The 66,832-nt window shown below is 39.2% G+C and overlaps 2 long non-coding RNA genes across 2 annotated transcripts; both read left to right on the forward strand.

The window, feature by feature from the left end:
• The first annotated feature begins 1,550 nt into the window (after positions 1–1,550).
• Positions 1,551–40,987, forward strand: LOC105490259 (uncharacterized). Its single transcript, XR_011615180.1, has 4 exons — positions 1,551–1,815; positions 5,223–5,289; positions 6,047–6,165; positions 40,834–40,987. It is a non-coding gene; the product is annotated as an uncharacterized lncRNA (long non-coding RNA).
• A 3,952-nt stretch (positions 40,988–44,939) lies between these two features.
• Positions 44,940–60,683, forward strand: LOC105490262 (uncharacterized). Its single transcript, XR_011614982.1, has 7 exons — positions 44,940–45,535; positions 52,403–52,459; positions 53,074–53,182; positions 57,302–57,376; positions 57,701–57,879; positions 58,450–58,569; positions 58,662–60,683. It is a non-coding gene; the product is annotated as an uncharacterized lncRNA (long non-coding RNA).
• The last annotated feature ends 6,149 nt before the right edge of the window (positions 60,684–66,832 follow it).

A 66,832-nucleotide genomic window follows, 5' to 3' on the forward strand; every position in this document is an offset into this window, starting at 1 on the left:
TAATCCCAGCACTTTGGGAGGCCAAGGTTGGTGGATCACCTGAGGTCAGGAGTTCAAGGCCAGCCTGGCCAACATGGTGAAAACCCATCTCTACTAAACATACAAAAATTAGCCAGGCATGGTGGTGGGCACCAGTAATCCTAGCTACTTGGAGGGCTGAGGCAGGAGAATTGCTTGAACCCGGGAGGCAGAGGTTGTAGTGAGCCAAGATTGTATCACTGCACTCCAGCCTGGGTGACAGAGCAAGACTCCATCTCAAAAAATAAAAAGAAAAAATAAAAAATAAAGTATAACTTAAAACTATATCTGGTGTCTTGAAAATGTTTTTCACAAGGTACTGTTGAATTAGAAAACCAACATGCAGAAAAGTATGTATAGTAGGACGCCAATTTTCTAAAACAAAGAGCAGCTGTCGCAGTGCATTGGTTTTTGTCCATGTGTGTAGGGATTCTGCAAGCACAGATAAACCTGGGAAGACCCTCAGGAGGGCCTTACCTTGTTTATTGTGTTGGGTAAACCCCATGTAGGTGAAGGAAGAAAGTCTAAAGAATCAAGAAAAGGAATTTAAAAGACTGTTATGTGTTGACATAAAACTTTGTGAGTTAAAGTATAAATAAATTTAAAAATTAAAACCCTTTCATATCTGTATACCGGTTTTTACGTCATGTGACAGTTTAAAGAATAGAGTAAAAACAGTGGCCCTGGCTTTGTGAGGATTCCGGAGTGATTGGAGGAGACTTAGGGCTTTTGTAGAGGCAGCTTTACACAATAGCACAGAGAGTGCAGGAAGGCAGGGTGCTCTCCAGACCCCCAGGGAGTTCGTCCCTAAGAAGGCGGTCAACGGAGGAGTGCTTTCCTGCTTCCCCTGGAGAACGACAGGGGCTCAGGAGCCGGCTTTAGAGGCGACAACGTGGGCACATTTGCCTGAGGAGGAGGAAGAAGGGAGCACCAGAGAGGTGAGAAGCCTGCCTGGGGGAAGAGTGGGAGATGCTGCTGAGAGTGTGAAACTGGCTCTCCTAGGGAGGGTTATTTTAAGCCAGCATTGCTGTTGGAGGCACGGTTACACTCTTGATCTGTCGTCCCTCTAGGAAAGCCTGCAACAAACACCTGCTTTTCAAGACTTTAGGAGAGGGCTGCAGTGTCTCACTTCAGCTCCAGCTGGTGTGGGATGAGGACCCACAGCCCCCGATGCACGTGTTTCAGAGAGGGGAAAGGGATCATTAGCAGGGACCAGAACACACCCACAGAGCAGAGCACGTGGGGGCTTAGGGGATGGAGAGCTGAGATGGCCGGGGTTTTAGGACTTTAAGGCTAAGGGACTGGAAATTATACGCATTAAAATAGTGGTGAGATTTAAAAACTAGAGCCAAGAGATATGGGCCTTCTAGGGCCAGAGGTCAAAACAGTTACGGAACCTTCAGAGGAGAGATAACAGCAAAATCCCAGGCTGCTAATTAGCCTCAGCATCTCCTTCCGTTAGCTTTTTTTCTCTGTCCCTGATTTGCTCAAGAAGAGCACTGAATGTGTTTAACCAGATTTGTTAGGAAAATCAATGCCAAACTATGAAAGAGCACCATGCTCGACATGATTCATCCGCGCTGCATGACCTTAGATACTGTGTCTGAGGCTGACATTAGCGAGTCCCAATTCCTCAGACCATGAGTTGGCCATAATTCAGCATGTGACAAGGGTCTGCTGTGTTCCAGGTGCCCTGGCTACAGGGTGAGGAAGAGGCCACGCTGGTGCTTACACTGCTTCGTGTCGTCGGAAGACAACGCCTGCATTTCACTCCCTGCACAGGAGGAGGCGATGCTGGTAGGAATGATGCAGAATAAACGGCGGCGTGGACTCACTATAAAATAGAAAAGACAGATGCAGAGGTCCTGTCACTGGAGCTTTTGCCCGTGCAAGGTCTCTAGCCCTGGAATGAGGAGGGTCAGGGAAAAGGTTGACCATACAGAATTATCAACAGTATTTTATGATTATCTTTTTTTCTTTTCTTTTTTTGAGATGGAGTTTTGCTCTTGTTATCCAGGCTGGAGTGCAGTGGCACCATCTCGGCTCACTGCAGTCTCCGCCTCCCAGGTTCAAGCAATTCTCCTGTCTGTCTCCCAAGTAGCTGGGATTACAGGCGCCTGCCACCATGCCCAGCTAATTTTTGTATTTTTGGTAGAGACAGGGTTTCACCATGTTGGCCAGGCTGGTCTCAAACTCCTGACCTCAGGTGATCCACCTGCCTCGGTCTCCCAAACTTCTGGGATTACAGGTGTGAGCCACCGTGCCTGGCCTATTTTATGATTATCTTGTCCTAGAAGATGGGGCGTGCCTTGCTAGGTAAGCATTCTCCAGTCTGTGTAATTGTATTCATTTTCAATTTTTGAAGAAATACATGAACCACTCCATAATGTGTATTCAAAAGCATCCCTAATGTGTTTTCAATAGCATCTCTAATGTGTACACATCCATAATGTGTATTCAAAATCTCCATTTTGTGTGGAGGCACTTTCTGTGTTGTGCACAAATGTTTCCTATATACCAAGTGAAAGATAGTTTGTTTTTGTTTTTGTTTTTTGTTTTTTGTTTTTGAGACGGAGTCTCGTACTTTTGCCCTGGCTGGAGGGCAGTGGCGCGATCTCGGCTCACTGCAAGGTCCGCCTCCCAGGTTCACACCATTTTGCTGCCTCAGCCTCCCCAGCAGCTGGGATTACAGGCGCTGCTACTGCATCCAGCTCATTTTTTTGTATTTTTTAGTAGAGACAGGGTTTCACCGTGTTAGCCAGGATGGTTTCGATCTGCTGACCTCGTGATCCGCCCAAGTCGGCCTCCCAAAGTGCTGGGATTACAGGCGTGAGCCACCGCGCCCAACCCAAAAGATAGTTTTCTTTGTGTAAATTTATTTTTATTCACTGTTTGGCCTATTATGAGTTTACATGAAAGCAATACATCTGTAGTTGCAAAAAAAAATCATGCAGTCTGGTTTGCTGTCTATCATTTCCACCTCCCTTTTAGGGACTTAATTGAGTTTTTTCATAATCCAGGAAGGACACAAACCCTTCTGAATCCATTCATGTGATCTTGTCTATGCATTTCAATTCATAGTAAATAAAAATAAATGAATAAACCTCAGTTATCACAACTCCTTTCAGAATGATTCAAAGAGTGGAATAAGAAATAGGAGAAACAAGTTCTTTGTAGGTTTTATAAAGTACAAGAAACAAAAGCAAAAGGTCTTTAACAGTCTATTGTGCAAAGTTAATACATGGGGAAACTGAGTTGAATTTATATATATATATACATATTTCTGTGTAAGGAGTTTAAAAACTACAGGGTTCTTGAAATCTAATTTTATAAATAAGTGGATGGATTAAACTAACAATATTAAGTTATATCATGCTAATACAAATCACAAGAAAACTAGGGTGACTATATTAATATGAAAAAAGTAGAATTCAGAAAGGAATATTGTCATGCATAAAGAGGGACACTTGAAAAAGACACAGAGGTCAATTCAGCAAGAATGTATAAGTATATTAAATGTGCGTATATCTATAATAAAGCATAAATATACATGAAGAAAAAACATACATGCCGAAAGAGAAATAAACACTTCTCAGAAATTAATAGAATAAGGACACAGATAATTAATATATAAATTAATGGAATAACACTATCAATCAACCTAATCAAATTGACTTTTGTGGATCATGCTATTCAAGAGAAGCACAATACACCCTCTTCACAAATGCACCTTAAATTTTCACCAAATATAGACCCTATATGCTGTACTATCAAACAAGACTTGATAACTTAAAACTATTGAAATTACAGAGTATTTTCTCTGACCATAATAGGATTATATTAGAAATTTAAAAATAAAAAATTTTTTAACATCTCCAAATGTTTGAAAATTCAGCAGCACAATTCTAAGTAATCCATGGGTCAAATAAGATATCAAATGGGAAATGATAAAATGTTTTGAACTGAATGATAATGAAGAAACACAGTTGAGAGGGAAATGTATATAGCTGTAATCTTGGAGGCAAAGATTTATATAACCCTAAAGCACAAGCCATAAAAGAAAAAAATGATACATTGGTCTTTGTCAAAATTAAAAACTTATCTTTTCCGGCTGGGCGCGGTGGCTCACGCCTATAATCCCAGCACTTTAGGAGGCCGAGGTGGGTGGATCACTTGAGGTCAGGAGTTCAAGACCAGCCTGGACAACATGGTGAAACCCCGTCATTACTAAAAATACAAAAATTAGGTGTGGTGGCAGGTGCCTGTAATCCCAGCTACTTGGGAGGCTGAAGCAGGAGAATTGCTTGAACCCGGGATGCAGAGGTTGCGGTGATTTGAGAGCATACCGTTGCACTCCAGCCTGGGGATCAAAAGTGAAACCGAGTCTCAAAAAAAACAAAAACAAAAACATAAAACTCATTCACGTCACAGAAAACGGACCAGGGATAATGCAAATTAGTCCATGGGAGTTTTGTGGGTGATAAAAATGGCCGTATCTTGATGTCTTGGTATTCACATAGGTGCATGAATTTGTCATATCGCACCAAGCTATTCAGTTACAGTGGGTCCATTCATGTTATATAAGTCATAGTCATAAAGTTTGTTCAACAAAAGAACGCGTAAATGGCTAGAAGAGACAAAAGAAGCTTCATTCTTTTATCTAGAACTTTCGCCTCTCTGTACCTTTGTGCTTACACGTAAAGAGAGCATATGTTGATTTTAAGCTCCCTCTTTCTATCTCACCCAAAGTGGCAGAATTTGGCAAATATTCTCTGATTTTGCACTGTGGAGCTGTGACATACCCTTTTTTCAGTATAGATAAACTTTTCTTCCCTACTTTTGACTGCTTTTTGTGCATTTTGGCAGTTTGTTCAGGAAGGGGAGAAATACAAATGAGTACTGCTTTACCTTTTTCCCATACAGCTCCAACAAAAGTGAAAAAAAAAATCTTTTAAAAATTTAAATAAAAGGTTTTGGTTAATTGTCCCTAATACTTAGCAAGATAATAATTGATTTATTACATTACGAACAGATTGCATATTATGTGTGGAGTCAGCAGCATGAGCTGAAGACAAAAATAAAGTTATTATGCAGAACTATTATGCTAGTGGGAAAAAGATACTGCTTGGATTTAAATTTTGACTCCATGTTCTTATCTCAGTATGGATTTCTCACTGTACATTTGCCTCCCTGTCCCTTTCCAGATGAGCTAAGTCACTTGGTTGCTGCTACTGACCTGGCTACTGGTCTGCTTTCCATCTTTGTGCTGAGGTACAAAGTGCCTTTCCTGAAAAGGTTCTAGGATTATGATCCTTTAAGCAACTGTAAAGCCATATTTCTTGAATTTCAGAAATCCTTTAAAATTACATTAATACATTTTTAAAAGAAGAAGAATGTAATGTCTCAGTCAGTCCTTGCCCAGAGATGTTCCTTTGTTTTCAAAATCATCTTAAATATTAAATTGCTGGGCAATTACTTAGTTGAATAGATTTAAGAAGAATTTTTGTGTTTCTTGGATTAAAATCTATAGACATAACATACTGGAGGGGTGCATTTGTGTGTTAAAGCTTCTTGGGACCAGCCTGGCCAACATGTATAACCCCATCTCTATTAAAAATACAAAAAAACAAAAAAAATTAGCCAGGCTTGATGGCGGGCACCTGTAATCCCAGCTACTCGGGAGGCTGAGATAGGAGAATTGTTTGAACTTGGGAGGTGAAGGTTGCAGTGAGCTGAGATCGCACCACTGCACTCCAGCCTGGGCGACTGAGTGAAACTCCATCTCAGGAAAAGAAAGAAAAAAAAAAAAGCTTCATGAAACAAAATTCTTAGTTAGTGCTAAATAATTTGTCACCTGCTTATTTCCTTTAAATTGGAAATTCTCATTTTTAAAATCATGAGACTAGAATAAATGTGCTTGTACAAAGTACTAATTTGTTTTGCTTAAACTTTCAAATACTCTAAATCTGAAATAAAGTTGAATTATTCCTTGATAAAACTTCTACATTATTCACTACATTCTCCATAGGTTCATGAAGCTATAGAATGTCAATGACACTTTTTAAGGCACACTATGATACTGTCACAGCACGTTTCTAAAAGTACCAGTGGTACTTCATCCAGACGTCCAATTCCTCCAGCTGTAAGGTATGGTTTTCCATTTGCTCTGGTCTGAATGTTTGTGTTTCCTGCAAAATAAGTATGTTGAAATCTTAACCCCGAAGGTGATGGCATTAGGAGGTAGGACCTTTGGGAGGTGATTAGGTCATGGGAGTGGAGCCCTCATGGATGGGATTAGTGCCCTCATAAAAGATGAAGCGAGATCTCTCCCCCCTTTCACCATGTGATGAAACAGTGAGAAGGCACCATCCATGAAAAAGAAAGTGAGCCTTCACCAGGCACTGAATCTGCTGGCACCTTGCTCTCACACTTCTCAGCCTCCAGAACTGTGAGAAATCAATTTCTGTTGTTTATAAGCCACGCAGTTAAGGGTATTATAGCAGCCCAAATGCACTAAGACGCACCTGTTACCAGCTGACAGTCATCCCAGATGGATTTGGAACGTTTCTCCTGTCTGATTTTACTTGAGGCAAGTTTCTGACAATCTTAATTTAGAGCCCATTAGAGAGGACTGCAGCAGGTGTTTCTGCTCCTATCTGCCTAAGAATTCCCACACCAGCCAAATTGGCTTTTGATGTGTTTATGCAAAGATGGCTTGGAGTAATATATTACAACATAATAGAGAAGGGAAAGGAATTTGGGCTAAGAAACTGCAAATCAAACTGAAACAAGGAAGATATTATTTTGTTAGTAGTGAAGAGAAAAAGTGATGTTAACTTTCATTGTAGTGAATTATTAATACGTGTTAGGTAAAAACAAAATAAAACAAAAACAAACAACTCTTGTTAGAAGTTTATCCCTGAAGATCTGGATCATGCTGATACACTGTGCTTTGTTTACCAGTTTTCAGGATTTAGAACGAAGAGGACTGTGTTTAAGACTTTGCCTTGTCTGTAACTGGCTGCTCATTGCTGGGAAATTTATGTCATTTGTTTTTCCCTCAATTTCCTTATCTTTAGAATATAACTTAGTTAAACAAATAGAGCTAATTTTCTAATTGAATTTGTTTGATATTCTTTTTTTTTTTTTTTTTTTTTGAGATGGAGTCTTGCTCTGTCGCCCAGGCTGGAGTGCAATGGTGCGATCTTGGCTCACTGCAAGGTCCGCATTTCGGGTTCACGCCATTCTCCTGCCTCAGCCTCCCAAGTAGCTGGGACTACAGGCACCTGCCACCACGCTTGGCTAATTTTTTGTATTTTTAGTAGAGACGGGGTTTCACCATGTTAGCCGGGACGGTCTCGATCTCCTGACCTTGTGATCCACCCGCCTCGGCCTCCCAAAGTGCTGGGATGACAGGCCCTGCACCTGGCCAATAATTTGAATTTTTAAGACAGCTTTTCACTCTTGAACATGTTCCAGTTTGCACAAAAGTTAAGTGACCTTCCTGTCTATAGATTTATCTCATCACCCAAGTCTCCTGGGTTTAATTATCTTTAAGTGGACGGGCAAGTTCCACTCATAGTTCTTACTTTCCAGAAATATTTATGATAGTGTGATAGAAACTGGTATTGGGTGACCAAACCCTTCTCCTCTTCTCCCTTGATATACTAGACTATCTTTGTGTAGCCTCTCTTGTGGTTTGGTGTGGCCATAAGACTGAGTTCTATCGGCTGATTACAAGTACAAGTAACGTACTTCACTTCCAGGCATAATCCATAAAATCACCCATATTTGCTCATTCATCCATTTTCTTGCCTTGTGAAGAAAAATGAAGACAACTCTAAGCATGATCTTCTGGGCCCCTGTTAAGAGTGGCAGAGCCACTCCCTGAAATGGGTGTGTGTCTATGATTTTGCTTAAAGATCCTCCCAACCAGCGAAATATGCGTCTGTTACCTGAGCAAGAAAAAAAAAAATCAAAAGGTTAGCCCACTGAGATTTTGTAGTTTATTATGGAAGCTAGTATTTATTGAATAGGTGTAGAAGTGGGTATCCTGAAGTGGGGTACTTACTGCTGTAACAAAACCTAAACTATGTGGCATTGTCTTCGTGGTTGGCCCAAAGTTAGTAAGCCCATGATATGGAAGGCTAGGAAGATAGAAGCCCAAGTTTTACAGACGTAAAACACTTGTAAAATTGTTGTTTGCCATGAAGTTGAAGGCAGATCATGTGCCTATTGCAGGATTTAGTAATTACTATGGACCAGTGGCTGCTGAGTGTTTCCCACTCTTCTCTTTCCCCAAATAGAAGTACTCATGCCCTTGCTCTTTTGTTGTGTATTGAATGTCTCTGTTGGAGTGAGCAGATAATTGGCCTTTTTAGTTCATAGGTTCCTGTACTGCAAGGAGCCATATTCATACTTGGTGGAGAGGACTCTTTATCATTCAGGAATTCTGTACTTTGTGCTAGATGCAATATCTAGATAGAACATTTTCTTCTTTGGTAGATCATCTGCCTTTAATTCACTGGGACCACATTTATTGTGTGTTTTACCCTGGTTGTCATAAATATCCTGGGATTTCTTGTCAATTCTGATCTCTGGAATTCATGGTTCATTATCAGCAATATCGTTAGTAACCTCAACCCATTTTCTAAGCCCTTCTGTTATTTTTTGATCTAACAAGAAGCCACTTCTCCCATAAGAACACCCTGTCAAGGGTGACTCTTTTTCTTCCATAGCCCTTGAATCATTGGGCCTAAAGATGGGATAAAAGTCCTGTAGTTCCTGTTGTTAATTAGGAATTAATTTTGTTAATTACAAAGCAGTTTCTTTCATTTCTTCCTAAAACACTGGTTTGAATCTCATATTATCAGATTGTATCATCCATTGTTACCCATTGTCACTAACTCGGGTCATGCTTCTAGGATTTAACTCCTGCCTCACTCTCTCTAAACCTGCCTATTTCCTAATTCCCCTCTTTAGCTTTCAGCTGCTTTTCTTTCTGTTTTGGATCAGGCCCATTCATTTACAAATATGCTGTCATCCCTCTCACTAAAAAAGCAAAAAAAAAAAAAAAAACAAAAAAAAAACAAAGTTAAAAAAGCAAATGCAAAAAAGCAAAAAACCAAAATTAAAAAAGCAAAAATGGAATCTCTTGATTCCATTTTTGTCAACCTAGTTTTTAAAACTCTCATCTACAGCAAAACTTCTGGAAGGAGTTGTCTGTATTTTCTGTCACAATTTCTTCCTCCGCATTCTCGCTTGAATCCATGCTGATCAGATTTTAGCCCTTATCAATCTGAGGATACTGATTGTGATGAAAGTCATGAACAACTTATATATCATTAGATCTAATAATCTGGTATGAATTAGAGATTGTTTCATGTTTTTTTGATATTCATATACAAAATTTACCAGCCCTATTTATTTCAGAGACCATATGCTGTGCTTTACAATGCCATCTTTGTTACAGATTAAGTGTCCATGTATGTGGGTTCATATAAGGGCTCTCACTTCTGCCTTTTGGTCTGCCAATCTCTACGCCCAATACCATACTACTTAATTACTGTGGCTTTAAAATACACCTTGATATTTGTTAGAACAAGTCCCTCCACCTCGTTCTTTTCAAAGAGACTCTTAGCTAATCTTGGTCCTTCATGTCCCATATAAATTTTAGAACCAGCTGCCTTTGTGAAATAGATTTCCTATTCCTTTGTGAAATACATTTCACGGCCGGGCATGGTGGCTCACGCCTGTAATCCCTGCACTTTGGAAGGCCAAGGCGGATGGATCATGAGGTCAGGAGATTGAGACCATCCTGGCTAACACGGTGAAACCCCATCTCTACTAAAAATACAAAAAATTAGCCAGGCATGGTGGCACAAGCCTGTAGTCCCAGCTACTCTGGAGGCTGAGGCAGGAGAATCATTTGAACCCGGGAGGCAGAGGGTGCAGTGAGCCGAGATTGTGCCACTGCACTCCAACCTGGGTGACAGAGCGAGACTCGGTCTCAAAAAAAAAAAAAAAAATTCACAAAGGAATCCATTTGAATTTTGAATGACATTATTGTGGACTATAAAAATAAGAATTAAGATCTCTACAGTATTGCCTCCTCCAATCTATGAACATAGTATATCCCTCTATTTCTTCTACATCATTTAAAAAAATTCTTTTAGTATTTTAAACTTTCTGTGTATAAATTTTGCCTATGTTTTGTAGGTTTATTCTAGAATTGGATTTACTCTAGAAACAAAAAGAAAATTTAGTATTAATTTCTCTCTAAATGTTTGGTAGATTTCACTGCTGAAGCCATCTAGATTGCTTCAACATCAACATACTCTCTACCTGGGCATGCATGGAGGATCTAAGATTGTGGCAAAAGGCATTTATTTACAGAAAATAGAAACTTCTCTTGTCCTACCTCTGCTATTAGAAAACGAATCCTTGACTAATTGAATTATATTATTTTCTTCTTCTTAAAATAAGCTTATATTTATTTGATGCTTACTGTGTGCCATGCACTCTCCTAAGTACCTTACCAGTACAATCTCATTTAATCCATTTAACAAGACGACGAGAGTCCGCAATTTGCTGATGAGAAAATTGAGGCACTGACAGGTCAAATAATTTTACCGAAGACCAAGATGGAAAGCGGTGGAGTCAGGTTTCTATCCTAGATAATCTGGTTCCTGAGCTCACTCACTTTACCTTTGGCTAACATGCCTTGCTTTGGGTTTAGACTATTCTATTTCTACTCTATTGAATTGACTCTTTTGCTCAGTTATTATCTATCTTTCTCGGTTTCTAATCCATGCCTTTATAGTCAAATTTTCCTTGATTACTGCTTTGTCCAAATTCTGTTTCAATATATAGTACTTTTATTCTCACTCATTTCTGAATAGTTTGTAATGTTGGTTTTGAGGTTTTCTTTATCCACAAGTTATTTAGAAGAGTAATTTGACATTTCTAAGTGGAAAGTTTCTTTTGGGCTAGCCTTTGGTTGTTTACTTTCTGGTTTCATGATATTGTAATCAGAACTTGGCTACTGCTTTGGGAACTTCATTTAGAATTTTTTGGTAACCTAACACTTGGCTAACTGTTGTAAATGATCCATGGTGTACATAACTATATATATATATGTGTGTGTGTGTGTATGTGTGTGTCTGTGTTTGTCTGTATGTATCAAATCAAACTGGATATTTGTGATATTCAATTCTTTATGTTGTTTTTTTCTATCTGATTTTCCATTTTCTGGGAGCTAGTTGTTTTCCTCCTCCTTGGCTCTGGTTTTGCCAGTTTCTCTTTGTATTTTTGAAAATGTTTGCTTTATATATTTCAGTGCTACGTCGTTTAGTCTTTAATTTTGTTGACTTCCTGACAAAGTGCATTGTCATCAAGATAAGGCATTGGTCCTCATCATAGTAAATACTTTGACCTTGTATTCAATTTTGTTCTATGTACATTTTTCCAAGCCAATTTTCATTTTTATAGCAGTTGCCTGATATGCCTCTTTCCACCTCTTCATTTTCCACTCTTCGTGCCACAACTACGTCTGCTAATGAGCACCACCGTGTTCCCCATCTTGAGTCATCCTTTCCAGTCTCTGTGGGGCCCATCACTGATCCACAGTGACTGGAGGTCAATGAAGTTTTGAGAAGAAGCATTTGCTCTTTCAAGCTGGTAGAATATAATTTAAGACATGTCCCTGTGTTCTGTTCATCTCAGCTTGTATTTTCAGTGGGGTTCTTCTTGCGTGGTGGTCTTCCAGAACCCTTGAGTACACAAATCACTTTCTGAACTCTTTCTCTGGCTCCTGCAGGGAAGGAGGGGCATAGATCTGTTCTACTTCAAGGCCTTCAGCATGGTGCTTTCTTTCTCTTATTTTCGAGTACTTTTTCCATCATGCCTATGTTATGTTTTAATAAGTCATAACTTTCAAATATGGACAGATATATTCAGAGGAAGTCTGCATGGCTGCATTCTTTGTGCACTTGGGAACCTGCTGAAATCTTCACTTTCTTTCTGTACCTGGTTGGCAAGTCAGAGTTCACAGTTCTAGTTTCCCTTTTCTCCTTTATTCAAAGTAGTAGTAATAGAAATTATTAGAATTGAAAGAACTAGTAGAAAGTATTATTCCTCTGATAATGTTTGGTACAACACTCTATTATAGCACCTATACTGAGTGTTGTTATTATTATTTTATCAGTGTCTTCCATTACATTGTAAGTCCTTAGACAGCAGGAAGTGTGCCTGGATCTCCTTCTTGGCCCTGGTGTGTAACATGATGCCTGGCACAAAGCATTGTAAACATAAATGAGCCACGTGTAAGTAGAGTAATAATTTCATAGAGACCTAACATCAAAGGCCACGGGTGATGTGAATGTAATGAGTCAGGTCTCCTTGCTTCTACCCTTAGTCCCTAACAGTCTCTTTTCCAGACCAACAGCCAGAAAGATTCTCCTAAAACTCAAGACCGATCATGTTGCTTCTCTGCTCTAGCCTTGCTTCCTAGGGACCTTCTATCTCACTCCCAGTAAAATCTAAAGCTCTTACCTTGGCCGATAGCACCCACCATGATGTAGCTATCATCTCCCACCTGCTCCTTGCCTCCTTTGCTCTGGGTCATCTTGCTCCCTCTGATCTTCTTTAAACAACTAAAGTCAGCTGCAGCCTCCAGAGATGTCACGCTTGGTCTCCCTTTTCCCGGCACATGTTCCCTGCCCTGTATCAGCAGGGCTTGGTCTCTCTTTATCCATGTCTTTGCTCCAGTGCCTTCTTCCCTGACAATCTTATTCAAACACAGTCTCCCTGCATCTCTGGCTCTTGCACTGTGTTGATTTCCTCACACTCTGACACCACCTGACATATTAAATATGTATTTATTTACTCCCTGCTGGAACGTACGCTCTATGGCAACAGACACGTCTGGTTTACCACGGCGGCATCCCAAGTGCCTGGTGAGTTATGGGTATCATTTGTTAAACAAATAAATACAATTATTTGCTCGGTCTTGGCAGCTATTGTCACATTTCCTTCAGTTTTGTATACTGAAAACATAGCCACGCACGTGTCAGGAAAGAGCAGGCACACTGGTGACCGCCCCTAGACACCCCTAGAGAGTGTTAGGGCTTGCGACCATGGCTGGGCAGACTGGTAGCAATGTGCCTCCAGCAGACTCCATCGGAGCACACAGAAACAGTCATGTTCTTAGTCGTCTATGGACAAGCAAGCACTACAGGCTTGAGGCATAGAGCCGGGGAGTGACTCTAGACAGCAGGTACTCCTCGGGTTTCACGTACATGGCAAAATAATAATGACTAGGGGATGGGTGGTGGGAACAAGCTAACAACGCATGTGTGTATTAAGTGAGAGACCAAGGCTGGGAGAAATAGAGAGAATTTTTAATTTGGTGTCTGCAGAATCTGCAGAATGTCCTCTTCTTGTGTTCATGTAGCCGTGGAGAGTGAAGAATGTGAAAAATTAGACTTGAGTTTAGCTCAAATTTAAGTCTGTTGTTTTACTGTTTTTATAGATCAGGGACTTCTATGACCTAATGCTTGAGCCCCCATACTATCTTTTTCCCCTCAGTTGGCAGTGCCAGGATAAGTTGATTATTCACAGTATCAATTCATGGATTGATTTAGGGTCTCCACATTGTGTATCCTTAATAGATGTTTAATTGAGCTGAATGAAAGTGTAGATAGAGGCAGCACAGAATTGTGGGAAGATAATAAAAATGGTCTGTTTCAGTTCTTAAATTCTATAATTTTGTCTTCTACATTTATAAACTTGAACAGTTGTTTTTCGGTGTAGAAGACGAAATTACGGAATTTTAGAAAATATTTATAAAGTGACATTTTGGCACAGAGGGTGAATTTTCTGATGTATTGGTAATCTGTAAGGAAAACTGGAACTCAAATAATAAGTGAGGTGATAATGATGGCCTTCTGTCCTGAGGAAATGCTGCCAGCTTCACCCTGGCAACTCCGTCTGGCATTTATTGAGAACTTACAACATGCCAAGTACAATAAGGGCTTTGAATGCACTTAATTAAGGGTATTTTTAATGAAGGGTATTAGTTAATTATGATGTAGGTAAGTATTAGTTAAGGGAATTTAGTATTCTTATTAACTAATGCAACTCAGAATTAGATGGCATTATTAACTCTATTTCACCCTGAGGAAACTGACGCTCAGAGAATAGTTTCTCTAAGGTTATAAGGCTGGTCAAAGGATGAGCTGGCATTATGTAGGTAATTTACATGGGGAATTTGTGCCCTAACTTGGTGCTTCTCTTTTGCAATCAGTAGGTTAGATGCCTTGAGAAGACCTGAAATTCTGTCATGCTTAGCAAGTTTCAGAAAAAATCTTGAAGGAACCAATTTATTTAGGCCCTGAGAGCTTTCTAAAGTTCTGAAGCAAAAGGCAGGGATGCAGAGTTCCACGGAGGTGGTGAGAGAAATGAAGGGCAGGCCAGGCACGGTGGCTCATGCTTATAATCCCAGTATGTTGGGAGGCCGAAGTGGGCGGATCATCTGAGGTCAGGAGTTTGAGACCAGCCTGGTCAATATGGTGAAACGCCTGCCTCTATTGAAAAAAAAAAAAAAAAAAAAAAAAAAAAAAAAAAAAAAATTAGCTGGGCATGTTGGTGTGCACCTGTAGTCCCAGCTACTCAGGAGGCTGAGGCAGGGGAATTGCTTGAACCTGGGAGGCAGAGGTTGCAGTGAGATGAGATCACACCACTGCACTCCAGCTTGGGTGGCAGAGCGGGACTCTGTCTAAAAAAAAAAAAAAGAAAAAAAAAACAAAAATGAAATTAAGGGCAAAGCAGGCCATCCACAGATTCTCTTTGAAAGAATGACCACAAGCTATTTTTGTCTTTAAGTATTAATGTAATGATTCGAGAGAATAGACCATATAAACAAAAGCATGATAATGTCAAATTTTTACTTCTTTTCTAAAAATAGTATAATTCATATAAAATGCATTAGTTTTCTTTTGTGTATTCTATAAAAATTCTGTAATTGATATTTGAAATAAACTTTTCCAAATTATTTTAAAATCAACATACAGAAGGAGAGAATCTTAAAATTGAGTTATAGAAAAAATGTTAGCACATAGCACCTATAATTTCTCCTTCAGAAAACAGTTCCATGAGAATCTGGCAAAAAATAACAAACATATCAAAAGACATATGGAGCTGAGTTGTTCACTTAGCTGGACTATCAATATATTGAAGAAGAACTTTTAAGTATTGTACACAATGCCTGAGAAAACTTAAAGTTTTTTATTTTTAATTTATTCATGGTTAAAAAAGCAAAAATCATAGCTTAAAAAAATCTTACCGTTGAAAAAAAGGACACACTTTTCTAATTTGTAACTTACTATTTACAGTTTTGCCACCGCTTTACCTTTTGAAGCTTCTCCAAGATACTCTGATTTTTTAAAATTGCAGATTTACCAATTGAAATTCGCTTGTGGTTATAATTATGTCTACAAATGTATTAGGCTGCCCTTCTAGGCTGAAAATTATTCCCTGAAACTAGCACCAAAGCTAAAAAGAATAGCAATGAAGAGGTATTTGTTAAGAAAATAAACATAATTACAGATAATCGTTTTATAATCTATTATCTATTTTGTACTATTTGTTTGTTAGCAGTCTTTATTAAATCACAGCCATTCTTTTCACAGTGTTCAGTGCTAGTAGAAGAGAAGACAATTTCGTGTATTGTTTGTGCAGCTGAGTTCAGCCTAAGTGCAGAAAGAAACCCTGCGATGCACACTCTATGTTGCAGATACGGAAGTGTGTATCTTTGTTTCCTTGTGCCGTTCTTGATAAATGTTGGCCTCAGCAATAGTGCTGAGTGCTCTTACAGTTCTCAAAGGGTATTCACATTTATTCTCATTTATTCTTTACAACAAGACCAAGGCAGGTGAATTGTTCGCACAGGTTAAGTGACTTGCTCAAGGTTGCGCAATGAATTTATGATAAGTCGGGACATGAACCAAAACCTCTTAACCTTGTGCTTTCAAACAGAAAGCAGAGCTGAAAGTAATTTTTCTGTGGTCTTTTATAAAATGGGTATGCTGTGGCTTCTTCAAGGCCCTCGTTGCCTGATATATTTAGAGATATCTCAACAATTCTCAGGAGTCAAAGTTTGATGTTCATTTCAGTATTTTTAAATTTACTCTATAATTGAAGGAACTGGTGTCCCTCGCAAAAATATAAATGTGTTGACTTTTTTGTAAAAATGATGCAAGACTTTTGAATTATTCAAACTTTTTATACATTTTTAAAACAAAAATTTATTTTTAAAAAATTTCATTTCTGGCCGGGCATGGTGGCTCACGTCTGTAATCCCAGCATTTTGGGAGGCTGAGGTGGGTGGATCACTTGCAGTCAGGAGTTTGAGACTATCCTGGCCAACACGGCGAAACCCTGTTTCTACTAAAAATACAAAAATTAACCAGGTGTGGTATGCGTGCCTATGGTCCTAGCAACTCCGGAGGCTGAAGCAGGAGAATCACTTGAACCCACGAGGCAGAGGGTGCAGGGAGCCGAGATCATGCCACTGCACTCCAGCCTGGGCAACAGAACGAGAATATGTTTTCATAAATAAATAAATAAATAAATAAATAAATAAATAAAATATTTCTATAGAGATGAGCAATGTTTACAATAGGCTGATTAAACAAAATAATCAGTGGAATATTTTAGAATATTTGCATACAGTAACATTAACAATGCTTGGCTTTCCAAATGTGAGATAAGTATATAAGTACATCCACCGATTAGGGTGATCAGCTGGTCAGCACATCCTTCTTTGAACTTCATGTTATAACAAAACAAATGGGCTGTTGTCTAATGATGAAGAGCTATGTAGCATACAGTTTGCCCTGCCCTCCCTCCATTTTTTTCTTTCTCCTTCACTTCCATTTCTCTGTCCATCTTTCTATCTTACCTTTTATTTTCTGGTCTTTGTATATCTGTCTTGTTTTCTTCCCTTCTGCATTTCATTTTCTAAAACACTTATTGGCAAGATGGCCGAATAGGAACAGCTCCAGTCTCCAACTCCCAGCGCGAGCGACACAGAAGACCGGTGATTTCTGCATTTTCAACTGAGGTACTGGGTTCATCTCACTGGGGAGTGCCAGACGATCGGTGCTGGTCAGCTGCTGCAGCCCGATCAGCGAGAACTGAAGCAGGGCGAGGCATTGCCTCACCTGGGAAGCGCAAGGGGGAAGGGAATCCCTTTTCCTAGCCAGGGGAATTGAGACACACAACACCTGGAAAATCCGGTAACTCCCACCCCAATACTGCGCTTTAAGCAAACAGGCACACCAGGAGATCATATCCCATACCTGGCCGGGAGGGTCCCACACCCACGGAGCCTCCCTCATTGCTAGCACAGCAGTCTGTGATCTACCGGCAAGGCAGCAGCGAGGCTGGGGGAGGGGCGCCCGCCATTGCTGAGGCTTAAGTAGGTAAACAAAGCTGCTGGGAAGCTCGAACTGGGTGGAGCTCACAGCAGCTCAAGGAAACCTGCCTGTCTCTGTAGACTCCACCTCTGGGGACAGGGCACAGTCAACAATAACAAAACGCAGCCGAAACCTCTGCAGACGCAAACGACTCTGTCTGACAGCTTTGAAGAGAGCAGTGGATCTCCCAACACGGAGGTTGAGATCTGAGAAGGGACAGACTCCCTGCTCAAGTGGGTCCCTGACCCCTGAGTAGCCTAACTGGGAGACATCCCCCACTAGGGGCAGTCTGACACCCCACACCTCACAGGGTGGAGTACACCCCTGAGAGGAAGCTTCCAAAGCAAGAATCAGACAGGTACACTCGCTGTTCAGAAATATTCTATCTTCTGCAGCCTCTGCTGCTGATACCCAGGCAAACAGGGTCTGGAGTGGACCTCAAGCAATCTCCAACAGACCTACAGCTGAGGGTCCTGACTGTTAGAAGGAAAACTATCAAACAGGAAGGACACCTACAGCAAAACCCCATCAGTACATCACCATCATCAAAGACCAGAGGCAGATAAAACCACAAAGATGGGGAAAAAGCAGGGCAGAAAAGCTGGAAATTCAAAAAATAAGAGCGCATCTCCCCCGGCAAAGGAGCGCAGCTCATCGCCAGCAACGGATCAAAGCTGGACGGAGAATGACTTTGACGAGATGAGAGAAGAAGGCTTCAGTCCATCAAATTTCTCAGAGCTAAAGGAGGAATTACGTACCCAGCGCAAAGAAACTAAAAATCTTGAAAAAAAAGTGGAAGAATTGATGGCTAGAGTAATTAATGCAGAGAAGGTCATAAATGAAATGAAAGAGATGAAAACCATGACACGAGAAATACGTGACAAATGCACAAGCTTCAGTAACCGACTCGATCAACTGGAAGAAAGAGTATCAGCGATTGAGGATCAAATGAATGAAATGAAGCGAGAAGAGAAACCAAAAGAAAAAAGAAGAAAAAGAAATGAACAAAGCCTGCAAGAAGTATGGGATTATGTAAAAAGACCAAATCTACGTCTGATTGGGGTGCCTGAAAGTGAGGGGGAAAATGGAACCAAGTTGGAAAACACTCTTCAGGATATCATCCAGGAGAACTTCCCCAACCTAGTAGGGCAGGCCAACATTCAAATCCAGGAAATACAGAGAACGCCACAAAGATACTCCTCGAGAAGAGCAACTCCAAGACACATAATTGCCAGATTCACCAAAGTTGAAATGAAGGAAAAAATCTTAAGGGCAGCCAGAGAGAAAGGTCGGGTTACCCACAAAGGGAAGCCCATCAGACTAACAGCAGATCTCTCGGCAGAAACTCTCCAAGCCAGAAGAGAGTGGGGGCCAATATTCAACATTCTTAAAGAAAAGAATTTTAAACCCAGAATTTCATATCCAGCCAAACTAAGTTTCATAAGTGAAGGAGAAATAAAATCCTTTACAGATAAGCAAATGCTTAGAGATTTTGTCACCACTAGGCCTGCCTTACAAGAGACCCTGAAGGAAGCACTAAACATGGAAAGGAACAACCGGTACCAGCCATTGCAAAAACATGCCAAAATGTAAAGACCATCGATGCTAGGAAGAAACTGCATCAACTAACGAGCAAAATAACCAGTTAATATCATAATGGCAGGATCAAGTTCACACATAACAATCTTAACCTTAAATGTAAATGGACTAAATGCTCCAATTAAAAGACACAGACTGGCAAACTGGATAAAGAGTCAAGACCCATCAGTCTGCTGTATTCAGGAGACCCATCTCACACGCAGAGACATACATAGGCTCAAAATAAAGGGATGGAGGAAGATTTACCAAGCAAATGGAGAACAAAAAAAAGCGGGGGTTGCAATACTAGTCTCTGATAAAACAGACTTTAAACCATCAAAGATCAAAAGAGACCAAGAAGGCCATTACATAATGGTAAAGGGATCAATTCAACAGGAAGAGCTAACTATCCTAAATATATATGCACCCAATACAGGAGCACCCAGATTCATAAAGCAAGTCCTTAGAGACTCACAAAGAGACTTAGACTCCCATACAATAATAATGGGAGACTTCAACACTCCAATGTCAACATTAGACAGATCAATGAGACAGAAAGTTAACAAGGATATCCAGGAATTGAACTCATCTCTGCAGCAAGCAGACCTAATAGACATCTATAGAACTCTCCACCCCAAATCAACAGAGTATACATTCTTCTCAGCACCACATCATACTTACTCCAAAATCGACCACGTAATTGGAAGTAAAGCACTCCTCAGCAAATGTACAAGAACAGAAATTATAACAAACTGTCTCTCAGATCACAGTGCAATCAAACTAGAACTCAGGACTAAGAAACTCAATCAAAACCGCTCAACTACATGGAAACTGAACAACCTGCTCCTGAATGACTACTGGGTACATGACGAAATGAAGGCAGAAATAAAGATGTTCTTTGAAACCAATGAGAACAAAGATACAACATACCAGAATCTCTGGGACACATTTAAAGCAGTGTGTAGAGGGAAATTTATAGCACTAAATGCCCACAAGAGAAAGCAGGAAAGATTTTAAATTGACACTCTAACATCGCAATTAAAAGAACTAGAGAAGCAAGAGCAAACACATTCGAAAGCTAGCAGAAGGCAAGAAATAACTAAGATCAGAGCAGAACTGAAGGAGATACACAAAAAACTCTCCAAAAAATCAGTGAATCCAGGAGTTGGTTTTTTGAAAAGATCAACAAAATTGACAGACCACTAGCAAGACTAATAAGAAAAGAGAGAAGAATCAAATCGACACAATTAAAAATGATAAAGGGGATATCACCACCGACCCCACAGAAATACAAACTACCATCAGAGAATACTATAAACACCTCTACGCAAATAAACTGGAAAATCTAGAAGAAATGGATAATTTCCTGGACACTTACACTCTTCCAAGACTAAACCAGGAAGAAGTTGAATCCCTGAATAGACCAATAGCAGGCTCTGAAATTGAGGCAATAATTAATAGCCTACCAACCAAAAAAAGTCCAGGACCAGATGGATTCACAGCTGAATTCTACCAGAGGTACAAGGAGGAGTTGGTACCATTCCTTCTGAAACTATTCCAATCAATAGAAAAAGAGGGAATCCTCCCTAACTCATTTTATGAGGCCAACATCATCCTGATACCAAAGCCTGGCAGAGACACAACAAAAAAAGAGAATTTTAGACCAATATCCCTGATGATGCAAAAATCCTCAATAAAATACTGGCAAACCGGATTCAGCAACACATCAAAAAGCTTATCCACCATGATCAAGTGGGCTTCATCCCTGGGATGCAAGGCTGGTTCAACATTCGCAAATCAATAAACATAATCCAGCATATAAACAGAACCAAAGACAAGAACCACATGATTATCTCAATAGATGCAGAAAAGGCTTTTGACAAAATTCAACAGCCCTTCATGCTAAAAACGCTCAATAAATTCGGTATTGATGGAACATACCTCAAAATAATAAGAGCTATTTATGACAAACCCACAGCCAATATCATACTGAATGGGCAAAAACTGGAAAAATTCCCTTTGAAAACTGGCACAAGACAGGGATGCCCTCTCTCACCACTCCTGTTCAACATAGTGTTGGAAGTTCTGGCTAGGGCAATTAGGCAAGAGAAAGAAATCAAGGGTATTCAGTTAGGAAAAGAAGAAGTCAAATTGTCCCTGTTTGCAGATGACATGATTGTATATTTAGAAAACCCCATTGTCTCAGCCCAAAATCTCCTTAAGCTGATAAGCAACTTCAGCAAAGTCTCAGGATACAAAATTAATGTGCAAAAATCACAAGCATTCTTATACACCAGTAACAGACAAACAGAGAGCCAAATCAGGAATGAACTTCCATTCACAATTGCTTCAAAGAGAATAAAATACCTAGGAATCCAACTTACAAGGGATGTAAAGGACCTCTTCAAGGAGAACTACAAACCACTGCTCAGTGAAATAAAAGAGGACACAAACAAATGGAAGAACATACCATGCTCATGGATAGGAAGAATCAATATCGTGAAAATGGCCATACTGCCCAAGGTAATTTATAGATTCAATGCCATCCCCATCAAGCTACCAATGACTTTCTTCACAGAATTGGAAAAAACTGCTTTAAAGTTCATATGGAACCAAAAAAGAGCCCGCATCTCCAAGACAATCCTAAGTCAAAAGAACAAAGCTGGAGGCATCACACTACCTGACTTCAAACTATACTACAAGGCTACAGTAACCAAAACAGCATGGTACTGGTACCAAAACAGAGATCTAGACCAATGACACAGAACAGAGTCCCCAGAAATAATACCACACATCTACAGCCATCTGATCTTTGACAAACCTGAGAGAAACAAGAAATGGGGAAAGGACTCCCTATTTAATAAATGGTGCTGGGAAAATTGGCTAGCCATAAGTAGAAAGCTGAAACTGGATCCTTTCCTTACTCCTTATACGAAAATTAATTCAAGATGGATTAGAGACTTAAATGTTAGACCTAATACCATAAAAATCCTAGAGGAAAACCTAGGTAGTACCATTCAGGACATAGGCATGGGCAAAGACTTCATGTCTAAAACACCAAAAGCAACGGCAGCAAAAGCCAAAATTGACAAATGGGATCTCATTAAACTAAAGAGCTTCTGCACAGCAAAAGAAACTACCATCAGAGTGAACAGGCAACCTACAGAATGGGAGAAAATTTTTGCAATCTACTCATCTGACAAAGGGCTAATACCCAGAACCTACAAAGAACTCAAACAAATTTACAAGAAAAAAACAACCCCATCAAAAAGTGGGCAAAGGATATGAACAGACATTTCTCAAAAGAAGACATTCATACAGCCAACAGACAGATGAAAAAATGCTCATCATCACTGGCCATCAGAGAAATGCAAATCAAAACCACAATGAGATACCATCTCACACCAGTTAGAATGGCGATCATTAAAAAGTCAGGAAACAACAGGTGCTGGAGAGGATGTGGAGAAATAGGAACACTTTTACACTGTTGGTGGGATTGTAAACTAGTTCAACCATTATGGAAAACAGTATGGCGATTTCTCAAGGATCTAGAACTAGATGTACCATATGACCCAGCCATCCCATTACTGGGTATATACCCAAAGGATTATAAATTATGCTGCTATAAAGACACATGCACACGTATGTTTATTGCAGCACTATTCACAATAGCAAAGACTTGGAATCAACCCAAATGTCCATCAGTGACAGACTGGATTAAGAAAATGTGGCACATATACACCATGGAATACTATGCAGCCATCAAAAAGGATGAGTTTGTGTCCTTTGTAGGGACATGGATGCAGCTGGAAACCATCATTCTTAGCAAACTATCGCAAGAACAGAAAACCAAACACCGCATGTTCTCACTCATAGGTGGGAACTGAACAATGAGATCACTTGGTCTCAGGAAGGGGAACATCACACACCGGGGCCTATCATGGGGGTGGGGAGGGGGAGGGATTGCATTGGGAGTTATACCTGATGTAAATGACGAGTTGATGGGTGCAGCACACCAACATGGCACAAGTATACATATGTAACAAACCTGCACGTTATGCACATGTACCCTACAACTTAAAGTATAATAATAATAAATTTAAAAAAAAAATAAAAAAAAAAACACTTATTGGTGGCCGGGCGTGGTGGCTCACACCTGTAATCCCAGGACTTTGGGAGGCTGAGGCGGGTGGATCATGAGGTCAGGAGATCGAGACCATCCTGGTTAACACGATGAAACCCCATCTCTATTAAAAATACAAAAAATTAGCTGGGCGTGGTGGCGGGCACCTGCAGTCCCAGCTACTCGGGAGGCTGAGGCAGGAGAATGGCGTAAACCCAGGAGGCGGAGCTTGCAGTGAGCTGCGATTGCACCACTGCACTCCAGCCCGGGTGACAGAGCAAGACTCCGTCTCAAAAAAACAAACAAAAAAAACAGAAAAAAACCACCTATTGGTAATACTCCAAATCCTAGCCAACTTGTTCAGTTTTACATTAAAGAAATGGTCTTAGCAAATCCCACACGGAAAGTGAGCATTCTGGTACCCTTAGGTTAGGTTAAGATGAGACATATATGTGTCTGTTTAGAAGATCCTTGTTACTTTTAAACAGTGTATTCTGAATCTACAGGAGGAAGATAACATATAGAATTTTCTGTAAGTCACTGACCATGAAACTATTTACATTTCTCAGAACTGTATTCAAAAGGATACCAATATGGAAAATGCACATCTATTAAAGCTTATGAATTACATTATGCAAATGCTTTAAATTCTGACTCTTTAAAAATACTTGATTTGTCATTGTCCACTAGACACATTCAAGTCTTCCTTAGTGATTGTGGCTTTATCTGTGCCTTCAGTGTTTCTAACAAGTTTTGCAATACATAATTTGAGATAATTATATATGCTTCAGAGATGATTGTTTTAGCTACATCATTGATTTTATCTTCTCCATGTTGCTGATTGCAGTGGCTCACGCCTGTAATCCCAGCACTTTGGGAGACTGAGGCGGGCAGATCACGAGGTCAGGAGATATATTGAGACCATCCTGGCTAACACATCTCTACTAAAAATACAAAAAATTAGCTGGGCTGGTGGCTCACACCTGTAGTCCCAGCTACTCGGGAGGCTGAGGCAGGAGAATCGCTTGAACCCGGGAGGCAGAGGTTACAGTGAGCCGAGATCATGCCACTACACTCCAGCCTGGGCGTCAAAGCAAGACTCCATCTCAAAAAAATAAGTTAAAAAAATTTTTAAAAAATACATATATATGTATGTATAGCTTCACTTGATTATTTTTGTCTGATTTGTATGGTTTTAAACAACTTATTTTTAAATAATTACAAATTCATAGGAAGTTGAAAACAAAAAAATATACAGGGATGTCTCCTGTACCTTTCACCTAGTTTCTTCCATGGTAACCCCTTCCATGACTATAGTACAATATCAAAATGAAGAAACTGACATTGGCACAACCCACAGAGCTTATTCTGATTTTACTTAAGTGCACTTATTTGTGTGCATGAACAGTTTTGTGCAATTTTATCACATATGTAGATTTGTGTAAAAACATCACAGTCAAGACACAGAACAGTTCCTATATCACAGGGTTCCCTGTTCTTCCCCATAGAGCCACCTCTTCCCCACTCCTTCCTTGCCTCCTGGCAACCACTAGTCTACTCTCTATTTTTGTGATTTTCTTATTACAAGGATGTTATATAAATGGAAGCGTAAGTTATGTGAATTTTTGAGAGTGGCTTTTTTCACTCAGTATGATTTCCTTGAGATCCGTCCAAGTTGTAGATACCAATCTTCTCTCATTTTTATTGCTGAGTAGTATCCCATAGTAGTGATGTACCGTTCATTAAAGGGCATTGTTTAACCGTTCATTAAAGGGCATTTGGATTGTTTCTAGTTTCTGGCTATTATGAGTAAAGTGGCTATAGACACTCATGTACAGACTTTTTCATCAACATAAGTCTACCTTTAACTGGGATAAATGCCCAGAGTGTAATTGCTGGGTCGTGTGATGGTTGCATGTTTAGTTTTATAAGAAACTTCCCACTGTTTTCCTGAGTGGCTATGCCATTTTACATTCCCACCAGCCCTGGATGAATCTAGTGTCTCTGCATTCTCATCAGTGTTTGGTATTTTTTATCTTAACCAATCTGATAGGTATGTAGTGAGATCTTATTTTGGTTTGTGCATTTCCTTAATGGCAAATGTTGTTAAACACCTTTTCATGTGCTTATCTGCCATCTGAAATGCTTCTTTATTTTGCTTATTTTTTAATTTGATTTTTTTAACTGTTGAATTTTGAGAGTTCTTTCTATATTCTAGATATAAGTCCTTTATCAGTATATATACATGGTAATAGGGAATTCTTTGTTTCTCCCAGCTTTGTAGCATGTCCTTTTACCCTCTTTGCAGGGTCTTTTGCAGAGCAAAGCTTTTTAACACTAATGATGGGCAGTTAAATTTTATCTTAACAGCAACTAATATTATTAACTTTAGAAAATTTCACTTGATTACAATATATCCTTTAAATTTTGTCAAACTAATTCTTTTTTTTTTCTTTTTTTTTTTTTTTTTTTTTTTTTGAGACAAAGTCTTGCTTTTGTCACTCAGGCTGGAGCACAATGGCACGATCTTGACTCCCTGCAACCTCTGCCTCCCGGGTTCAAGCGATTCTCCTGCCTCAGCCTCCCGAGCAACTGGGATCACAGGTGCCTGTCACCACACCTGGCTAATTCTGGCTAATTTTTGTATTTTTAGTAGAGAAGGGGTTTCACCATGTTGGCCAGCTGGTCTTGAACTCCTGACCTCAGGTGATCTGCCTGCCTGAGCCTCCCAAAGTGCTGGGATTACAGGCCTGAGCCACTGCTCCCGGCCTAACTAATGATTGTTTATTATAAAATATTTAAAAATAAAAAACAGTTAAAAAATTTAAACATCCTATAAATTCTGTAGCCCAAAATAACTATCATCAGTATTTTTTTTTTTTTTTTTTTTTTTTGAGACGGAGTTTCACTCTTGTTGCCCAGGCTGGAGTGCAATGGCACAATCCGTGATCTTGGCTCATTGCAACCACCACCTCCTGGTTCAAGAGATTCTCCTGCCTCAGCCTCCCGAGTAGCTGGGATTACAGGCATGCGCCACCATGCCCGGCTAATTTTGTATTTTCAGTAGAGACGGAGTTTCTCCATGTTAGTCAGGCTGGTCTTGAACTCCCAACCTTAGGTGATCTGCCCTCCTCGGCCTCCCAAAGTGTTGGGATTATAGGCATGAGCCACAGCGCCCGGCCATCGTCAGTATTTTGGAAATGCTCAATCTCTCTGTTATAGAAAAGAAACAGAGAGAAGTAATTTACAAAGATATTACTCCTTGAATTTTAAAAAGTATTAAATTCATTTTTATTCAAATGCAAAAGAAAGAAAACCTAAGTGAAAATATTTTGGTTCTCTCTTTTTTTTTTTGAGACGGAGTCTCTCTCTGTCACCCAGGCTGGAGTCTATTGGCGTGATCTCGGCTCACTGCAAGCTCCGTCTCCCGGGTTCAGGCCACTCTCCTGCCTCAGCCTCCCGAGTAGCTGGGACTACAGGCACCGCCACCACGCCCGGCTAATTTTTTGTATTTTTAGTAGAGACAGGGTTTCACCATGTTAGCCAGGATGCTCTCGATCTCCTGACCTCGTGACCCACCCGCCTCGGCCTCCCAAAGTGCTGGGATTACAGGCGTGAGCCACCGTACCCGGCCCTGAAATTTTGGTTCTTGTGAGATACCTTTCAAAGAAAGAAAAAGGTTTTGAAAAACAAAACATTAAGGATTAAACTTATTATTTTTTAATTACAGGTTTCAACTTTGTTTATTAGCTCCAACCCATGAAGATAATCAACCCTTTTATATATTCCCCTACTTATCTTTTTCCCAAATTTTAATTTTTATTTAACCAAAGTAAAGAGTGTAAAGTTAATAACACACTTTATCTTCCAACCATGGACATTCTGGGCCGCAACCACAATTCCCACAGTTGTGTTGGCTGGGTTTTCTTCTGGCAGCTCTGCCATTCATATTCTGTGTTGTGAAACTGCCTCTCCTATGACCCTCTCATGCACCAAATTTAGTCACTCTAGACAAAAATCAGTGACATTGCCTGTTTTTATGCATGGCCATTACTTGAAGAGTACCTGTACCCCTCTGCAGCTGGAGGCAGCATGGCCCTCTCTTCCATCTCAGCCTTTTCCAGACTTTAGATCCTCACAGTTATGTCACAGTGTGAAGCCAAGACTGTTTCCTTTTGTACAACGGAGATATTTTAGTGTTTTCAATGTTATTTATTTATTTATTTACTTTTTTAGAGACGGAGTCATGCTCTGTCGCCCAGGCTGGAGTGCAGTGGTGCGATCTCAGCTCACTGCAGTCTCTGCTTCCCAGGTTCCAGCGATACTCCTGCCTCAACCTCCCAAGTAGACTAGCTGGGATTAACAGGCACACACCACCACGCCCGACTAATTTTTGTATTGATGGGGTTTCACCGTGTTGGCCAGGCTGGTCTCGAACTCCTGACCACAGGTGATCCGGTCGCCTCACCCTCCCAAAGTGTTGGTATTACCAGCGTGAACCACCGTGCCCGGTCTCGATGGTATTTCTTAATTTTGGTAACCCAGCTCCCCATCCCAGCCTTTTCCTACAGTCCTGTTGACCTTTAGTCTAGAACATGTGGCTTCTTATTCAGCAAGGGGTGGAGAGTATCAAAGAAAATAGGAGAGATTGGAAAGACGTAGACAGAGCAAAGCTCCCTTCAACTGCTGTGGCGAGAATCCAGAGCACAGAACAAGAAAGGAGAAAAATCCGTTGATATCTACCTTCTCAAGGCTAAAATCTCTGGGGTGAGGAAAAGTGGAGTCACAGTGAAACCACTAAGAAGGGTTTGATGAAAACAGTTTGGTGGCGAGGAGCTTTGCTTCTTGCCTGTTGGGGGCGTTGGCTGGGGAAAGTACCGTCCCCTAGTGAATCCTCCTTCCCCTAGTGAATCCTCCTCAGTCAGCACGCTGCCAGTCTGTATAGTGCCGGAGAGTGGTTAAAAAGGATAGGCAGCCTGGGCACCGTGGCTCAGGCCTGTAATCCCAGCACTTTGGGAGGTTGAGGCAGGTGGATCGCTCGAGGTTAGGAGTTTGAGACCAGCCTGACCAACATGGAGAAGCCCCGTCTATACAAAAACACAAAAATGATCTGGGAGTGGTGGTAAGCGCCTGTCGTCCCAGGTACTCAGGGGTAGGGGGCTGAGGTAGGAGGATCACTTGAATCCACGAGGTTGCAGTGAGCCGAGATCGCACCACAGCACTCCAGCCTGGGCGACAGAGTGAGACTCTGTCTTAAAAAAAAAAAACAAAAAGATAAATAGATAGATAGCAGATAAACCAGAAATAAGCTCTGCTCCACTAACCACTGCTCTTGTGGTGTCTAGTAAAGGCTGAAATTCCCTTATTTACTTCCAGAGCTCCTGGCCAAAAATGGTCCAGATAGCTGAGGGAGTCTGAGGCTGTTGGACTTGATAGGGAGGAAGACAGGGGGTCCCCACAGTGAGGGCAAAGTGACCTGCTCCACTGGGACAATGAGGATATCGTCCAAGGCGAGGACTTGGCAGCCTGATCAGGAGCTGAGGTGGAAGCCTGGTGGGTCCAAGGGGCAGACGGCTGAGATCTGATGAGCACAGACCTGGAGTGAGGCTGGCTGCAGCCTCTTCACCACACGCAGGGATCCACCCTGAACTGCTTGCTTTGTTTTGATCTTAGTGTCAACGCCTCCTGTGTTTCTCTATCAAGTAAAATGCTGCCTTTACAACGACTAAGACCTGTGTGTTTGTTTATAGTAAGAAAGCATCTATTAATTCCTATTTCCTCGGGAGTTTTCATCAAGAAGGTGTGTTGAACTTTTTCAAAGGCTTTGCCAACATGTTGAAGATAACTCATGTATTTCTTCTTAGAACTGTTAGTAAGTCATGAACGGTTTTGTTCATAGTGAGCCAATCTTGCATTCTTGTGATTCCCATTGCGCCATGGTGTACTATTCTCTAATTTTTTCTTATTTACATCAGTATCAGTTGCACTGCTTTGTAATTTTGTTATTCTTGTTTAGTATAAGTATTAATGTTACACTTGTTTCACAAAAAGTATTAGAAAAGCTTTCTTCATTTAAAATGTTCTTGAACAGCCTATAGAGTATTGAAACTCTTTGGGCCTTAAATATTTGGTAGAATTTTCCTGTGAAAGTGAGGGAAGAGAGAGACCCTCTCATATTGTTTTATATTGTTTTATATTCAGTGCCTGTTTTAAGAAAAAACAAGGAAGTGAAACCAAAGACGGGCTGTCTCCTGTTATGAGTGTGTTGTTTCTTTGTCTCCTTGAATCTCCCATAGTTTTTGCATCATAAAGGTGATTGCTGATGTTATTTGGTTCATTAATTTTCCTAAAAGTTATCTTCCGAGTGTGCATTATGGCTTTTAGCATTAAAATACGCCTTTCGCGGGAGCTTGCAGTGAGCCGAGATTACGCCACTGCGCTCCAGCCTGGGCGGCAGGGCAAGACTTCGTCTCAAAAAAAAAAAAAAAAACCGCCTTTTGCTGGGCTCAGTGGCTCACGCCTGTAATCCCAGCACTTTGGGAGGTCGAAGTGGGTGGATCACTTGAGGTCAGGAGTTCGAGACCAGACTGGCCAACGTGGTGAAACCCCCTCTCTACTAAAAATACAAAAAGTAGCCAGGCCTGGTGGCAGGCGCCTGTAATCCCAGCTACTTGGGAGGCTGAGGCATGAGAATCGCTTGAACCCAGGAGGCGGAGGTTGCAGTGAGCCGAGATCGTACCACTATACTCCAGCCTGGGCAACAGAGTGAGATGTCATTTCAAAAAAAAAAAACAAAAAAATGTGACTTTGTCATCACATGTAGTGTTTCCGTCTTGAATTCTACTTTATCTGATATCTGGATTACTTCTTTTATTTTCTGATTATTTCCATGTTCCTGGCATGCCTTTACCTATTCCTTTGTTTGTAACACTTCTGCATCACTTTGTTTTAGGTTGTCTCTTATATATAGCATAGAGTTGGGTTTTGTTCTATAAGGTAAATTGAAAATTGGCTTTCTTGGCTTTGAACCCATACCTCCGATGGTGTCCCTGCAATCCTGATAGCATCACCCTTGAAGTTACTGCAGAATTCTGAGTCTCCTGAACTTGGCACACAGGACCTGGGGACAGCAACACTACCTCATCATTGCCGCTTACTTCTTTCCTCTGTGTGCTACCTCTGAGCCATCTCTTGCTGTAAGGTAGGAAACAGCCCTGTAGCATTAAGCCCCTCCCCTGTGTTTGCCAAGGGAAACAGGCCGCCAACTCTGATATTTAGGCTCTTCCTACAAAGCGTGCCTCTTACACAGAATTGGATGTCGAGGGTGGTGGGGCTGATATGCCTATGCCTGACTTCTCTATCTCTATCTCTTTCCTCCTCCTCCTCCCGCCTCCCTTAGGACAGAAAGTCATCAGGTTATGAGCTTTTCTTTCCCCAAATGCTGTCTTTTACTTAGCCTTGGGAAACAACTTTATAGTATATATTCATAGGAGAAAGAAAGAACTTCTTTAAATTTTCTGAAGAAACTCTGTGACGTAAATCCTCTAGGCATGAATTCTTTATACGTAAAATAATTTTAAAACTCCTTTTTTCATAAAACCTGGTTTGCAACTCAATTGCCCTGCTGCCAACTCAAGCAAAAATCTAATTTGAAAGTTAAAGCTGAAAAATGAACCTCATTGATGTACGGCCCAGGATCTGCTCTCTCTGTAAGTTCTGAAATACTTTCCTTCAACGGACAATGAGATTTGCTATTACTTGAAAATACATGTTAAAAAAACTTAAAATTATCTTCGTACTGAGGTAATTACAGTGAGTCGTGCGGTCTGTTGGTTTTGCAAGAACTAGTCAAATTATCTGCACACAAGTACGTCCTTTTTTACCTTGCCACAGTGTTTGAAATTCCCACTATTTTTTGTCATAGTTTTCAGGTAAAGGAATTGTTTCTGGAAAAAATTGTTAAAGGCCTCTTCTGGGACAACTTAATGTGAGTCAGCAATGCGATGTTGTGAATAATTGATGACCAGTAAATATCTTTGTATTTGCCACTAATTTGTACAGAAGAAGCAGGAATATGACCATCATTATATTTATTTCTAAGATGAAGAGATGATGTTGAGGCAGAGGCTTTGCTCTAAGGATGAAGAGTTGAGATTGATCCTGTTAATCACATTGAACACCAAAATCAAAACTAAAACTTGTTATTGGAAATAAATGTGTCCTTGAAGCTTAAACTTGGCCTCTATGCCATAGTATTAGGTTGAATTCTGATGTCTGGTGTATGCATGACACCAGAGTGACCATGTGTTTCATAAGCAACGCTGATGGCCTTTAACAAACTCAGCACACATTTTTCCAGCCCTTAGTGACACTGCATGTAGAGATGCTAAGAGTTTAGCAGGAGAATCAGAAAAATCACCTTATCATCTCTACTTTTCGTTAAGTTGAAAAGCTCCATTTTATTCCTGAAATTTTCTATATTTCTTTTAATGTAGGAAAGTTTCAAAATCTGCATCAGTGAATCCATTAGCTATGCATATAATAAATATTAAAATTACATTTTTTTGCATGAGAATCAGAACTAAGGAGTTGTGGTTAATATTACTATATTTGTATAGCTTAAAGAAGTTCTCCTAAATGCTTAAGAGCAGATACTACCGGTGAAACAGCTGAAACGCCATTTGTTTTTGTGTTTGTGTGAGTTTAATGACCTGGTACTATTGTATTATATGTCACTAAGAAAACTCTTCCAATTATATTCAGTTATAGCCAGGATTGAAACTTCTTCAAGGTATTTTAATCTAAAAGAAACGTGGAGTATTAAGCACTATGTTTGTTTCTCTTCCTGCGTTTTGGAACTGCCATTCTAATTGTTCCTGGACCAAACTGAGGGTCGGGCTGCTATTTCTTGGCCTAATCATGAGAGGCAGATGAACTGGGGAGGAAGCGAGTTTTTTTTTCTGTAGCCCCCAGTAAACTTGTTTGTGGAGTCCTGGGGAGTTTCTTCAGACCCACAATAAAACTTATTTAATCCTAAATGGGTCCTGTTAAGAATTCCTTGTTATGTTGTCATGCTTTAAGGCCCAGGAAAGGCCTAGGCAAAACTCTTGATGGGCTTTTGTTACCTCCCAGCCTTTGTCTAAGGGCGCTGGCTTGTAATATTTAACTTAATGACTTAGTCAGTACTGAAAGAGTTGTTAGTGAGTCCTGGCCTGCCACATATTGACTTAAAAGGTTTAATAACTCCTTCAGGTGCATGAAGTCTGTGTGTATGATTAGAAATTGCATAGCCAAGGGGAAGGAAGGATGAGTTGTGTAAGCTCGTGAGTTGGTGTCACTTTTTTCTCTGACATGTCTCACTCATGTATAATGTTTGACGAATACTGACATTTACTGAAGCTATTTGTAAATGACTGTCTATATTCATTTATATATTTATTCTTATTAATATTTAACCACTTATTTTAACATAGCTATTAGAAATCAAGTTGATTGCCAGGCGCGGTGGCTCACGCCTGTAATCCCAGCACTTTGGGAGGCCCAGGCAGGCGGATCACGAGGTCAGGAGATCGAGACCATCCTGGCTAACACGGTGAAACCCCGTCTCTACTGCAAAAAATTAGCCGGGCGCGGTGGCGGCGCCTGTAGTCCCAGCTACTCGGGAGGCTGAGGCAGGAGAATGGCGTGAACCCGGGAGGCGGAGCTTGCAGTGAGCCGAGATCGCGCCACCGCACTCCAGCCTGGGCGACAGAGCGAGACTCCGTCTCGGAAAAAAAAAAAAAAAAAGAAATCAAGTTGATTCTATCAGAATAAAAAAGAAAACATGATCAAAATATAGATATATAACCAGTTTTTGAGTAGCGCCTAAGCTACATTGTTGAGAATCAGTTCAATCAAGAAACAAACAAAATATGTCATTTTCCATCTCAATATCAAGAGTGAGATTTTTATTTTTATTTTTATTTATTTTTTTGAGACGGAGTCTCGCTCTGTTGCCCAGGCTGGAGTGCAGTGGCCGGATCTCAGCTCACTGCAAGCTCCGCCTCCCGGGTTCCGCCATTCTCCTGCCTCAGCCTCCCGAGTAGCTGGGACTGCAGGCGCCCGCCACCTCGACCGGCTAATTTATTTTTGTATTTTTAGTAGAGACGGGGTTTCACCGTGTTAGCCAGGATGGTCTCGATCTGCTGACCTTGTGATCCGCCTGCCTCGGCCTCCCAAAGTGCTGGGATTACAGGCGTGAGCCACTGCACCTGGCCTATTTTTAAAATACTTGTAAGTTGTCTATAGTTCATGGATTTGTCTAGTGAAATATATCTTTTGGAAGGAGTTTAGGAAAATCTGCTGCTTTTATGTAGTATGGAATGACTGAGAGGTTAGTTGATCATGTCTGCCTGTTCAGTTTTCAGCCACAACTTTGTAACTAGATCGAGACTATTTAGACATATTTTTTTAAACATCAAAATTTGTGAGTTCAGGCAAACGTTGTATTTTTTCATATTAAAAAATTTAAGTTAAGATCGGTGTGTTAATTTGTCAATAAATTTTAGAGTTGACTAAATTATATTTAAGAGTTCTGAGGTATGAATTTATTTTTAAATTTTTATTATTGTTTTAAATTGTATTTTATTTTTGAGATGGTGTTTCTCTCTGTCACCTAGGTTGGAATGGTGCGATCTGGGCTCACTGCCACTTCTGCCTCCCTGGTTCAAGTGATTCTTGTGCCTCAGCCTCCAAAGTAGCTGGGATTACAGGCACGTGCAACCATGCCCAGCTAATTTTTGCATTTTTAGTAAAATCAGGGTTTCACCATGTTGGCCAGGCTGGTCTTGAACTCCTGGCCTCAAGTGATCCACCCACCTTGGCCTCCCAAAGTTCTGGGATTACAGGCATGAGCCACTGCACCCAGCAGTGGCTTTTAAACTTTAGATTCAGGAAGTATATGTGCAGATTTGTTATATGATACATTGTGTGATGCTGAGGTTTGGGCTTCTAACGATCCTGTCACCCAAGCAGAGAATGTAGTACCCCATAGGTAGTTTTTCAACCCTTCCCTTCTTCCCTTCTTTTCCCCTTTTGACATTCCCGCTGTCTATTGTTTTCATCTTTGTGTCTGTGTATATCCAATGTTTAGCTCCCACTTACAAGCGAGAACACGTAGTATTTGGTTTTCTGTGTGTGTTGATTTGCTTAGGATAATGGCCTCTAGATGCATCCATGTTGCTGCAAAGGACATGATTTCATTCTTTTTTATGGCTGTGTTGTAGTCCATGTTGTACTACTGCATTTTCTTTAGCCATTCCACCATTGATGGGCACGTAGGTTGATTCTGTAGGTTGATTCCGTGTCTTTGCCATCGTAAATAGTGCTGCTATGAACATATAAGTGCAGGTGTCTTTTTGGTGAAACAATTTTTTTTCCTTTGTGCAGATACCCAGTAATGGGGTTGCTGAGCTGAATGGTAGTTCCATTTTTAATTCTTTGAGAAATCTCCACATGACTTTGCACAGTGGTTGAACTAATTTGCATTCCCACTAACAGTGTATAAACATTTCCTTTTTTCTGCAGCCTTACCTTTAATAATGATCATTCTGACGGGTGTGAGATGGTATCTCATTGTGGTTTTGATTTGCATCTCTCTGATAAATTAGTGATGTTGAGCATTTTCTCATACGTTTGTTGGCTGCTTGTATGTCTTCTTTTAAACATCTGTTCATGTCTCTTGCCCACTTTTTCATTCTTTCTTTTTAATGTGTAGTAGTCCATGTTGTATATGTACTACATGTTTGTTATCCAATCCACCATTGATGGGCACCTGCGTTAATTCCATGTCTTTGCTCTTGTAAATGGTGCTGCAGTGAACATAAGAGTATGGGTGTCTTTTTGGTAGAACACTTTGTTTGTTGTTTGGGGTTATTTTTTTACTTAAGTTCTATATAGATTCTGGATATTAGTCATTCGTTGGATGCATAGTTTGCAAATATTCCAACCCCTTTCTGTACGTTGTTTACTCTGTTGATAGTTTCTTTTGTTGTGTAGAATCTTTTTAATTAGATCCCGTTTGTCAGTTTTTGTTTGTGTGGCATTTGCTTTTGAGGACTTAGTCGTAAATTCTTTGCCTAGGCCAATGTCTCAAAGTATTTCCTAGGTGTTTTTTAGGAATTTTATAGTTTGAAGTCTCAAATTTAAGTCTTTAATCCATCTTGGTTATTTTTTTTGTATAGTGTGAGAGGTAAGGGTCCAGTTTCATTCTTCTGTTTATACTTAGCCAGTTTTACAAGCACCATTTTTTTGGACAGAGTATTTTTTCTTCCATTGCTTGTTTTTGTTGACTTTGTCGAATATAATCGGTTGTAGGTGTGTGTCTTTATTTCATGAGTCTCTATTCTGTTCCATTGATCTATGTGTCTATTTTTGTTTTTTTTTTTTTTTTGAGACGGAGTCTGGCTCTGTCGCCCAGGCTGGAGTGCAGTGGCCGGATCTCAGCTCACTGCAAGCTCCGCCCCCCCGGTTTACGCCATTCTCCTGCCTCACCGTAACCTTGTAGAATAGTTTGAACTTAGATAATATGCTGCCTCTTGCTTTATTCTTTTTGCTTAGGAGTGCCTTGGCTATTTGGGCTCTATTTTGGTTCCATATTAATTCTAGAAAATATGCTTCTAATTCTGTGAAAAATGATGTTGGTAATTTGACAGGAATAATGTTGAATGTGTAGATTGTTTTAGGAAGTATAGTCATCTTAACAATATTGATTCTTCCAAACCATGAGCATGGAATGCTTTTCCATTTGATGGTGTCATCTGTGATTTCTTTCAGCAGTGTTTTATGGATCTTCTTATAGAGATCTTTTACTTCCTTGGTTAGACGTCTGCTTAAGTATTTTATTATTTTTTGGTGTGCATTTTAAAGGGGACTGCATTCTTCATTTGGTACTCAGCTTGGACATTATTGGTGTACAGAAATGTTATTGATTTTTGTATCCTGAGATTTTGCTGAAGTCGTTTATCAGGTAATAAGAGTCTTTTGGCAAAATCTTTAGGGTTTCCTATGTATCGAATCATATCATCAGCAAAGAGAGATAATTTGGCTTCCCATTTTTCTAATTGGATGCCTTTTTTTTTGTCTTGTCTGATTACTTTTGCTAGGACTTCCAATACTAAGTTGAATGGGAATGGTAAGAGCAGACATCTTTTCATATTGCAGTTCTTAAGGGAAATGCTTCTTACTTTTGCCTGTTCAGTATGATGTTGACTGTGGGTTTGTCATAGATACCTCTTATTATTCTGAGGTATGTTTCTTCAGTGCCTAGGTTTTTGAGGATTTTTATCATAAAGGGATGTTGGATTTTATCAAATACTTTTCCTACATCTATTGAGATGATCATATGGTTTTTGTTTTTAATTGTATTTATGTGGTGAATCACATTTATTGATTTCTATATGTTGAACCATCCTTTTATTCTGTGAATAAAGACCACTTGAGCATGATGAATTAAATTTTTGATGTGCTACTGGATTTGGTTCACTAGTAATTTATTGAGGATTTTTACATCTATGGTCATCAGGAATGTAGACTTGTAGTTTTCTTTTTTGTTATGTCCTTGTCATATTTTGGTATGCGGATAATACTGGTTTCATTCAGAGTTAGGGAGGAGTAGGCCAGGCATGGTGGCTCATGCCTGTAATCACAGCACTTTGGGAGGCCGAGGTGGGTGGATCACCTGAGGTCAGGGGTTCAAGACCAGCCTGGCCAACGTGGTGAAACCCTGTCTCTACTAAAAAATACAAAAATTAGCCAGGTGTGATCGCAGGCACCTGTAATGCCAGCTACTTGGGAGGCTGAGGCAGTAGAATTGCTTGAACCCAGGAGGCGGAGATTGCAGTGAGCCAAGATCGCGCCATTGCACTCCAGCCTGGGCGACAAGAGCAAAACTCTGTCTCAGAACAAAACAAAACAAAAAACAAAAAAACAAAACAGAGTTGGGGAGGAGTCACACCTCCTCAATTTTTTGAATAGTTTCAGTAGGATTGGTAGTAGCTCTTCTTTGTACATCTGGTAGAATTCAGCTGTAGCTAGTCTAGGACTTTTTGTGGATAGTAGACTTTTTACTAATGATTCAGTTTCATTACTCATTATTGGTCTGTTCAGGATTTTGGTTTTTTCCTTGTTCAGTCTTCGCAGGTTGTGTGTTTCCAGGAATTTAACCTTTTCCTCTAGAATTTCTAGTTTGTATGCAGGTATATAGTTATAGCAATCTCTGGGGATTTTCATATTTCTGTGGGATCAGTTGTGATGTCATCTTTTAAATTTCCGGTTGTGCTTATTGGTTCTTTCTCTCTTTTCTTTGTTAATCTAGCTAGTGGTCTGTCAACCTTGTTTATCCTTTCAGATAACCAGCTTTTCATGTTGATCCTTTGTATGGTTTTTTTAGGTCACAATTTCACTTAATTCTGCTGATTTTAGTTAGTTCTTTTCTTTTTAGTTCCTTTAGGTGCAAGTTTAGGTTGTTAATTCTAATCTATCTTATACATGTAGGCATTTAGCATTGTACATTTTCCCTTAAACACTGCTTTTGCCACATCTCAGAGGTTTTGGTATGCTGTATGTGTTGGTCCATTTAGCACTTCTATAAAGGAATACCTGAGATTGAGTAATTTATAACGAAAAAAGGTTATTAGGCTCATGGTTCCACAGGCTGTATACGAAGAATAGTGCTGGCATCTGCTTCTGATGAAGGTCTCAGGAAGCTTTCAGTCCTGATGGAAGGCGAAAGGGAGCCAGGGTCTCACATAGTGAGAACAGGAGCAAGAGAAGGGAGAGGTTTCCGGCTCCTTTACACAACCAGCTCGTGCACGAACTAACTGGACGAGAGCTCACTCATCACCAAAGGGATGGTGCTAAGCCAGTCATGAGGAACCCACCCCTGAGATCAACACCTCCCGCTAAGCCCCATCTCCAACATTGGGGATTACATTTCAACATGAGATCTGAAGGGGACACACATTCAAAACCGTATCATTTTGTCTCTATTTTCATTTGTTTCAAAGAATTTTTTGATTCTTGCCTTAATTTCGTGTTTACCCAAAAGTCATCCAGGAGCAAGTTATTTAGTTGCTATGTCTTCATTTGGCTTGAAGGTTCCTCTTGGTATTGATTTATATGTTTATTCTATGAACATATATATATATATATTTTTTTTTTTTTTGAGATGGAGTCTCCCTCTGTCGCCCAGGCTGGAGTGCAGTGGCCGGATCTCAGCTCACTACAAGCTCCTCCTTCCGGGTTTACGCCATTCTCCTGACTCAGCCTCCTGAGTAGCTAGTTTTTTGTATTTTTTAGTAGAGACGGGGTTTCACCGTGTTAGCCAGGATGGTCTTGATCTCCTGACCTCGTGATCTGCCCATCTCGGCCTCCCAAAGTGCTAGGATTACAGGCTTGAGCCACCGCGCCCGGCCTATGAACATATTTCTAAGGTAATCTATAAATGCACTGGATGATATAAGGATTTGGGGTAATAACCATTTATTTTTGATGCCCAATTGATATCATTTGTATTTTTGTCCTCTGCAAATCTCATGCTGAACTGTGATCCCCAGTGTTGGAGGTGGGGCCTAGCAAGAGGCATTTGAGTCATGGGGGTGGATCTTCCATGAATGACTTGGTGTCCGCCGTGCAGTAATGAGTTCACATGAGAGCTGATCATTTAAAAGACCCTGGGACCTCCTCCTCTCGCCTTTGCCCACTTTCTCTTGCTGCTTTTGAGCATGTGACATGCTGGCTCCCCCTTTGCCTTCCACCATGATTGGAAGCTTTCTGAAGTCTCACCAGAAGTCAAGCAGTTGCTGGTGCTATGCTTTACAGGCTGCAGAACTGTGAAACAAATAAACTTCTTTTCTTTATAAATTACCCAGCCTCAGGTATTCCTTCATAGCAATGAAAAATAGACTAACACGCCAATTATTTAGAAAAAAAAATAATGTGATGGTAAGAGGTAACATTTACTGGATTCTTACTTATTGCCAGGTTCTGGGATGCTAAGGTTTTTTTTGTTTGTTTTTTGTTTTTGTTTTGTTTTTTTGAGACGGAGTCTTGCTCTGTCACCCAGGCTGGAGTGCAGTGGCACAATCTCAGCTCACTGCAAGTTCCGCCTCCCGGGTTCACGCCATTCTTCTGCCTCAGCCTCCTGAGTAGCTGGGACTACAGGCATCCACCACCACGCCTGTCTAATTTTTTGTATTTTTAGTAGAGACGGGGTTTCACCGTGTTAGCCAGGATGGTCTCAATCTCCTGACCTCGTGATCCACCCGCCTCAGCCTCCCAAAGTGCTGGGATTACAGGCATGAGCCACCACGGCTGGCCAGTAAGTTCTTTATATGTATTAATTCATGTGATCTTGGAAATGTCTTCTGAGGTAAACATTACAGTCATCCATAATTTGTAACTGAGAAAACTGGGACTTAACAAGGTTCAAGTGACCTGCTAAACATCATGAAAACAACAAATGAAGCAGTTGAGCAACTGGAACCTAAAGTCATACCACTTTAAAAACACACATGCTTAAGCACTGGTCTTCTTGACTTTCTTTTCCGTTGATCAGCCACAGTGAGCTGAAATGCTCATGAAAATGAAAACCCGATCCTGTGATTTCACTGTTGCCTTTCAAAGGCTTTCCATTTCCCTTGAAATCCATGTTTCTTAACATGCTTCACAAGCCCTTCTTGGGAGCTGCCTCTGCTGCCTCTCCAGCCTTTCTGAATGCACTCTTCTCCTCATCCTATCCTTCTGGCTATGCTGTATGTTTAGTTATTCCAAACTTTTCCCTCCTGATATGATTTGGATCTGTGTCCCTGCCAAGCCCCATATTGAAATGTAATCCTCACTGTGGCAGGTAGGGCTTGGTGGGAGCTGTTTGGATCATTGGAGCGGATCTCTCATGAATGGCCTCACACCATCCTCTTGGTGATGAGTGAGCTCATGTGAGATCTAGTTCTAGTTGTTTAAAAGTGTGTGGCACCTCCCGCTCTCTCTTACTCTGGCTCCCACCTGTTCACCCTTTATCTTCCTGCATGATTGTAAGTTTCCTAAGGCCTCCAAAGAAGCAGGTGCTAGTGCTATCCTTCCAGTACAGCCTGAGGAACCATGAGCCAATTAAACCTCTTCTTTTCTTTATACGTTACCCAGTTGCAGGTATTTCTTTATAGCAATGAAAGAACTGCCAACTATACACCTCCCTTTTCCTAGAGTGCTCCCCAACCTGCCATCCTTCTTTTTACTCTTCCCTTGGCTAGCTTCTATTCACCTAACCAGTTTCGGCTAAAAATTATTTGCTCTCAGTTCCTTTATGATATCTAGATTGACGTGTTACAGGTTCACACAACACTTGCAATACCTTTTCACTATATATATGTGTCTGTGTGTGTATACATGAATTTGTATATGTATGTATTACAGTTATTAGGCTTGTTTGATAATTGTGTTCTTCACTATACTGAAAGTTCATATTAGGTGAGGCCAGTGTTTATCTTGTTACCACTGCTTTCTGCATGCCTATTGTGGTACCAGGCTATAGAAATACAGCTGGCTCATGCATAGCATGGATTTGAAGTGCCCAGATCCACATATATGTAAATTTTCTTACAGTTCTTCCACACCTGAGACAGCAACATCAACTCCTCCTCTTTCTCCTCCTCCTCAGCCTACTCAGTGCAGACAACAAGCATGATGGCCTTTATGGTGATTCACTTTGACTTAATGGTGAATATATTTTCTCCTCCTTATGATTTTCTTGATTACATTTTCTTTTCTCCAGCTTACTTTATTGTAGCAACATAGTATATAATACATATAACATAAAAAGAAGTGTTCATTGACTGTTTATGTTATCAGTAATGTTAAGTTTTGGGGGAATGAAAAGTTTTATTTTTTATTGTGTGGGGAGGTAATGCCACTAACCCCTGCATTGTTCAAGATTCAAGGGTCAGCTGTGTCTCTTGGATGGTTTAATCATATAGACTTATTATTGCTAATCAGTGATAACTATACAGGTGAGTATGAGGACTACATATGACAAATAAATTTGAATCTCACCATAAAGCTACTATAAATAAGATTAAGTTCCATCCAATAATAACAGACCAATAATGGATGCCAGATTAAATATTTGTTAAATGAATTTCTAGACATATGAGTAGTTAAGCATAATCAACTCGTACATAAATTTTTCCTAGGCTAAATGGTGATGATAATAAATATCCTGATTCTTCATAGGGCTGAGAGGAAGATAAAATGAGAGAAAAGATGTAAAAACACAATTAAAATGCTTGAAAAATAAAGACAATATATATGGGAAAAATACAGAGTCATACATAAACATAAGTATTTATCCAATAAATACATGATAAGTATCTGCTATAGGAATTGCCATTTGAAATAAATCTGAAGAATCTTCATTTACTTATTGAAGTCTACATTTTTGTTGGTTCAGCATCTTATCTCATCTATCTCACTGTCTATCTTTAGAGTGTTCATTTGGAATATTACATCTTGTATTTTAATTTGAATTACGTTACTAGTTTCTTCACAATGATGTTGTCAAATAATCTTTAGAGGCATTAGCATCTCTTAAAACTAGATGAGGCTGGGAGAGGTGGCTCACGCCTGTAATCCTAGCACTACGGTAGGCCAAAGAGGGAGGATCACTTGAGCCCCAGAGTTTCAGACCAGCCTGGGCAAGATGATGAGATACCATTTCTATAAAAAAAATTTTAAAACTAGCTGGGCATGGCAGTGCATGCCTGTAGTCCCTGCTATTTAGGAGGTTGAGGCAAGAGGATCCCATGAGCCCAGGAATTCAAGGTACCAGTGAGCTATGATCATGCTATTGCACTCCAGCCTAGGCAACAAAGTGAGACCCATCTTTTTTTTTTTTTTTTTTTAGAAAACTAGAAGTTTAGGATTTTTAAAATTCTCATTTTCAGCTTATGCGTGTTATTGTTTCTAAAGTGCATCTCCTATAGACAGCATATCATTGAATTTTAAAAATCCATTTAACCAAATTATGTCTTTTGATTAGGGAGGGCAATCCATCTATAAAGTTATTACTGCTAGGGAAGGACTTAATACTGCCATTTTGTTAATTGTTTTTTGTATCATATCTTTTTAAACATTTATTTTTGACTTTTTAAAATGTTTTTTAGAGACAGGGTCTCACTATCTTGCCCAGGCTAGACTTCAGTAGTGGCTATTCACAGGTGTGGCTGTGCTCAAGTAATAATCCCGCCTCAGCCTCACCAGTAGCTGGGATCTCTTTAGCATTTTTTCTTGGGCAGGTCTAATGTTAAGAAACTCCCTTAGCTTTGACTTGTCAGGGAAAGTCTTAATTTTTCGTTATTTTTGAGGTACAGTCTTGTTGTGTATAATACTTTTAGTTGGCCACTTTTTTGGCAATGAATATTTCATCCAAGTGCTGGAAAGTTCATAAATATGTGGACGTTAATCAACACAGTCCTAAACAACAATGGGTCAAACAAGAAATCACAAGGGAAATTAGAGAATATCTTGAGGCAAAAACAAGAGAACAACATACCAAAACTTATGGAATGAAGCCAAAGCAATGCTAAGAGGAAAGTTATAGCTTTAAATGCTTACATTAAAAGAGAAGGATGATCTCAAAACAACAGTCTAACTTTATATATTAAGGAACTTAAAAAGAAGAAAAAAATGAAACCAAAGCTAGAATAGGAAGGAAATAATAAAAATTAGAGATAAATGAAATTAAGAATAGAAAAACAGTAGAGAAAATTAATAAAAGCAAGTCAGTTCTTAAAAAGAATCAACAAAATTGACAAACTTCTTCTTAGATTAAGGAATAAGAGAAGATTCAGCCGGGCGCAGTGGCTCACACCCGTAATCCCAGCACTTTGGGAGGTCGAGGCAGGCAGATCACAAGGTCAGGAGATTGAGACCATCCTGACTAACATGGTGAAACCCTCTCTACTAAAAATACAAAAAATTAGCTGGGCCTGGTGGCTTAGAAAGGTATTAAATAGGTTTCTAAATAGTTGTCTGTCATCCTGTAGTGCTTTCTTCTACAACAATGGAATCATCTAAATATAATTTTTCTTCATTCTGCAGATGTCACTGTTTTACTTTTTTTTTTTTTTTTTTTTTTTTTTTTTTTTTTTTTTTGAGTCAGCAACTGCTCAGGGTGGATTTGTGCTTCTGGATCCTCTATTGCGGGCTGTATTTATTATACCAAAAAATAATTGAGCACTGGTGGGAGTGGAATAGTGAGTCATTTAAGACAAGTTAATTCATCTGTAAATCTTGTGTGAATCACAATCTGTGTTTGAATGAAGTGTGGACTGCTTTTAACTTTCCTTCTGGTATTACTTACTTTAAAGAATCTGATATACAACAATTGGACTCACAAAAAGGAATATAGGAGAAAGAATATTCACTCCTTTAAAGCAGTTTTCACTTCACAGAATTTAGAGTTTCCCATAATACAACTGCCATCAGCACCTCTGTGCTTTCCAGACAATTGATTTCCAGGCATCAAGTCTAGAGGACAAAGAATGGAGCTAAGTGTGAAGATCACCAACTGATGATGAATTTGAAATAAAGAAAGTATCCCCTGAAATGCTAATGGAATTCAACAGAAGGATTAGTCTTGTTACGACTGCAAAATTATAAGTCTGGAGGGGTGTGGGAGAGGAGAGGAAGGATACATAGGGAACCTAAAACTATTCTGCTTTTAGCTAAACATCTCCAACATTTTAAGATGTAAACAATAAAACTTACATTTTCATTATTTTGTTTCTTTTTCCAAACCATGTGCCTGAAGGATCAGGCAGGAGCTCTTTTTCTGTTAATTTGGAGCTCTCAAATGTGGTCTCAATATAATGTGTCACTTTATAATTCTTCCTTTACACAAGCCTTCCACAATCTAACAAAACTTGCGTGTTTATGGTTTTACAACCTCAGCCCAGATTTTTTTTTGGTCATAATTTTCTACACTTTGCTCCCTTCATCTAGCATGTCTTCCTACATGTCTTCCTTCCTTACAGGTGCAGACCCTTCCTCAGTTTACACTTCCTTCCTTTACCCTGAAAGCCTTCCCATTTTAACCTATGCCATAGGTAGTTTGCTCAAACTGAAACTTTCAATCAGGTCTAGAGGGCAAAGAAATGAAGCTTATTTTCTATACCACTGATGTGGCATTATCGTACACTGTCTCACTGGGCTACTAATATCCTGAAATGTCGTATCTTTTCTTGACTGTATTCAAGTTTCTTCCAGGTAAGGAACGTGCTTTACATGTCTTATATTTTCCATGCTACATGTTTTCCTCCAGAATAAGTGCTTAATGCATTCTTACTTGATTGAAGCTTACAGCGTTTCCTATTTAAAATATACAACTGTTATACATGTTTTATCATATTCTACACTAATTTCTTATTATTCTTTTATTTGCTCATTTATTCAACAAGCGTTACGAGCACCACTGTATGGCACACAGTGAGTAAACTGTGATAAAAGACAAATACTTTAAAATAGTGGCTCTCAAATTTTTGAGTTCATCAGAATTACTTAGAGGGCTCGTTAAAAAGGATTACTGGGTCCGCTTCAAAACGTCTGATTCATGATGTCTGGAGCGAGGCCCCTGAATTACATTTCTAACAAATTCCCAGGAGATGCTGATGCTGCTGATCTGGGGACCACGTCGTGTGAACCACTGCTTTCACTCTGACTTTACCTTAGATGTGTGTTCTCTGTTACTAGATCGCTTTCACTCATTTTCCTTAATGAACTATAAACTGCTAGGCCCAGTCATTAGGGACTTTTCCACACAGCTCATATTCTCCCATAACCACTGTGATGGTCTCCTCAACTGTGTTCCACCAAGCAACCTTCCGGTTCAAGCCATCTGCTTTTTGGACTTAATGCTTTTCAGGATATAGGGGCCCTCGCCTTCCCCGTACTTCTCTCTAGCAAGTCCTGTTATTCTATTGCTTGATATCTAAGTTCAAGACCTCACTCTTCCTGGAAAACTTCCTTATTAGATCATAGTGCTATTTTATTCATCATTCATTCCTTCCTTCATGCATTTATTCATTCAGTGTGTCAGCCAAAAAGCATGTATTGGACACCTACCATGTTCTGGATGAGGAAACATCATTGTGTGAAAGCAAGTCTGACATTAATTTAATGATGAATATTTCAATCATGACTGTTCTCATTTAACTTTAAAATTTTTCTGTATTTTAAGATTGTCAATATTCGATTTTTTGAAAACCTGTCTGAAAGACTATGCTTCAATGGGAGAAATTAGTCATTTATGGTAACTATACTTGGTGTGTCTCCATCTAATTTTATGTCATTTAATGCACTATTCTCTGTAACATTTTATTTATTTTGTGTAATTTTAGGTAAAATTTTAAGATAACTTTGCAAGAGTTAAAATCATTCACTTTAAATCCTTCCCCAAACACTGTTACATTATTAAGAAAATTTTGTGTGACAACGCCTTAGAAAGTCTTACCAATGAAACTTCTTGCTATAAAAATAGAAGCATAATGTGCTAATTTGGAGCATTCAGTTTGAACTCATGACCTTAAAAGATGTCTTCATTGAAATCTCCAAAAATCACCAATATCGGCAGCAGCACTTTTACTGACTGTCAATCTGTATATACATCCCAGCACACTGAGTAATGCAAATAATCATGGAAAACATACTCAAGATAGTACTAGTCATCATATATAATAAGATTTTAAAAAATAAAAGTGTAGTTTTCCTGAAGTATTTAAGTGATTTTTCCTGAAAGAAATTTGTTAATAATAGAATTTTCCTCTATTTATAAAGTAAAACATGACAGATTTTTTTAAAAAAATATATAAAATAGACACTAAAAAGTTATATTCCGGGCCAGGTGTGGTGGCTCACCCCTGTAATCCGAGCACTTTGGGAAGCCGAGGTGGGTGGATCACGAGGTCAGGAGATCAAGACCATCCTGGCCAACAAGGTGAAACCCCGTCTCTACTAACAATACAAAAAATTAGCCAGGCATGGTGGCACACTCCTGTAGTCCCAGCTACTCGGGAGGCTGAGGCAGGAGAATGCATGAACCCAGGAGGCGGAGCTTGCAGTGAGCTGAGATCACACCACTGCACTCCAATCTGGGCAACAGAGCGAGACTCCAGCTCAAAAAAAAAAAAAAAAAAAAAAAAAAAAAAAAAAAAAAGGTAATATATTCCTGGGATTCTATTTACTTCTTATCTTTCAAGAAAGAGGTTTTGGGTACCAGTGTCTTAGGTACATCTCAGTAGTGTAGAAACAGAACATCTGACCTTAGAACACCTTAAAAAGTAAATCAAAAATAAAAATTCTGAATAGTAGAGTGTTTTGCAACATCCAAGTATATATACAAGAATGTAAGGACAAGCACCTCTTTATCTCAGGTACGCCTTATTGACCAAGAACGTGAAAGCTGCCATTGAACAATACACTTTGGGCTGATGGGAGATTTCAGAAATGTTACGGGGAGTGATAGACTGATTGAGGATAATAATAGGGGCTTAGAGAACTAATCATCCCCCAGGTTCCAATTAGAGATATAATTGGATATTGTGGGAAGTTACGTTCAGCTCATGATAAGATTCCACGTTTCTACATGCTTTTCTTAATTTAGACAACTTTTTTTCATAAAAATCTAATATGTTTGGGAACTCATATATTATTTTGTGATTTGTTCTCATCTTACTCTAGTCACATGTTGCAAAATTTTCTTCTGATATACTCTTCTGAAGTGGATTGATGGATATATTAGAATTTATTATACTATTTGCTTTATTCTTTCTTTCTTCTGAAGTATATCACCAGATACAATGTATGAGCCTGAATGAGTTGCTGATATTTATTTATTTATTTATTTGAGACAGAGCGTAGCTCTGTCACCCAGGCTGTATAGTGCAATGGTGCAATCTCAGCTCACTGCAACCTCTGCCTCCCGGGTTCAAGTGATTCTCCTGCCTCGGCCCCCCGTGTAGCTGGGATTACAGGTGCACGCCACCACATCCGGCTAATTTTTGTATTTTTTGGTGGAGACTGGGTTTCACCATGTTGGTCAGGCTGGTCCTGAACTGCTGACCTCGTGATGTGATTCTGCTTGCTTCAACCTCCCAAAGTCCTGGGATTACAGGTGTGAACCACTGTGTCCAGCCACTAGTTGCTGATTTTGAGCAAGAAAATCATGAACATAAATGGAGAAAGATGGATGTTGTCAAATGAAAAAAGACAGTGTAAAATGCTACATATGGTATAATCTCATTTTGTTTAAAAAATTACATATAATACATATATAACTTATATGTGTAAATTATATGTAGTATATATACATTTTATAAATGTATATACATTCATTATATGTATGAATAGAAAAAGATGAAATAATAGACATAAAAGTCTAATTTCTGAGTGTTGGAATTTAATTTTTATTTTTCTCAAAGGCATTTCTAAGTCAAAAATAGTTTTTTACTAAGATAATTTTTAAATAGTAAGTCAATTAATTTTATGTTATAAAATAAAACATGACAGATATTTTTAAGAAGAAATATATGAAATAGACACTAAAAAGTAGTATTAGGTATGAAGGTCTATAATTTGCAAAAGTATAATTCAGAAAAAGTTATAATAATTCTGAACTTGTAACCCAATTACATAGCTTTAAATACAGAAAGTGAAAATTGAGAGACTTGAAAAGAGCTACAAATATACCTAGTGGGAGATGGAATTAATTGATGTATCTCTTTAAGTAATTAATTTATGAAGAGACCAACAAAATTTGAACAGCAAAACTAATGTGCTTTGATTGACCTAATAAAAGTATATAAAATCTTTCAATTAATGATTAGAAAATATGCCCTTTTTGAAACGTGCATTAAACGCTTAGGAAAATTAGCCACTTACTTGTTTTTTTGTTTTGAGACAAGGTCTCGCTCTGTCACTCAGGCTGGAGTGCAGTGGTGTGATGTCAGCTCACTGCAACCTCTGCCTCCTGGAGTTCAAGCGATTCTCATGGCTCAGCCTCTGGAGTAGCTGGGACCACAGGTGCTCACCACCACACCCAGCTAATTTTTCTGTTTTTAGTAGAGACGGAGTTTCTCCATGTTGGCTAGGCTGGTCTAGAACTCCTGGCCTCAAGTGATCCGCACGCCTTGGCCTCCCAAAGTGCTGGGATTACAGGTGTCAGCCGCCACACCTAGCCACGAGAAAAGGTAGTTTCCAAGCCTTTCTAAGAAGTAGTGTCAAACTAATCATGCTCTCTTACAATAGTGCTATTAAGTTAGAAATGAGAGAACAAGACAGCGAAATCCTACTTGTAATCTTCAAAAAAATAGAAATTAGAAAATCTGTACTAAAGTGTCTTTTCACACACCTTACCCACCTTATTAAACAAATGTTGGAGAAGAGTATTTCAAGGGAAATTTATAGTTTTAAATGCTTATAAAAGAGGAAATAACTGCCAATGAAGCTAAGTGTGCAGTTTAAGAAATTAGGGAAGAATAAAGTAGAAGAAATGAAATAATACAAGTACAAGCAGAAATGAATGAAACGAACTCAAAGAATTAATTACAGAGAATTAGCAAAACCAGAACTTGGTTCTTTGCCAGATAAAAAGTATGAACTCTTGGCAAGATTGCAGAGGAAGAAAATAGAAAAAGCACAAATAAATAATATTGAATATGAAAAAGGAAACATAACCAGGTACAGCAGAGATAAAACTCTGAGAGACTACTTATGAATAAATTAATGACTAATATGTTTACAAGTTAGATAAAATAGACAATTTCCTAGAAAAATATAACAGAAAAAATTGATTTAAAAGGCAATAGAAAAACCTACATAGAAAGATCTATAGTAATTAAATAAACCAAGTGTTTACTTAAAAATCGATTCACACCAAGAACATAATCCCCCATTATTTTACTAGAGAATTCTACTAATCATTCAAAGAACAAGTATTTTTTTTTTTTTTTTGAGATGGTGTCCCCCTCTGTCACCCAGGTTGGAGTGCAGTGGCGCTATCTTGGCTCACTGCAATCTCCAGCTCCCAGGTTCAAGTGATTCTCCTGCCTCAGTCTCCCAAGTAGCTGGGATTACAGGCTCCTGCCACCACACCTGGCTAATTTTTGTATTTTTAGTAGAGACGGGGTTTCCCCATATTGGTCAGGCTTGTCTCAATCTCCTGACCTCAGGTGATCCACCTGCCTTGGCCTCCCAAAGTGCTGGGATTACAGGCCTGAGCCACTGCGCCCGACCCAATACTTACATTCTTATACAGACTTTTTGAGAGAATGGAAAAGGAGGCAGTGCTTTCTCACATTATTTTATAAGACTAACCTTGATGCCAAAAGCTGAAAATGGTAAAACAAGAAAGAGAAATTCTCGTTCAATCTTTCCTCTCAAAGATGCGCTAAACTTCACAAAATACTAGCAAATCCAGCCTCAACGTCTATGTATAAAAATTATAGGAAATGTCGTTAGGCTTTGGCTTTTTAGTTACATCCAATTCGGGAATCACTGGGCACTGGCATAGGGCACTCTGTTCCCCAAGCTAGAAATGGAGTGATAGACAAGGTTGATACTCTTTTTCCCCTCAGGGACATGATTCTTAAATTGTGTCTTATCTTAGAAATTACTTTAGCGTGACAACTGGCTGTTCCTTGTGAATCTTCTCTCACCTTGTTCTGTACTTTGTTTTTTATGTCTATTTATTCACATACTACATTTCCTTTCTCATTTCTTTTCCTTGGTGATTTGAAAGCTGATCATTCTGGTTTTTATTCCTGGAGTTTCTTTGTGATTTTCAGCTATTTATGTGCACGCACATATATTTCTCTCTCTGCCTGTCTCTCTCAGCGCTGGGCTAGAAATTCCCTGTGGGGAAAAAGGAATATGAACGCAACAGCATCCGCTCTTCTCCCCACTCATGTTATCTTTGTTGATATCTAGATTTTAAATCTGCCTTCATGTTAAGTTATTACTGTTTACATTATTTAATCTTCCTTGTCAGAGAGTATCTTGGTATTAGCAACATTTAAACCAATTATCTAGCCTAATTCCTTATGCTTCCTTTCCTCTCTTTCCCTCCCGGCCCTCTTGGTCCTGCCCTTTGTCCATAGTCAGAAGACTATATCCATTTATTGATTTCTATGAAAATATTCCACAAGACCTGAATGTTTTGTGGCGCATGTAATGTAAACTTCCGGATACTATGAGATGTCACACAAACAGGTTTCCACCCATGTGCTGACCGCACCTCACTTGCTCCAAAGTCAGTGCTTCTCTCACATCATGTCGTCATGTCCTGTGGCCATGAGCAGGCCCTGGGAAGTGCTGCCTAGGTACCAGTTTCCTGCTCCTGAGAAAACAGTCCTGCCTGTCTGATTTCACCTTTCCCAGGGATCTTGTTAAATACAATGTCCTACCTCTGCCCTTGGCAGTGACTCCAGGACAGTGTCACCAGGACTGCCCATTTCATCCCTGTAGTAACATTGGGAAGTGAGTCCTAGTTGCCAGCCTGGAGTGGAGTGGTGGGAACAGTAAAGAAGTGAATACATGGCCGTGGAGAAATTAAAAACAACAACAACAGTTATTCTGCTTGTTATTATTGCATATACCAGCATTTCTAAACAATGTCAGTGATAAAAATTAACTAGCCTTCCATTCTGGGCCGATCACTCCGCCTTCCTTGTCGTTGGTAAGTCGTTGGTAGGTACTTTTATGAATTCAATACACAGAGGGGGAATTAGGCTTAGAGAGGCTGTTGCCTCCTTTTCCCAGGTCTTACAGCTTGTAAGGTGTAGACACCATAGCAACTCATCTTGGAGGCTAATGTGCCATGTTGGCTTCTGATTAACCTATTCTGGGAGGGTCTCTAGGATTTCCAGTTTATCTATTATTCCTTGTGTTTCTTGTGTATGAGCTGGGACTTACCGTAAATCCTAAATTTACTTACCATAATTCCCAAGGTGCAATCCCTTCATGTGACTGTACTTCAATTGTCCTAAACCTCCCTTGTGAAGTATGTACACCCTTTCCCTGTGGTACAATAGCCCTGGGTCTGAAGGGTAACGGTGCGGGGATCCACCATCTTGTCCCGTGACTGTCCAAGACAGAGGCATGGCCTCCTTTTGTAAGTCCTTACTAAATGTTTATTTCTAAGAGACTAGATTTGTCAGCCTCCTCCTTCAAACTCTCAGCTTCCTTGGACTTTTGGGAGTAGGCTTGCATAGACCTGACCAGTGCGGAAAATAAGGGAAAGTACTGGTATTTGTACCAGGTATAGCTAATTCCAAAGTACTTAACAAATATACTATTGTGCCTTTTTGATGCCAATCAGGGTTTTCTAATAAGGGCAGCCCTTGACTTCTCTCTACCTCTCAATTAAATGCCATTGAGACATTATCGGTGAAAGCCAGTGCAGTCTGATCCCAACTCTAATGGAGTTTCACAGTCGGGATAGTGCATCTGTATAATTCACTAGGAAAGTAATGCTAGTTTCAACTCATTATTGCCAAGGACTATTGACCAATTAGTTCCAATTCATTTGAAGGGGTAATAGAAACTTAAGCTTTCCTGAATTCATAATAAACTATGGCTCTTGAAAGGAGAAGAGAGAAAATCAGAACATAATTAAACTGGTTCTCTCCAATAAGAAGTTAATTTTGAAATCCGAACAAAAACTTAAAACAGCAGATTTCTGTGTTTTGAAAAAAATAAACAGTTTGCCAAATACCAGTTTGTACTCTTCATAGTTCTGAAAGCAAACCATTTATTCAATTTTAAATGATCCACGAACTTCTACAAGTCAAATAGCATCTTATTAATAGAATGAGGACATGATTTATATGTTACATGCCACAAATTTAATCACATGAGATTGATTCTGTTTTATGGTGATGGCAGAAAATGTGAAATTAGTAAATTTTTATTGCTTAAGTCTTGAAAATAAAGATTGTTGTAGAACAGATCTAAGTCATGTAAATAAAACATTTCTTTTATGGATTTCACTAACAGCTATCATCATTATTATTCATTAGGAATTATTAGGATGACTATTTTAAATTGCTTATCTAATTCTTTGTTATTTTGCATTTCCACAAATGTCATAATACGGTGAACTATTTTGCCTTGGAACCGGCAGGAATTTGGAATTCCTAGAGAACCGGATTCAGATCCTCACCCTTGTACCTGCACGAAGGTAGGGACTATGTTTTTTCATCTCCAAGCTGAAGGAAAGCAAGATGGAACTGAGCAAAATGTTGTGAAAATTAAATATGACCTCAGTACATTTGGGGTCTCAACTGTATCCCTGTATTAGTTTCCTAGGGCTGCTACAACAGAGTACTACAGATTGCATGGCTTCAAACCACAGAAATAGCTTCTCACTGTTCTCCAGGCTGGAAGTCCGAATTCCAGGTGTCAGCTGCTCCCTCTGGAGGCTCTGGGGAAGGGTCCCTGCTTTCCCCTTCCCAGCCTCCGGTGGCCCCACGGCTTGTAGCTGTGTCACTGCACCCCCAGCCTCTGTCTTCACGTTTGCTGCTTCCTTGTGTCTGTGTCCTGTGTTTTCTCTTCTTCTTAAAAGGATACCAGCCATTAGATTTAGGACCCAAATTAATCCAGTATGACCTCATCTTAACTGATCACATCTGCATAACCTTTGGAGATCCTATCTCCAAATAAGGTCACATCCTGAGCTTCAGTGTTGAGAGGAATTTTGGGGGAACACTATTCAACCCTCTATATTTATCAAATTCCTAATTCTATTATGTTTTTATTTGTGTTATAACATGGTAATCTCTTTTGCCTTGGAAGGTGCTTGACTTTTGGGTTCCTAGAGACCTGGATTCAAACCCTCCCCTTGTACATGAATGAAGGGTGGTGTAACTACTTTCTTCATTTGTGAATTGGAGAGAAGCAAGAGGTAAGGCACAGAAATGTTATAAAAATGAAATTATACTTTATACAAGATTATGCATGGCACATGGAAGGAACTTAAGTATTATTTTCCTATTAAAATTTAGAATATTCTGTATTAAAATATTTATTAGAATGATACATAAGTTTGTAGACAGCCTAATCTTTGATAAACCTAGTAAAATAGCATTTGTCCTACGTAAATAATGACTGTTTTGGAAATCTCACTTTTAAGAAGTTCTCCCTTAAATACAATGCCTCCTTTAGTTATATGAACCATTATTAACTCTTCTGCCTCTTAGGCTTTTATTGAGGAAATAAAGCACTGCAGTAATTTTTCTTTATTAAATAATTTAAATTTGTAACTGTATAATATGAAATATTTCAAATGAAAATAACATTATATATCAGACATATGTCACATCAACCAGATTTGACAAATCTGGTTTAACATTTATCATAGTTTTTACAGATGTTTTAATGATTTTGCTTCAATTTAAGAAAATAAAGATTTACATATGCAACTTAACTCCACACTCCCATCAGATCCCTTTCTTTTCCTTTTTTTTTTTTTTTTTTTTTTTTTTTGTTGTTGTTGAGATGGAGTCTCACTCTATCGCCCAGGCTGGAGTGCAGTGGTGCAATCTCAGCTCACTGCAACCTCCACTTCCTGAGTTCAAGGGATGCTCTACCTCAGCCTCCCAAGTAGCTGATCTTACAGGCACACACCACCACACCCAGCTAATTTTTGTATTTTTAGTAGAGATGGGGTTTCGTCATGTTGGCCAGGCTGGTCTCGAACTCCTGACCTCAAGTGATCCACCGGCCTCGGCCTCCCAAAGTGCTGGGATTACAGGCATTAGCCCCCGCAACCAGCCCCATTGGATCACTTTCTTTCCATTCCTTAGTAGGCAGTTATTCACAGAGTTGCTTGTTACCAGCTCACACAACTCTAGACATGAACATAAACTACCATATATTTAAAAAACTATGTAGTCTACATACGTACACAAAAGAGAAATTGCTTTTTAAATATCTGTGACTAGTCTTAGTATACTTTCTTCACACTTTTGAAAATCCATGATCTGGCCAGGCACAGTGGCTCACACCCAGCCTTTTGGAGGCCGAGGCAGGCGGATTAGGAGGTCAAGAGATAGAGACCACCCTGGCCAACATGGTGAAACCCCATTTCTACTAAAAATACGAGAATTAGCAGAGCTTGGTGGCATGTGCCTGTAATCTCAGCTTCTTAGGAGGGCTGAGGTAGAGAATCTCTTGAACTCGGGAGGCGGAGGTTGCAGTGAGCTGAGATCGCGCCACTGCAGTCCAGCCTGGGTGACACAGAGAGACTCCATCTCAATAAAATAAAATAAAATAAATAAATAAAGGCTGTTCTCTGGACTTTTTGTTTCAGCAACTTCATTGGTCTCCATTGTATGAATGCCACAGTGCCCTTGCCCAGTTCCCAACTGAGGGACAATTATAGAATCTCCCTTTTCTTCCTGCCTCACAGCAAGTTCTGTAATGAACACCCCAGTATGTTCTCCATGTGAATGTGTGGTCATCTCTGGACCTGCAATTGTTGGATTGTTGGATATTCTCATCTTTAATTTCATGGCTATTACTAAATTATTTTCCAAAGTAGAGGTACGAATTGGCATTCTCACCAGAATAATACAATTGCTATACCCACACATTCTTATCTACATTTGGTACTATCAAACTTGTTTCTTTCAATCAGATGACTTTAAAATATTATCTTTTTGATTTGATTATAAGAGAGTTTGAACATTTTAAAAATCTGTTTGTTGGCAGTATAGTTTTCAAGTTCTGTGGATGCCCACTGTATCCTCTGAAAGTATATTGGCTGATATAACATTGACTAGTTTGTCTTTTCCTTGCCCCCATTTGTATGAGGTTAATAAAACATATATGTATCCTGTATAAATTCCTGTATTGGTTTTGCCTTGCAGATATCTTTCTCCAATCTGTGGCTCATCTTTTCTGGTCTTCACCATAGTTAATAAGTCATCTCGTAGGGCAAGTGTTTTCTTATGTATTTGGATTTCTCCTTTCAGTACTGATTTTCTCTTGGTTTCTCCTCGTGCACTAGAATCTTGTCTTTGTCAGAAGCCGCTAAGTGCCTGTCTTAGTCCATTTGTGTTGCCATAAAGGAATACCTGAGGTTGGGTAATTTATAAAGAAAAGAGGGTTATTTGGCTCACAGTTCTGCAGGCTGCACGAGAAGCACGGCGCCAGCATCTGCTTCTGGGGAGGGCTGCAGTCTGCTTCCACTCATGGCATGGGGTGAAGGGGAGCCAGCCTGTGGGGATCACTTGGTCAGAGGAAACAAGACAGAGGATGGAGATGCCAGGCTCTTTTTAATAACCAGCTGTTGTTGGGACGAATAGAGCAAGAACTCACTCACCCCCCTCCCCGTAATAATCTATTCAATAGGGATTCACCCCATGACCAAAATCCTCCCCATTAGGTCCCACCTCCAACATTGGGGATTAAATTTCAACATGAGATTTGGAGGGGACAAACATTCAAGCTATTGCAGTGCCTTTTAGTCCTTCTAGGGCCGGAGCATTGGCATGGTTGACTAAATGAGAATGAAAGCCTGGTGATCTGGAACTGGTTAAATTGGACTGAGTATTGCATCCTCTGTGCTCATGTTTTGACTGAGATATTTCTCTGGTTCTAATCTGGTTTTCAAATTCTGACTTCTGTCTCGTTCCTCACTGACCCTTAATTTTTCCAGAGCTTACCTTAGTAGCCAAAGAGTTTCAGAACTGCTCGAATTTGAGCCTAATTTTAGGTCTTTGCACAACTCCAGGCAGGGCTGAATGGAGGAGGTGTCATTTACATACACAATGTGTGTTTGGTCAACACAGATAATCTTTAAATGACTAACAATTTAATGCAAATTATTTCCCTTCATGTGATAGAAAGCAAATAAAGTAATAAAGTTTACTTAAACACAGTCCTATAGTTAACTCTATGATAGCAATCTTTGCCTGAAGGTACATTCCAGCACCCAACCCACTTCTTTTTCTCCTGGCAATATTAAATGACTTTATTCTTGAAATAGACCAATTATCCCCATAGGATAATAAATTAAAAACAAATGATTCTTTGCTATTTTAATTATCCTGGAGCTTGTATTTGGAGCACTAAACCTTCACACATTTAGTCCTATCCACACTGAATTTTTGGTCAGAAATGATATGTTTAGATAATAGAATATTTTGTTAGAAAAAACAGCTAAAAAGACATTGAGTTTAGTGTTTTGATCAACTTATAATATCTAATATTTGAATGAAAGCATGTTGCAGTTTTGCAAATATAGAGTTCATGGATTTTAATCAATGTCCATTTTACTGTCAAGTATTCCTGTCCAGGATTTTCAGCTCTTGCTCATTTCAAGAGATGAAGAAGCCTGGGCATGGTGGCTCAGGCCTGTAATCCCAGCACTTTGGGAGGCCAAGGCGAATGGATCACTTGAGGTCAGAATTTCGAGACCAGCCTGGCCAACATGGTGAAACCCTTTCTCCACAAAAAATAAGCCAGGCATGGTGGCGGTCGCCTATGATCCCAGTTACTTGGGAGGCTGAGGCAGGAGAATTGCTTGAACCTAGGAGACAGAGGTTGCAGTGAGCCAAGATTGTGGCACTGCACTCCAGCCTGGGTGTCAGAGTGAGACTCCATCTCAAAAAAAAAAGAGATCAAGAAAATGAAGAATTTGGATGTAGCGTATCACTGTTTTGTCTAGTACTAGAAAACCTTAGAAAAATTAATGAGCTGTGTAGTTTATTGATTTATTTGAGATCTACAGCATAATTTTAATATGAGCATTTGTTTTGATCTTTGAAATGAGGTAAGTTCTTCCATGTGTGTCCAGAATTTCCAAAAATATGGACATATTTACCTGTATCTGCCTTCAGCTTTGCCTCATATCTGTTTACCATTTCTCATTTCTTTTAGGTAGTCTCTATAAGTGGTAACCAAATGACCTAATTAGAATGAACTTCTGCAAAGCCATCAACATTCAGGAAATGCTATAAATAGATTGATTTGATTGGTTAGCTGTTTAATTAAATAATGTAACTGTTCTCTTATTCAGCAGGCATTCTTTGAACTGTTGTTACTTGATACATGCAGGACAACTGAAAAGAAAGACAATGGCTACATGGATTAGGTACACACGTATTTCCCATTATCCAGATTTGTTTAGTTACTGAGTTTGGATTGAGAGAGTTTAGATAGCCACAGATGTGTGTATTTGACTATTTAATGATAGTAGACGTGAGACATGCTTGCACAATCACAAACATTGTTTAAAATACCAAATTGCTTTTAGCTTTCCCAGTGTGCAATTATATATTCTAATTGTGTTGCAACAACCTTTGCTATTCTACATTCGTTTTTGTTAGAGTGAAGAAAAAAATTATAATTAATAAAGATCTGATTTTCAGGTCATGCTTTTAGCTTGTTGACTTGGATAGATTTACTTTTTCCACAGAAACACCAAGAAACCAGGCAAGAGATGTAGATTTGCAACAACATTGGGAATATAAATTGATATCTTTCTAATCTCTTTGAAGAATCATGGACTCATTTAGACCCATTTACAACAAACAGAAGTGACTGATAGTTGGCTGGCTTGTCATAGAGCAGAAAGACAGCAACACAAACAGCAAGGTAAGGAGTAAGGAGAGGCTTCTCTCTACTCGCTCTGTATCCCCCGCCGTATTAGTCTATATTCTCACATTGCTGTAAAGAACTGCCTGAGACTGGGTAACTTTTAAAGAAAAGAGGTTTCGTTGGCTCATGGTTCCACAGGCTGTACAGGAAGCATGGTTTGGGAGGCCTCAGGAAGCTTAAAATCATGGCTGAGGGTGAAGGGGAAGCAGATACGTCCTGCATGGCAGGAGCAGGAGGGAGAGGGGCAAGGGGGAGGTACTACATACTCTTCCACAGTCAGATCTTGTGAGAATTCAGTCACTATCACAAGAACAGCAAGAGGGAAATCACCCCCGTGATCTAATCACCCACCACCAGGCCCCTCCTCCAACACTGGGGTTTACAATTCGACATGAGATTTGGGTGGGAACACAAATCCAAATCGTGTCACCCCCCAACCCCCATTAGAGACTTGGGATTTGAATCAACAAAAAATCCTGCAGTTCACTTTTTATGTGGATAATACATTGGAGGCAGATAATTTTCCCACTTCTGCCTCCTTGTCACTTCCTTTTTCCTTTGAATCAGAACATAACAGCGTCCAGTAATGCAGCGTGCCCACGTGTGAAATGAAGCAGGAGTGGCATAGTGCAGTGAGAAACAGGCGTGGACAGCCACGGGAAGGACGGGGCTTCAGGCCACATTAAGGTATGTACTTTCATTTATTACTTATAGCTAAAAATCTACTTTAAGTGCTTTCCAATTACTTGAAAGAAATTTCCTTTTTACCATTCACTTAGGCAACAGAAGGAAGGAGAAAATCTTATCTCGCAGAACTATACTATATAAACACCTGAAAATGTCAAAGATTTGTTTAAAGGGTACAACTTACCCTTTAGCTGAAATGAAGTTGGGAGGACAGACTGCTGCTTTCAGTGATGGTGCGTTAGGTAATTTAGAATCCCTTACCCTGCTGAGAAAAGTAGCAAAGCTGGTGGGGAAAACCTCTTTGAAAGCACAGAATGGCTAAAAATACATTGAAAAATTACCTACCAAAATTTGAGACACAGAAATTCAGAAAAGGGATCCCTGTTTCTAGGGGGTTGTTTGCTGACTGCGGATTATAGAAATGTACAGATGGAAGGCTGGGTAGCGTCTCCAACAAACTCCCAAGGCTGGGTGAGCGACTGAAATTGGAAGCCAGAGGTCATTAATATAATGATAGAGGATCCTGGTAAAACCTCCAGGCTTTTGAGTTGAGATGCTGAGAGCTGAAGCTTACAAACAAGAGTAACAGGGGTAACACGGTCCTCGCAACGACTGCATCCACACTTTCCAGGACCAGTCTGGTGGGGTCCTGCACCTCTAGGACCCCAGTCAGGAATCCTCTCTGGAGGAAAATAGCATTAACCAGATATAGGACTGCATCAAACGGTGTAGGTGACAAGACAGTGTACATTAGAACCCACTCATAATAAAGGAGCCATAAAACTTCAAGTTTTAATATAAACCAATACAGACTTCAATATAACTGTGAATATTGCGCTCAAAGATGTGAAATACAAGACTGAGAGTCTCAGCAGAGAATTGTCAACTCTAAAAAGTATAATCAAGATCAAGTTTTAAGTCTGAAACATAAAATAACTGAAATTAAGAACTCAGTCTACAGTTTTAACAGCTGTTTATTAATACATAGATAAGAATAGGCTATATATGTGTCTAAATATGCAAGTATCTCTGTGTGTATATATATAATATATATGTATGTATCTTTCTATATATAAATATAGAGAAGAAGGGATGGATGGGGAGAGAGACACAGAGAGAAGTACCAAAGACAGTAATTACATCTAGAATATAGTGAGAAAGTCCAAAAGGTAACCAGAAGAGGTGAAAGATAAAAACTGGATGGTAGCAATATTTGAAGTTATTATGGTTGAAAATTTTATAAAACTGGAGGAAGTCAACCAATCATGGACTTAAAAAGGTCTACATACAATAAATACAATAAATATGACATAAATCACATCTAGGCATACCATAATAAAACCAGAAAAACAAAGACAAAAATAAAATGTTAAACTCAAGAAAATATACATTTTTACAGTAACAAGGTTTTAGACATCTACCTGGCTTCTTTTTTTGGTAACATCTTTACTGAAATGTGTTTATATACCATGTAGTTTATCTATTTAAAGTGTGTAACTTAATGATTTTTTTTAGTATATTTACACAGTTTTGTAATCATCAACACAACTTCTAAACATTTATACCCCATATCCCTCAGCTGTCACCCCTAATCCTTCTGTCCCCAAGTCCTATGTAACCACTCATCTACTTTCTGTCTGTATCATTTCCTGTTTTGGAAATTTCACATAAGTGGAATTATGTAATCTGTGGTGTTCTCTGGCTTCTTTCACTTAGCAAAATGTTTTAAGTTTCATCTACATTGTATCAGAACTATGAAGTTCTGAATCCTTTGTATGACTGAATGATATTCTATCTTGTTTATCCATTCATCATTTGATGGGCATTTGGATTATTTCTACATTTTGGCTATTATGAATAATGCTGCTGTGAATATTTGTTTATAATTTGGGGGTGAACATATGTTTTCACGTATCTTGGGTAAATACGGAAGAAGTAAAATCGCTGGGTCCATGATAACTGTATGTTTAGCTTTTGGAGAAACTGCTCAAATGTTTTCCAAAGTCGTGGTTCAATTTTACATTCTCATCATCAGTGTATGAGGGTTCTGGCAACACTTGTTGTTCCCTATTTTTTTTTAATATAGTCATTCTAGTGGATGTGAAATAAGTTGTGAAATGTCTCTTCTTAACATGATAAATGGAAGTCAGAAGTCAATGGAATAATAGATTTAAATAAAATAATGTCAACATAGAATTCAATGTTTACTTCAACAACAATGTGCTTAAAAATTCATTTGAAAGAGAAAAAATTTTAAAAATTGATACAAATTATTATCAGCACATCTGCACTAAGAGAAACATTAAGCATATTCTTTTCAGAGAAGGAAAATATTCCCAGATGAAAACTTAAATGTGCATGAGGGCTGGGTGTGGTGGCTCATGCCTATAATCCCAGTACTTTGGGAGGCTGAGGTGAGCAGATGACCTGAGGTCAGGAGTTAGAGACCAGCCTGGCCAACATGGTGAAACCCCGTATCTACTAAAAATACAAAAAGTAGCCAGATGTGGTGGTGCACACCTGTAGTCCCAGCTACTCTGGAGGCTGAGGCATGAGAATCACTTGAACCCAGGAGGCGGAATTTGCAGGGAGCCCAGATCGCACCACTGCACTCCAGCCTGGGTGGCAGAGTGAGACTCTATCTCAAACAAACAACCAAAAAAGAAACAAATGTGCATGGGTGGCTTTCTTTAAATGTCTGTGTCAAGGACACGCCCCTCTGTGTTCACATTCAGTTCGAATGTAGTGACATCTGGCATCTGTGATTCTCAAGTTCATCTCTGGTTGAATTTCAACAGCATAGAATGAGAAAAGAAGAGATCCTGAGGAATATCACTGTTAAGAGAGAAAGGTGTCCAGAATGGCTAGGAGAAAACTTAAGAGGAGGTGGTGTTTTAGAAGCGGAGGGAAGAGAGCATTTCAGAAAAAAAAAATAGATTAAATAAGTACAAAATATATATTTTTCACTTTACATAAAGACACCCTGAGTGACATTTTTGAAAGCAATTTTAGATGATGAGTGAGGACTAAAGACAGATTGTGTGTGTGTGCGTGTGTGTGTGCATGTGTGGTGTGTGTGCATGTGCGTGTGCATGTGTGTGGTGTGTGATGTGTATGTGCATGTGTGTGGTGTGTGTGCTGTGTGTGTGTTCCTGTTTATGCATGCATGTGTGTGTGCGTGCATGTTGGTGTGAGTATTGGTGAGGCTGTTGAAGTGAAGATAGTGAGTAGCAGCGTCTCCTGCATACACTGTCCCTGGGAGGAAGCTTATATTCCTTCCCCCAGATTAATTTTTTTTAAAAAGAAGGAAGTGGAAAGAGAAAACCAATCAGTGGCTTTGCACAGTCTATATAAAGGAAGCCCTGTGTAAATGTGCTAAGTATGAAAAGAAAAGACCTCATGTTTTAGAAGATATTGAGAATAGTAATAATATGAGGTCACTTTTATGGGTAGGAAAAAAAGGTCTGTGGAAGAGTAACAAAATACTAAAAAAGAGAGAGAGGAAAGGGGGACACTGATGAGCTGGAATAAAGGCATCGGACCTCAGGTCACCTGACAACGAACCAAGGAAAACAGGTTGGGAACAAAAGAACCATTCTACAATCCACATCTCCTCGCATAATTTACTTAAACCATATAAATGATAGAAAAAAACTATTAAAATGATTCTTGGTGGATTAGGAGCAAAGAAATGGGACACTGCGTTGTAATTATATCTCTCTGTTCTTGCAACAGATGTTCACTAGGAAGCCCCAAATGTTTGTTGCTAGTTGTTATGCGTGGCTCAGAGCAGAACAGCTTGTCTGAGCTCCCGGCCCAGAATACTGCAGTGTGAAAATAGGCCACAGGCATCAAATTCATTGTGATTATTGTGAGTAGACACTGCTAACAGTACCCTGGGGCTTATGGATTAGGTAACTTTTCTATCTCTAACCTAGGAATAAATTACTCTGTATGCCATTTTGCATAATCAAAATGTGATACCATACGAATTGTCAATAGACATATAGCACAAAAGCGTTTGAGGATATATGAATATGTCAGGAGCATATGTTTTCCATGGATTCATGTGAAACTGCTAAGGTGAAAATGGCTAATGTTTATTAACTGGTTAGTTTTTGAAGTTTTAGAGGCAATATTGACCAGGATTCATGCAAACAAAATCAAAACCTGTTATATACTACTATTCTGTGTTGATAACATTCCCACTATGACATTTATTTTAACTAAATAAAAGTACTATTTTAGAAAGGGAAAAAGACTGATTTGGAAAATAATGTAGGAGGAAGGTAAATTTTAAAATAATCACTCAAAGAGGAGCCCTTAATGGAAGACTATGGAAAAATTAGAATAGGGAAAATCAACAAAATAAATCCCTTTTGTATGTCTAAACACATCCCAAAAACATAATGTGTTTAAAACAAATATGTTCAGTGAGATCCTAAATTAATAAAATATGGCAAAGATTATACAACTCTTATTATCAGCTTAATAAATAACTAAATTTTGACCTGTTTAAAGGAATGTACTACCAATATGCCATTAAATTTTGTAAAAATAATCTCTTAAAGAGAATTTCTTTAACTGGATAAACTAAAAACTGTAGTATAATTTTCATAGCCAGTGTTACACAGAAAGGATTTACTTCTCACACCACTTCACAGGAAAAAGTCCTGGCACTATTTGGCTTCAAAGGAATAGTCAGTAGGTCTACTAGATACAGAAAAAAGATAATTTCCATTGATTTATGAAGTTACTCAGGAGATGAAACTTACTTTGTCAGCGAAACCTCGGTTTGCTATGATGATCACATTTAGAGAGAAATTTTTACCTTTGTTAAGCAGCCCACCATTAATTAGTCATATTTTATCATAAAATTATACGATATTATTAAAATTCTCCTTATCACCAAACTACTGGGGTTTGTTTATCTGTAGCCTCCAAAACTCATCTTGAAATTTATTCCTCCACGTGGCAGAAGTGAGAGGTGGGGGCGTTTGAAAGGTGATTGGGTCCTGAGGGCAGAGTCCTCAGGAAGGGATTAATCCATTCATAGATGTGTGGGTTAATGGATTAGTGGGTTGTCACAGGAATGGGACTGGTGGCTTTATAAGAAGAGGAAGAGAGTACTGAGCACGTGAGCATGCACGGTCCCCTTGCCAGATGGTGCCCACTGCTACCTCAGGACTCTGCATACGAAGAAGGCTCTCACCAGAGGTAGCCTGACTTGGACTTCTCAGACTCCATAACTGTAGGAAATAAATTCTCTTTCTTTATAAATTACCCAGTTGCAGGTATTCTGTGATAAGCAACAGAACACGGACTGAGACAAAAGAAGTTTCCAGAAACATTTAGTTCTTTGTAAACACAATTACCTGATTTTTAAAATGCATTTTCCTTCACCTTCTCACCTTCTCTCACTTTTTCTATTATGTGTCTTATTTCCCTGGCACAATTTTTTGGGGGGAGAGATGGCAGTCAAGAACACAGGCACTGCTCCTGCCCTCCTGCAGCTCACGGTCCCATGGGAGATTCAGACAGTAATGAAGAATTATAATTACAGTGAGAGCTGTGAAAAGGGAACCCCCCTCCCTGATGCTTGCAAGGCTCTTAAGCCCTTGAAGGTACAGCGTTTCTGCTGACCCCTGTGGCTTTGATTCCCAAGGTACTGGTTGTCTCCTTTCTTTTTTTCCCCAAATCTTGTCCAGACCCCTGGCCTCACGATTCTTGGTCTTCAGCCCGTTTAGGGACTAGGTGGTGGTAGTCGTGGTGTCTTTTTTCTTTGTTTGTGTTTCTCTTCAGCTGCATCTGTTTCTATTAGAAAAATATGATGGTTTTAATCAGTTTTTAAAACAGAAAATAACCTCTGCTTGAAATAAATTTTCCTTTCTTCTACTGGGCATCTTAAAAAACTACTTCTTGGAAGTCCGCTTCATCAATTTCTATTTTGTGGATAGTTTCTATGTCTTTATATAAAACTTTGTTTTCTTTTTCAGGACCCTGAGCCTCACACTTAATTCTATACTGTGGATTTCTCATTGCAGTTTATTTTTATTTTATTTTATTTATTTATTTATTTATTTATTTATTTATTTATTTTGAGACAGTGTCTCGCTCTGACGCCCAGGCTGGAGTGCAGTGGTGCGATCTCGGCTCACTGCAAGCTCCGCCCCCCGGGTTCCCGCCATTCTCCTGCCTCAGCCTCCCGAGTAGCTGGGACTACAGGCACCCGCCACCGCGCCCGGCTAATTTTTTGTATTTTTAGTAGAGACGGGGTTTCACCGTGTTAGCCAGGATGGTCTCGATCTCCTGACCTCGTGATCCCCCCGCCTCGGCCTCCCAAATGCTGGGATTACAGGCTTGAGCCACTGCGCCCGGCCTGCCATTGCAATTTCTACACTGGAAATATTGTCACTTAAAAAACATTGATCCCTTCTTATGTGTAAAGTGTTGTAATTTCACTGTATTTAATAGAACACTGAAAAGAGATATGAGTGGCCTTTCTGTGATCCTAACCTTGTTTTAGAGGAATAATTCTGAAATAAACTAACAAATTATGCTCTGTAATGGAAGTGTTCTTAATACCATCGTGCAGAGAATGGAAATGATTTACATACAGTATATGCCCAGTAGGGTTTACACAGTGCGGTTTGTCACATTGCCACTAGATGGCAGTGATGATGAGCATGGACCGCACATTTACACCAGCCCTCCAACCACCTGAGCTTTTAGTCCTTTTTGTTTACTATGATGCTGTTGTCACCATGGCACTGACATTAGAAATATATTTTTCTTCAGTAAGTTAGCAGCTTTACTGAGCTCTTATGATGTACTAGGCAATGAGATAAGCCAGAATCCCTATTTTATAGATGAGAAAATGGAAATCCAGGAAAATAAACTGAAAAGTCAAAAGCCAATAAGGCAAAAAATGAATTTAAGTCCAAAACGAAGTCTGTTTGATTCTAAACCAACTCCCTTTTTCTACTGAGTACTTGAAATAGGATTGTGTCTGATACCTCTTGGAATTCTCACAAAGCCTTGGAAACAGAGTAAAAATGAAAATAGTTTTTTGAATGAATTGTAATTCTATCGCTTGACTTTCTTTAGACCCAAAAATTAATATGTTTTACAGTTCTCTAGATTTGTTTTTATCTTTGGGACTTACTTTTAGGGTTTGGTGATTATATCTTTTGTAATGATTGATAGAGCCATATAAAATTCGTTAATAGACTCAAATACAAGCGTAAACATTACAAATTAGCATGTGAGGAATTATTATACATTTTTAAGTAGAATTTTTGACGGATATAATAAGATACCCAAAATGATCATAGGATGTATCTAATATTTTAATACAACATTTTTAATTTCTTAAAATGAGAATTATAAAAACAAGATACAGAATCTAATTTCCTTTGGGATTACATCTTGCAAAATAATCTAATTTTGTTTTAGGCCTCAGTTACCCATTGATTAGATTTTCCCATGCTATTACTTTCCTATTGGTATTCAATTTATTAATAAAGAGTGGATTATTCTTAAATAGAAAATGAACCTTGATAAGATTATATATTTATATAATGAGATAATAAAGCACCATAAATGTGCTTAATGCAATAAAATGTATTCTTTAGAGGTGTGTCCAGTGGCATCATGTGCTCTTTCAGAAGCGGATCTGTTGTTTATTATATCTTACCCTTTCAGATAACCTTCATGAATTATTAAATCTTTTTTTCAAATTTGCAAATTAATGCTGCAGTCACCTAAGTCACTAAGACTGTATTTCCCAAATGCAGAAAGAAAGAGGAAAAGAGAGGGTATCTTGGAAGTTCATGTTTTCCTGTAACAATTTATTATAAACATAGGTCCTTCTCGTTACATAGTTTTAACACATTATTTTCATTGGATTATTTAATTTTAATATCAAAATTTATAAACAAATATCAAAAAATGTTAAACACAAGTTCTTTTTGGACATGAAGTCCTTCCCCACTGTTTTATAAGCAACAGGAATCATCCTTACTGGTTGGATAGAAATGTAACTCTTTATATGGCTCTCCAGGATATATGCTGTTTCAGGAACCATACCAATACGCATACCCTAAATAGTGTATGAAAGCACTTGTCACTCTAATAGCTTAATTTTGCCTATTGTCTAAATACATATGGGTTGTACTTGTGTCCACTTACATCTCACCAATTTAGGAAAAAAAAAAATTACCAGCTGCAATGAAATAACAGAGACCAGATTTCAACTTCTACC

This window comes from Macaca nemestrina, chromosome 16 (assembly GCF_043159975.1).
Source record: "Macaca nemestrina isolate mMacNem1 chromosome 16, mMacNem.hap1, whole genome shotgun sequence".
Taxonomy (NCBI): domain Eukaryota; kingdom Metazoa; phylum Chordata; class Mammalia; order Primates; family Cercopithecidae; genus Macaca; species Macaca nemestrina.